This window comes from Carex rostrata, chromosome 21 (assembly GCF_964058835.1).
Source record: "Carex rostrata chromosome 21, lpCarRost1.2, whole genome shotgun sequence".
In the NCBI taxonomy this organism is placed as follows: domain Eukaryota; kingdom Viridiplantae; phylum Streptophyta; class Magnoliopsida; order Poales; family Cyperaceae; genus Carex; species Carex rostrata.
The window spans coordinates 6980981-7053069 of record NC_135938.1 but is presented as its reverse complement, the minus strand read 5'-3'; the positions used below and the strand labels follow the sequence as shown (position 1 = coordinate 7053069).

The window sequence follows — 72089 nt, the reverse complement described above, 5'->3', positions numbered from 1 at the left end:
TGTTCCGCCCGGTAATATGTTCCGGCAATTCGGCCATCTCTTGGAGTATGAAAATGGAGCGGATGTTGCATTTGAAGTGAATGGGCAAACAATTAGTGCTCACAAGTGCATTTTGCAGCGAGATATCGAGTCTTTTTCACCGAATTTTTTGGTCCGATGAAAGAAAAGTCAGATACAATAATTAAATTGAAGAAATTGAAGCTCCAGTGTTCAAAGCTCTACTTCATTTCATATATAATGACTTGTTTCCCGGATTTGAAGAGATATATAAAAAGGACGATGAGAAACATGAAAACAAATTAATGGTTAATGGCTCAACATATCTTGGTTGTGGCTGATAGATACGATTTGGAGAGATTAAAGATAATGTGTGAAAAGATGTTGTGCACTAGTATTGATACGAGCAATGTGATCACCTTGTTGTCTTTAGCCAAGAGACACAGTTGCAATCATCTCAAAGCAACATGTTTGAAATTTTTAACCTCTTCTGGAATCATTCAAGGGTAAGCAGCAACCGAGCAATTTCAATTTTTAATTGGAAGTCGTCCAATAATTTGAACGAACCATCAGTTGCAGTTGTTCATTTTATTGTCCGTTTAGCATTAGTTTTTTGTTACTTGTAGTTGACCGGATTTGCGAATCAATTATATATGTACTGCAACGAAAATGATATATGTACTGTGCTTTCATTATAAGAGTTGAATCTTGCTACGTCTAATAATACATATCACATACTTCTTTTCCTGAGAATTTCTCTAATGGATTACACTTTCAATACTCATAATCTAGTGAAATTTCATTGTCAATAACTATCGATTCTCTATTCCAAATCATACCCATTTCTCTGAATCATATTAGGTGGTTTTAAGAGCACTGTTGTCATAATATTCAGTATAGTTAAATAAAAATAGCGAATTTAGACAAAGAAACGGTAAATAGTACTGCAAGGAAAATGACAAGAAAGAAACCGATCAACTATACAAAATTAAATTAGTGTCAAAACAGAACACATGTTAAAACAACTAATGATAATAAATACTACATCCCCCTCACAAAGGAATTGGAAGAACATTTGAAAAACACAGAAACAAAGTCAAAACAGTAAGTAACTTCTTTTCTGTATAACAGAATTCACATAGATTTTAGTGGGCTGAATTGAACCGAAGAGGTGAAATACCTACGAACTAACGTTGAGTCAAGAGTTTATTTTATTAGTCCTTATAACAGCCCTATATAAGTGGGATGTAGTGGTCCGAGATGGAAAATAATCGGCCCGTCATTTGGCTATTTTGACCATATAAGTGAAAACAACTTCCACCCAATATTAAGATCATTGCCCCATATGTAGAACTTGATTTTATATGAAAGAGTTTAATCGGCTTAAAAGTTTCTCAAGTGCTATTTACCTGTGATGTATCTATAAGGATTTTACTGAAATATTTTCAGTTATTACCTCAATTAATTCAAATTAAACAACCATCACTCAAAACTTTAAATTTTAATTTTTACTACCCATGCGTCCTCAGTCCGCGCACCAAAATTTAGTGCACAGACTGAAGAAGCGCACCAAAAAATATTGGGGCACGGACTGAGGGTGCGTGGGTTGTAAGAACTGAAATTTGGATTTTTGGATAGTGATTGTTTAATTTCAAATTATTGGAGTGCCAACTAAAATAATTTCAGAGGATTTTAACGCTTGATAGGTGGTACATAAAATGGTCAAGCAGTTTAATGGCAACTTTAATTTACATTTTTTTTGAAGCTTGATAGGGATGGCAATACGTGGATAGATGTACCACTGAGTACTCAATTTAGTTATGGTTTTGAAAGTCCGATTTCCTAATATGGAAATGGAGGTATGAACTTTTACGTAAATTGACGAAGTTTGTACTGTTAATTACTTTAATTGAATAATCGTTCCACAAACATCCTTGCCAATCAGACAACTCCTTAATTATGTTTCTGCTCGCATTTATGAGATGTTCATGGTTCCACAAAAGTTAAAACCTACAAGCACCGATCTATCACATGCTACACTTTTTTTAAATTGAATAAAAATAAATAAACATTTAACATAAAACTTCTGTTATTAATCAGATAAAAAAATTACAAATATTTACATAGTAAATTACAATTGAGTAAAGAGGATTAAATACAAAGATGGGAGAATTGTTGTTATACCCATCGAAATATTCTAAATTGCCTATTTCCCATCACAACACTCAAACTTCTTATTTCATACCACCCCATCAAAAACTTCTAAATATCCAATTTCCCCTTCAAAACATAAAAATTGCTTATTTCCCCACTAAAAACAAACAACTTTTCTCATTTCCCTTTCTTTTTAACCTAAATTTACAGCCTTCCCGCTATTTTTTCCATCTTAGGAGAGGAGGGGGGCCTCCAAGAGGATAGTGGTACTATGTGACATATGCCATATGGCTTTGCAGTGGCCCGTATGCTGTCTATGTACTTCATAAGGTCATTAAACTCCTGAGAGAATATAGAATAGAACAAGTGAGCTACAACCCGCATAGTAAATGCCAAAGGAGAAGTAAGATAAATAAATAACCTCTTCTGTAGGGTGAAACACAGGAGCTTCATCAAGTATAGGCCTGCACAATCCGTCAGGTCTCCATCTTGCCACAACCTGCTCAGTATTTGTACCACAAGGAAACCATAAACACTTAAGAACAAAAAGAAGAACAAGAACAAGAAAGAGAAAAGGATTGACCATAGAACCAGAACCTTTCAACAGTCTTCACAATCGGGGCAAGGGCATCCCCTAATAACTCCATTCAGTAGACTATTTACGGATATCTGCGAGAGAAAAGACAACACAAGTTTATTAAATAGCAAAAACACAAGTATAGAGCATGTGTTGCATAGTAAGTATTGAGTGCCTCCAGAATTATGTACTGTCACATTTCATATAAATGAAAATCGAAATGCACAAAAAGTGTTATGAAGAAAAAAATTGGGTAATTTAAGGTGCTTTTGGTATAGCTGCAGTTTGGGTTGTCCTTTTTTTCATGGGTAAAAAATATTAAAACAGTACTTACCTTTTCTCACAGAAATGAAGATTCGAAGAACTTATCCGCCTCTCAGTCTTTTGCCCCTTGAGAGCTCTGCTCCACAAGAGATTGCTAATATCAATTAAGAAAAATTACGCTAGATCAGAAAGGTACAATATAGGAGGATAAATAATTATACTTAAACAAAAAACAAACAAAAGGTACAAATTTGCCTACTGTTTTAAGCATAAATGTGGCATGCATATAAAATGCTAATGTCAAATGGGATACTAATATTTTTCCTTCCTAAGTCACATCAAATTTAGATAATACAATCATTTTAGGTTTATATCAGATAAAGGTAACTTTTCAAGGTAGCTTATTTAGGGAAGTAATACACCAATCTATTAGTTAAATTACCGCCAATTTTGAGCTGTATTCATACCTTTTCCTAGACCATTCATGCTGAATTGAAGTGAACCGATCCTGTAGTTACTCGTGAAAAGCTCTCATTTTCTTATCTGAACAAATAGTAAAAAAAAGAATAGCATTAGTAACTTAAACAGGAACAGATCAATCATTCATCAATTTGGAAGAAGAAAATACCAAAGATGGTAATAATATTTGCTCATTGATTCATATTATGATCTCGATTGATGAGCAAACAGAGAAGATAATGAATACCACATGCGTGCACTAAAGTTGCACCATCAAAGCTAACTCACACTTTTGAACATCAAGTCATCCAATAGAAAATAATGAAGCCACAAAAGTTGTTACAAAAATGAAAAATTATTTACTTAATTGTTTTTTTAAAATAGCAAAGCACTATGAACAGATAACCAGACTCATATCTGCAAGTACTACACCCAAAGGAAAAAATATAAAGAACCCGCAGACTCAGATTGCGGGATGGGTTGGCCTAAAAATAAGTAAATTAGTAGATAACTTTTCATGACTCTAATCTTTAAAATAGTTCAATTAAATCAACTTCAAAATTATGTAGTGCTAGATGAAACATGAATGAAAATACTTGGATTCACCACATTACCCCATATAGCATACAGAGAACAGAATTTTGGAGTAAGCAAATCAACAATATTATTTGCGAAAGGAAACGGTTCTACAGTAAACTGCAAATAACGTTTGCGAAAGGATACAGTTATTAATACTTGGCAAAGTACCAAGTATGCTGGGAAAATCATCAAACACTTGAGAGGAAGGCACAGAACTATGTGCATGCGATCTTTTTAATTTCTTAATATAGATTATAGATTGAAAGGCACATGTAACGAATGTTTGTTGTGCAAGCCTATTTTTGTACAAAATTTGTCTTATAAAGCTACAATAGTACAATAAAATAAAATAAAAACAAAAATTTAAAACATTTCTGTAAAACCTAATCTCAGTTATATCATAATTTACAACGATAGTGGTGTTATTATCATTAGATATACTATTGGATTTCCATCAGGGTTTCTAAATTGAAAACGGATACTTCTGTCATGTGATTTGTGAGAATATCCATCGCTGAGATGATAAACCTTGGGTCATAATTTCTGATTTGCGACGAGAATCTGCTATGAAATTTTGAAAAAAAATCAGAGCAGTGAAACTGGAAAAGTAGGGTTAGGGTTTCCGATCTAAGAGTAAGAATACGATTAGCTCACATCCTGAGACTGGTGCATAACACGCGCTTCGCAAAAGAGCGCTCAATCAATTAGAGGGGAGAAAAAGGAGAGGTTACTTGGATTTTCAAGTCGATTGATCGTTCGAAGACAGATTCGTGCAAAATTGATCGGGCGCAGCGCCTAGAGAAGGTAGAGGATTAAATTCACGACAAATGAGAGTGAAAGAAAGCGGAGGAGAGTTGCTGAGTTGGCCGTGTTTCGGAGCAGCCTAATCGGGAACGCTATCCTCTGCGGAGTTTTTGCGTGCGGAACTTTTAATCTGGTCTGTTCGTTTCGGATCGGACGGTGGATTAAGGGATCATCAAATTTTGAATTTTTTTAAATTGGGACAAGATCTGATCTGGTCCGTCCGATTCGAAACGAACGGACCAGATTAAAATCTCCGCACGGAAAAACTCCGCAGATGATACTTTCCCGCCTAATCGAGGGTTTTCGCTCTTTAAAACAGAAGGGAGGCGCTAGGGTTTGCATGCGGACCGTCTGATCGGAATTCTGGCTAATCCAGTCCAGGTTATAGTTCACGGATCTTTAACATTCGTACAGATTTTGATCGGTCAGTTCGGATCCAAACTCAAAATTTGAAATACGTCACGGGATCCGAATTCGGCGAAAGGAGAGCAGTCAGCCAGTGAATAAAAAGCCTATTTTGTTTGGAGTTTTGAGTTGTTATAACTTACAAAAAATCACTCTGTAAATCTACATTTCCTTTTAGGTTAAACCTTTTATTAATAATATTATTACATTAACCATTTTCTTTTGATTCCTTTTTAAGATAATTCTATCTCAACCTTTATTAATTTGTCTAAGTCCAAGTTGGATGCATCCTGGGCCTAGGCAATAGCTTAAATCCTTTTCTTTTAAAATTATGGACAGAGCCCAAGAGAGCCTTAGTACAATTATATTCAATCTCTTATACCCAGCTTGGGATCAAGCCCAAGCCAACGAACCTTTTTATTATTTTTATAAAATCCAAAAAAAAAGCCTCCCTGTCGCCAAAAGCACAAATATTTGCATATTAACCCCTCTGACAAGAGGTTATTAGCAAATTATAAGCCAAGTTCATATTTTTCTTAAAAATAGACCCTTGGATGAATCAGAACAGCATATCAGTAACACAAAGGAGATAAGGGTTGCTATATACTGGTACAAGATAGTTTGAACTCAGTACCGAAAGATACAGTTTAAATTTGAGTTCTGAACCAGAAATCATGAATTCAATCACACATACTTCTCCAAAACCTGACAAACCCAACCCGAGCTAGCAAGACTAAGCGGTCCCACAAGAGAGAAAAGAGAAGAAAAAAAAGGTCAGAAAAAGACCAAACGGTCCCACAAAAAGAAATAGAGATAATGATTGGGCTAACATGTGGATCCCACCTGTCAGGGTTGGTCTATTAAAAATTTGATCCCTGTTTAATTAATTCTAGTGTATTTGAAGTGCGTAAATTTCTGATTTTAGGAATTCAAAGGTCTTTAAACTTCAAACATTTCCGAAGTTTCAGATTGATATCATTCGCAACTCATTTCAGTCAAATATGTTTTTAGATTATTTGTTTTTCGTAGTTAATTTCAAATTAATTTGATTTAAGCTGTCATGTTCAAAACAAAATGATATTTGTTCTCTAAAAATGTTACATATTTTTCTGAAAAAATTCACTCAGCATGTTTGTATATTATATTTATTCGTGTTTGTATTTTGCAGAATGCCAGCATATTTGTACATGTATGAGATATTATTTAAAATATAAGTGTCAATTTTAGTGATTTATTTACTTGAAATAGTTCTATAATAATAGAAAATATCTAGCTTGCATACAGGAAGTTGTAACTTCAAATGACTTCAGAATTGGTAAAAAGTATCTAGCAAACAACACTGGGTAAATCAGAACATGCTGAGGACAACACTGGGTAAGAATTGATTGGTGTTTTGAATTTTATCTGATAAATATCTGTAGATGTATTGGATATTATTTACAATGTAACTCTGAATTGATTGGTCTTTTGAATTTTATCTAATAAATATCTGTAGATGTATTGGATATTATTTACAATGTAACCCTGAATAATGGTTATTTGATGAAATCAAATGAGTTCAGAATTAATAAGAAAATATCTAAGATGAATACAAAAAGCTATAAATACATTAATGAAATTTTTATTAATGATTGTTATTCAAAAAGAATTTTCAAAATAGATACAATTTTTTAAAAATTAAATGTACTATAAGGATCACAATATTTTATGTATTACATAGAAGTGACCCGAGTTATTTTTTCAATAACACATAAATATATTAATTTTTCTTACAGCCGCGAAAAATCCGGCATGAAAAATGTTGACCCGAGTTATTTATCGCAGTCTTTCTAATAAATCAAATTATATTGTATTTCATCTATTTTCAAAGAAATATATTAAACATTTCTAATATTTCAATACAAAAAAAATTATATTTTGTAAAAAAAAAATACAAAACCGGTGAGAATCTCAAAAGTAGGTAGAATTTGCAATTTTCGAAATCATACACAAAAGTAGGTAAATTTTGAAATTTATTATTTTTTATTAATTGATATGGGTCAAATTTGTCATGATTTTTCCTATCACTTAGCCTATATTATGGTCATTTATCAAGTTACAATTACTTATTTTTTAGAAAATCAGATTTATTTTTGTTATTTTACTTGATTTTAGAGAATTACAGATTTTCAATGATTTTGGAGCAAAAACAGGCTTAAAACACGCAATTCTGACACCTCAGCCTCAGACGCACGGATGCCGTCATCCGTATGCTATCCAGAAGCGCTACCGCACGGATCTCAAACAAACTGCATGCTATTCCGGGACATTATCGCAGACAGTTATGTCACTCGTACGGATCTCAGCCAAACCGCATGCTATTCCGGCATTCGCACACAGAAATTGCTAGAACAGCAGTTACAGATCTAACTTCTCAATCAAGGCCTATTTAAGCAAATGGACCCCTGGAAAAGAAGGGACACTCACTTTGGACATATCACATAACACAATACACATCTGAGAGCACTTAGAACTAGGGTTTCACTCTAGTGGAGGCTATGTAAAATGAAAATCACTAAGGAATAGCAACGTCTCTGTTACACTAAGGGGCACCTCTAATTGAACAAAAACTGAAAATAAATTGCAATTGAAAGTAAAAGAGATGAGTTTAGAGAAATTGACACGCGGGATGATAACGGAGTTCGGCAAAACAATGGCCTACGTCTCCGGGGCGTCGCAACCTCTTTCTAGGTGCGCCTTTCTATTACCCAATATGAAAGGATTACAATTGTGAACCGTGAGCCCTTACAAAATGGGAAGTCACGGCCAACGAGAGATGAGCGCCGGCGAGCCCTTACAACCAAGGGAAGTCACACGAGCTACTCAAGAACAAGAGAAACACTCAATAGATCACTCTAACCTAATCTAATTAGAGATTAGTGAAGTGGATTTGAGGTTGTTTGAGATTGATTGAGAGATATTGAAGTTTTAAGCTCAATCAACAATGGTGGAACCAAGCTCTCAGAAAATCGCCTCTTTTGAAGTTTAGGGACGGCTAGGTTTAATTTCAAAGTGATCCCTTCGGTCTATTTATAGTGGCAGCTCAAAAATGAGCTGATTGAGCTAAAACGTTACAACGTTTTTCAGAAACGTTGGTAACGTTTTATGAGCCTTCAAAAGTCCGAGAGCTGCACCAAAACGTTACACAAACGTTTCAAAAACGCTACAACGTTTATAAAACGTTACATAACGTTTTGCACTGTAAAAAACTTGATCAAAATCAGGAATTTCTGAAGTTTGGAAATTAATTAAAACGTTACCAACATTTTAAAACGTTACCAACGTTTTAAAACGTTCAGAAAACGTTACCAACGTTTTAAAACGTTACAGCACCGTTTTTTGACTTTTTTTTACTTTTTTTGACTTTGATCGAGTTGTTTCACAGCGTTTTCTTAAGGTATAATCGTTATAACGTTTTACAAACGTTACCAACGTTTTTATCCTGTTGAAACAACATCAAAAACACTTTACCAAGTTTAGATTTTACAATTTACATTCTTGATAAGTCTTCATGATTTCTTCAGTTCAAGTATTCCATATTGCAATTCCATTTGACTTGAACCTGCATAATTCTAAAATAGAAGAAATCGTAAAATTCAATAATTGTATGTTTTTGCAAATTAGTCAAATAGACTAAAAGGATTATTGCTAGAACAACAATCTCCCCCTTTTGACGATTTGCAAAAACATACAATGCGAGTAAGTGCATAAATGAGAATTTTTTTTTTCTCAATTTGGTTTACCCAATTGTTATTTTGCACGTTTAGCAATTTCTCCCCCTTTTGGAAATCGACGAAAGGGAGAAAAATTAGCACAAATTAAGAGTGCTCCCCCTCAAAATATGCACTCCCCCTCAATTTAGTAATATGATACCGATAATTCACAAATGAGATAAAATTGAGGAATTACTCTAATACTTCATGTCAAACATTTTACAAATCCATTTAAATGTCGCAATTTTAAAGCAATGATTATCAATCGACAAATCAATTCAATGCATATCAATATATCACACAACTTGTCAAGATTCTAAGATACACAATTCTACTCATTCAACAATTTTGCAATTTAACCCTTGACAAGTTATCAATTCACACAATTCAAATAATTCATACATCTCATACATACCAACAAAAAATACCAAATTAACTAAGATATAGCAATTCAAGTAATTAACATTTTTGCATTCAAACCCTTAACAAGTTCACAATTCATGAGACTCAACAATTCAAGGATTTCGTGAAAATATTGACAATTTGGTTTTTGGTGTCGATATGTATGAGTCATAGCTAACACAAATATTTTTATTTTGCTTAGTTTTATGGCACTAGTGTTGTCACACATAATTGGTATGTAGCGGAAGCGAATTTCATAATTATGCAGAGTTTAGATTGCGCATAATATTTGTGTGTAACAACAACTATCAATGATCCAAGCATTTTGTTTATGAGATGCAATCAATCACTCCTACAATAGTATATATTAGTTATTGTTGAGTTAGTAACTAACACATACGTTGTTTAATCTCCCCCTTGATTTTTGGCAAATTGAATAAATTAGGAGAGATTATGTATGAATCTAAGCTAGTTTAACTTTAGGAACCCAAACAACATTTGAGTTGTTGTCTCCATTCCTAAACCTACACTCTAAGGAGGTATGGCCAATTTTGCAACAATAATTACAAAATGTAATTGATGGCTTTTGAGCAATAGAACCTTGCTTGAAAGCGGATTGGTATTGATGCTTAATTTCATGCATGCTACACCTACGACTATCATGAGACCTATTTGCAACTTTAGATGTGACACTCTTAGTTTTGTTGAAATCAAATCGATTATGATGTTGGGGAACATCTCTAGCTACACCATTTCTTTGAGTTTGGTTTTGTAAAGCATTTTTATTTTTAAGTTCATAAAACCATCCATCGGGTCCTTTGAAATAAGTTTTGTTTGACCCCTTTGGATTAAACATGTTCTTATCACTATTTTGAAAAGTATTTTTGTTCTTGAAATTTATTTTATTGTACTTATACCTAAATGCATAATTTGGTGACTTTTTATCTTGTTTAGCATTTGAGGCATGAGAAGACTTCAATTTGGATGACTCCTTGTTCAAGGGAGTTAAACCCTTTTTGGTAAAGAATTGATAAGTTGAGTATTGCTCACAATTAAACTTAAGTTTGGCATTTGGAATACTTGAAGTTTGAGAATGTTCCCCTTTTTCTTTTGGGCCTTTTATGTGATTGAATTTAAATGAGGATTTATCCTTCTCAAATCCAAGACCAACTCTATCTATTTTATGATAAGATTGATCATGTATCAAATTACTCACATAATAAGGATCTAAACTAGTGACATTTGAAGATTCACTAGGAGACCTTAATGCCCTATTTTCGGTCTCTAAGGTTTGAACTTTAACCTTTAATATGCCTATTTCACCTATGTGCGATGTTTTTAAATTCCTAACTTCACATTCTAACATGTCATTTTTAGCAATCAATTTTTGAATAATACATTCCTTTTCAACCAAAATTCTATTGGACTCATCAAGGAGAGATTGTAATTTTGATTCATCATCATAGCATGATATACTCTCATTTTTGAAAATGCTTGACTCATTGATTTCTAACCGATTGGTGTACAAGTTATTTTCGGTCTCATCAATGGTACCATTGTATTCTTCACCACCTTCTTCCTCATCGGTCAATTCATCTTCGGACTCAATACCATCAAGACCCCAATTTAAATGTACCTCATTAGCGGAGCTAGTTGAGGCTTCGATTCCATCATCGCCCTTCTTGATGTTCCTTGATTTCACAAGGTCTATGAGAAATTCGATAGTGGTCTCGTCGGTGATGTTCTTGCTTGCAATAATTGAGTCCACATCAATTGCCAAGGGACCTTCATCTACATTTGCCGTCAACGCAAGATTGAGATCTTGTTCATCCATCTTTGTCTTACTCATTTTAATCTGGGCATTTACTTCAAATCGATTGGTTAGATCCTCTCATATTTCATGGGCACTACACGAATCATTAATTAATGATGAGATAGATTCACTAACCGAATTAATTATATAATTTATTGCAATTAGATTAATTTTCTTTTCAAGTTTGGATGTGGCGGTCACATTATTATTGTCATCAATTTTCGGTACATATCCATTTTCTACAATGTCCCAAACCTCATTGGTTTTAAAAAATTGAATCATAAGATTTTTCCAATGACTAAAATTGTTGGTTGTATTACCGAAAATTGGGGGTTCTCTCACACATCTATAAGGTGTCATTTCCCAAGTTGATCTAACTCAAACTAAGTGAGTCTTAATTTGAGCAACTTGCTCTGATACCACTTTGTTACACTAAGGGGCACCTCTAATTGAACAAAAACTGAAAATAAATTGCAATTGAAAGTAAAAGAGATGAGTTTAGAGAAATTGACACGCGGGATGATAACGGAGTTCGACAAAACAATGGCCTACGTCTCCGGGGCGTCGCAACCTCTTTCTAGGTGCGCCTTTCTATTACCCAATATGAAAGGATTACAATTGTGAACCGTGAGCCCTTACAAAACGGAAAGTCACGGCCAACGAGAGATGAGCGCCGGCAAGCCCTTACAACCAAGGGAAGTCACACGAGCTACTCAAGAACAAGAGAAACACTCAATAGATCACTCTAACCTAATCTAATTAGAGATTAGTGAAGTGGATTTGAGGTTGTTTGAGATTGATTGAGAGATATTGAAGTTTTAAGCTCAATCAACAATGGTGGAACCAAGCTCTCAGAAAATCGCCTCTTTTGAAGTTTAGGGACGGCTAGGTTTAATTTCAAAGTGATCCCTTCGGTCTATTTATAGTGGCAGCTCAAAAATGAGCTGATTGAGCTAAAACGTTATAACGTTTTCCAGAAACGTTGGTAACGTTTTATGAGCCTTCAAAAGTCCGAGAGCTGCACCAAAACGTTACACAAACGTTTCAAAAACGTTACAACGTTTATAAAACGTTACAACGTTTATAAAACGTTACATAACGTTTTGCACTGTAAAAAACTTGATCAAAATCAGGAATTTCTGAAGTTTGGAAATTAATTAAAACGTTACCAACGTTTTAAAACGTTCAGAAAACGTTACAGCACCATTTTTTGACTTTTTTTGACTTTTTTTGACTTTGATCGAGTTGTTTCACAGCGTTTTCTTAAGGTATAATCGTTATAACGTTTTACAAACATTACCAACGTTTTTATCCTGTTGAAACAACATCAAAAACACTTTACCAAGTTTAGATTTTACAATTTACATTCTTGATAAGTCTTCATGATTTCTTCAGTTCAAGTATTTCATATTGCAATTCCATTTGACTTGAACCTGCATAATTCTAAAATAGAAGAAATCGTAAAATTCAATAATTGTATGTTTTTGCAAATTAGTCAAATAGACTAAAAGGATTATTGCTAGAACAACAGTCTCAACTAGAAGAGAAGGAAGAAACAAGGCGTGAAGACGACGTGCATGAGATAAGGGGTAGCATAGGTGTTCTCCCTCCATCTCTTTCTATTACTCTCCCTCTTTATGTACTTTGTTTCTTTTGTTGTTGAACCCACCATGAGTGGCTAAGCAACCCTATTCGAGGGTGAAGACATGTAATCTTGAATTCTTATGAGTTTAATCTAGTTGTTCATTTATATTATCTTTGCACTATAATCTGAATTCTTACTGAGATTTTATGTCTTATGATCTTGTTTATTGTGTGCTTAAAGTGACCTCGTATGCATTGAGTGTACAATCCATCCATACCTAATTGGGGTTAACCAATATCCTAAGAACATAAGTTATCCTAGGTACAAGTAGAATAGACTGACCCGTTAACCGCTTGTATCTGAACCACAGTCAACCTATTGGGAAGTGGTTTAGCAGACGAATGTCGCATTCCATCACCGATAGTGGGGTAATCTTGATTATTGTTATTACCAAATGTTAGGAGAAGGACAGACCAAGTAAACTTAACCCTTTTGTAATATTAATAATTAGGACTTATCATTGATCTTAATGCTACTGAGTCTTACAAAGTACTCGACGGGTACTTGCTTAGTTAGGGTACTGTCAGTCTAACCCAGAGATCAGTACTAGAATAAGATTAGCAACTCTCAGATTGCATAGATGCCAATATAGGGCGTGTGCGGCTATGGCCAGACCGTGTGCGATTTCGACTGGAGTTGAAAACAGACTTTGTACGGTTTACCCAAAACGTGTGCGGATGGTGACAGAGCCGCATGCTATTGAGTAACTTTGCAACTGACAGGTATTATCAATAGCATGCGGATTGTGACAAAACCGTGCGCTATTGTTATGACAACCAGAACCTAGATTAAACAAGTTTGAATGATATGATGTATGATTTCCTAGAAGCTCATTTTCTAAACACTTAAACTACTACCACTTCTTTGTTGTAATCCAATATTACAATTGAGAAACGAACAATCAACCAACCAAACAAAACCAATTAACCTAAAGGAACCGATAACCTAGACTTTAGTTTACATCTTAGATCTCTTAATACACCATCCCTGCGGATCGACACCCCTTTCTTTGAGTTATAAATAGCCGTTTTGTAGAATGTGCAATTTCTATACCAAGAAAATATTTTAATTTGCCCAAATCTTTTATTTCAAAATTTTGTTTTAAGTCTCTTTTAACACCTTCAATTTCAATTTGGTTGTCTCCGGTTATAATTATGTCATCGACATAAACCAAAACCATGGTGGTATCGTTAGAGTTGTGACTAGTAAACAATGATGAATCAGCTAAACTCATTTTGAAATTACAAGATAATAAGAAATGATTAAGTTTACCGTACCATGCCCTTGAAGATTATTTTAATCCATAGATTTATTTTTTTAACCTACAAACAAGGTTAGAAATTCCTTCTTTGTGTGACCGGGGGTAAGGACATATAGACTTCTTCCTTAAATGTCCCTTGGAGAAATGCATATTTTACATCCATTTGGTGTAAAATCCAATTCTTATTAACCGCAATGGAAAAAAGAATTCTCACCGTATTTATTTTAGCTACGGGTGCAAAAGTTTTATGATAATCAATACCGTATGTTTGGGTATAGCCTTTAGCTACTAGTCTAGCTTTGTAACGTTCAATAGTACCATCATTATTGTATTTAATTTTGTGCACCCATATACACCCTATCAGTTTCTTATACTTTGGTAATTCACACAATTCCCAAGTTTGATTTTTTACTAAGGCATGTAGTTCTTCTTCCATTGCTTTACACCATTTTGGATCCAATTTTGCTATCTCATAGTTGGTCGGTTCTTCTATTCTTGACAAAGAATTTAGGAATGCATAATGACCATGAGAAATATTGTTATAGGAAATATAATCTTGTATGGGGTATTGTACCGAATATGTGACAAAATCTCTCAATCTTGTTGAAGGTTGCGTTTGTCGGCTAGATCTTCTCAATGATATTTCTTCCACTTGGACTTCTTCATAATTCTCATTTTCTTCAGTTTCTTCCGATAATTCTCATCTCCTTCGAATTCTTGATTACCTGTCTCAACATTTTCAAGAAGAACTTCTCTCCTTTCTAGATTAGTAACACAAGGTATAACATATTCATTTAACAATAATTTATTAAAGTGATTTCCTTCATTTTTATTATAAAATGATTCATTCTCAAAAAAGGTTTACATCCCTTGAAATGTAAAGTTTTCTTGTTTTAGGATTATAGAACTTAAACCCTTTTTTTTCAAGAGAGTAACTAACAAAAAATGTTTTTATTGAGATGAAATCTAATTTATCTATTTTATTTTTATGAACAAAACAAGTGCAACCAAAAACTTTCAAATGATCAATATTCGGTTTTTTTTCATAAAGTATTTCAATATGACATTTAAAATCTAGAATGGCACTAGGAAACCTATTTATCAAATAGATTGTGTTGAGAATGGCTTTCGACCAAAAAATCTTTGGAACATTATTTTGAAATAAAAGTGTTCTTGTCATCTCAAGTAGATGATGATTTTTTCTTTCGGAAATACTATTTTGTTGAAGGGTATAAATACAAGAAGTTTGATGAATAATACCTATTGTTTTGTAAAATTTAAGAAATTTTGATTTACAAACTCCATTCCATTGTCCGTTCTAAGAGTTTTGATTTTTTTTTTTGTTAAATTGAGTTTCTACAAAATTTACAAATGTTTGAAAATGAGAGAAAACTTCACTTTTATTTTTCATCAAATATATCCAAGTTGTTCTTGAAAAATCATCAATAAATATAACATAATATCTAAAATCATTGTAAGAATTTACGGGAGCGAGTTCCCACACATCAGAGTGAACTAGCTCAAAAATTTCATTACTCTTAGAATTTGATTTACAAAAAGGAAGTTTTGTATGCTTAGCAAGCTTACAAACTTCACACTTGCTACAATCAATATTAGTAAAATTAAGCATAAGTTTAAGTATCTTGTCGGAAGGATGTCCCACCCGCTTGTGCCAAAGTTCACTTAAATCTTCATTTTTCCTAGTATTGAAAATAATCTTGTTGCTATCCAAAAAATATAATCCATTTTCTAAAAAACTTTCACCAATCTTCTCCTTGGTGAAAAGATCCTGAAAAACAACATTTTTTTCTTTAAAAATAATCTCACAATTCAATTCCTTAGCGAGCTTACTAATAGATAATAAGTTTACGGAGCAAATTTCAACATAAAAGACATCTTGAAGAAATTTTTTATAAAAAATGCTGACCATGCTCCACCCTTTAATTTTGATTTTTTTTTCATTGTTGGCAACAGTAAAAAATTGTTCACCATTGATTGGGCAATAATTTTTTAACAAATTTTGGCTCCCGGTCATATGATCGGTAGAACTGAAATCAAGGACGCATTTGGTACAATCTTGAGGAGCATTTTTTGTTGAAAGACCTATAGTTAAGCATTTATTTTTAAGATTAACCTAATTAACCTTATGAAATTGCTCACTGTTTATAGGTTTTCCTGTACCGAAATTACATACTAGTTTTTTTGCGCTGGTTTTGAGTTCATAATTTAATAGAGTTTGAATTGGACCTTGGCCCGTTTTCATGGACTCGAGTCGGTCGAGTCTGTCGGTTTCATTCTGACTTGATCCAACCATATCAAAATCGCTGAAGTTTTTATCCCTATTGTCTCCATTTGCCTCCTTTGGTGAAATCAGACCCCCTTCTCTCCCTTTTTTTTGGATCTAAGGTTTTGAGAAAACCTTTCTTCTTCGCCACCTCTTGATTCCGATCATTCCTCTCAGGTCAGAGGTGGGGATGAAGTACCTATCACTTCTCTTGAGTATGTCCGTCCCTCTTGCAGTGCGAGCACCTGCCAATCTCCCCCTTGTCCCTTCCTTTGGCATTGAGGTGTTGGGCTAAGAAGGCATGAGCCTCCGGGTTTGGGTTCAAGTTGGCGGTTTTCATTACAACTCGCCTTGTTGCCTCTTGCCGGATGCGGGCTGTGGCATCATCGAATGTTAGTTTCTCTTTGGAGAGAAGGATCTGAGCTCTAACGGCTTCATAACTTGAATCAAGAGCTACCAGAAAGGTGTATATTTTGTCCATCTTCTCTCTTTCTTGGAGCACACTAACGTCAGTGATTGGTGGTCTGTATAATTTGAGCTCTTCGTATTTGGCTATTACAAGCCCGATTAATTCTGGTATCTCTTGATTCTTGAGTGATTTTGACTATTTCGGTTTTGAGTTGGTAAATTTGAGAATGGCTCCTTTGATCACTAAATTGCTTCTCAATGGCTTGCCACAGCTCGGCTGCTGTTTCGCAAGTCCAAAACGAAGTAGATAGCTGTGGATCAATGGAGTTGGTGATCAATGTCATTGCTTGGCTATCTATCATATCCCACTCTTCTTAATCATCAGCACCCTGTGTAGGTCTTTTTTTGCTACCATTGATATACCCGAGTAATCTTTTTGCTTTGAGATTAACTTTGGCTGCTTTGGCCCATGGTATATAGTTTTTTTCCATTCAGAGGTATGTTGGTTAATTTTTGGGATGAATTGAAATCGACTTTATGCCTGATTATTGTGGTTTGTTGGTTAATGGGTTGCTTATGAGTTTCAGCAGTTGGATCTGGAACAACTCTTGCCATTTTTGACAGTGTTTCTCTGAATTTTGCTAGTTTGAGAGATTTTGCGGAAGCTTTCTTTGGATCAGATTTGCTCTGATACCATGTTGATTTTATTACTGGTGATTAGTGAACTTTGATATGATGAATAGTTGCATAAAAACTGATACATTGATGTCTCTGCGTACAAGGCTTATATAGCCGGAAGTTGCAATAGTAAAATCCCAACTCTATCCGTACATGCATATAACGGTACAATTCCTTAAATAAGAATAAATAAATTGAAGCTCCTTAACTGTGAGCTCTTTATTTTTCTAAAAAGTGTCTATGACGAAAAATATCCTCACGAGTCTGAGACCTTTATTTCTCAACAAAATATACTCCATCATGAACATGATAGAGCAATTGGAATTTGGTGCCTTTATTTACGATAGGATTTCGTTTTGAGATTCGTGCCATGTTAAAGAACGATCTGGATTTAGAAATTGTACATCCAGTACCGAATTGGATCTGAATTCCTTGGAGCCTGGAACCAGAGTAGTCAAGATATTATGCAACATGGCATGACATAGGATTGACAAAAGAACTCGTAACCTATGGTTTGTTTGATATTGGTTCAAGTCCTATGATAATTAGCTTGCTCGATTCAAGTTCTACTCATCATTAGTAACTTCAAGCTTGATCCTTCACAGACTCAGCTCGTTTTCTCAACTTGTTGCAAGAAAAAAAATTATTTATCAACTCGTTTACTATCTTTTTTTTGTAACCATCATAAAATGATGATGTTCGTTGTAAGAAACAGATGAAACTTTTTTTTTTCTGCTAGTGGTACATGGGCATCTCACAACACCAAATCAATTAAAATTATTGACCTATGTGTCGAGTTGTATATAACAAGCTTAATTCTGCTCGGCTAAAACTAGGCTCGGTTTGACTCTGCTCATTCTACCATGTGTCGAGTTTAAATTTTATCTAGCTCGATTCTGCTCGGCTGGTTTATTGTCCGTATCACAAGGAAAGATGTACATCTAGGCAAATTGTCGACTTCATACGCTGACAGGTAGGACCCAGCACAGCAGAGCACAAACGCGTACACGTCTCGGATCCGTAAACAACCAGACAAAAGGTCGAATCATAAAGCTATTCAGAAATAGAAGGATAGAGTGACACGTGTCGATACATATGTGGTGGAGGCACATGAGGAGTCGCCGGATTTTCATCCTATTATTTAGGGTTAAGATGTTGTGCCTCGATTTCACTACAGTGTCGACTTGTCCAATGAAATTATCTGGTCTCCTCGATTTGCAAAACTTGCAAATTAAGAAACTAAGGTCTGGGCCCCCCTGCCCCAAAAAAATATACTGATGGCACTGGGCGATTGGGCTCCGCGATGCCCCCCCTCCTCCCTCCCCTACCGATCATTCATAGTTCCGCCACTGTTTACATGTACTATTTATAAACAAACAAATAAACTATGTTCGAATTAAATGTGTCTTATACTTGAATCACGATCGATGTTTATTTTTACAATTTTTTTACTGTAATATATATATCGACAATAAGTCAATAAGTAACAACATATATAGCGTCTATAGTATTATTATGACACCAAAGTTTATCTATAACCTGAACATTGTAATGACACATCTATAATTTTAAAATTGTTTTGTTTAAATATTAATACGCTCCCTAGCTCCCATCTAGAAAAGGCTGTTATACATAACTTGCCACTAGCTAGGCACTAATATATCCATCTTCTATTGGAATACACAAGAAATTTAAAATGAAAAGTTGAAATATACAGGATACCACTATACCTTAACTTTGATTTGGTATTCCCCTTGTAATTAATACTACAAAATATAAATAAATCGCGTATATATATCGTTAGGTAATCTCTGAGCAACAATTATATTACTCTTAACATTCTACGTTGTGGCCTTTTCCACTAAAATATCACATAATCATAGTTAACCAAAGTTTGGTACCTTACTCTTTATATATGTCCTCTAAAGACTTTACACGAGCTTTATTTTCTCTTATATATATATTTATATTGTTTTAATTAAACAAATATTTCCTTAATAGAGGAGAAAGCTATAGAATTTTATTAAAACCAACAAAAAAATATACATAAAATTTACAATTTTTTTGAACCATGCATAAGAGAGCTTAATTAACCACCATTGAGTGTCATTTAATTTCGTCCCTCATGTGATGTAATAAACAACCAAAATGCAATTGATCTTTCTTATTACTATTTGGAATGTTAATATGAATATAAAATAATTGGAATTCAACTTATTCACTCTATAAAAATTAAAGCAAATATACTCGAGTTTTCTAATTCTTCTAGGTATATGTTTGATTGGGTTGAGAATAGACTATTCGGAATGGAATTGGATTTTGTCCAAAGCAAAATCTCATCCAATGCTGGACCTAACCATCGGATTTGCGTTAAGATTCATGCAAATGTTTTTAAAACTTAATAAATTTAAATGAACCCGTAAATCTAAACCGTTGATGCAAATTTTAAATCAAATTGGACAGTTTATGACTAACTTTGGATGGGACTTTGTCCAAAGTTTTGTGGACAAAAACTCCATCCATTTGGAATAGTCCATTCGGTGTTTTGTTGGTTTAGATAGCTAGAATAAGGAATCCAAACTTTTTGTCTTATTAGAATATATGATTCCTAAAAATTTCGAAATTTAGCTATTTTAATAAGACAAACGATAACTATTCACAATTTGGTTATTCTAATTATTCTTATTTTTACAATTAGGAGAAAACATAACAAATCAACATTGGATTCATTTCAAAGGTATATATGAAACACCAACTTGATAGTTGGTGGATGCATTTGTATTTATTATTTTTCTCATTCAAAAAGTATATCTTGAAATTCTTTTAATTGGACCGTACAATACGTAAAACGTTCAGCTCAGATCAATTTGATGACGTCATTTAGGGATTTTTTTTAACGTCGATTAATTGGTCCTTGCCAAATAAGACAGTTTAATTTTTAAAAAATTAAAATTATTTTTGGAATGAAAATATTAAATATCTCTTGAGTGAGTCTATGGTACTATGCATATTACGATTTGGCACTGTGCTACGGCTCTATATTCGAGTTTTCAAATTCTAACGGTCGATCCGAACCGTTCTACTTGTTCTCCATATTAATATGTATTTGGAGACCAAATTTTACATTTTTTAAATTTTTTTTACTATTTTTTTAGATATTTAGAAAATCACTTGATCTGAAAATTCTGGACCATCCAAAAACAGTGATTTTCAATAAATTTAAATAAATAGTAAAAAAATTTCAAAAAATGTAAAATTTGGTCTCCAAACACATATTAATATGAAGAACAAGATGAACGGTTCGGATCGACCGTTAGGATTTGAAAACTCGAATATAGAGCCGTAGCACGGTGCCAAATCGTAATATGCATAGTACCATAGACTCACTCATATCTCTTATATGCGCATTGTACACTCTTCATTATCTAGCTTGCAAATTATTTTTCTGTTATATAAAATTCACCTTTTAAATTTCAAATTTAAGGAGGATTAAGTTAATTATTTATATTTTATTCTTGTTTTATAACAACGGACTCTACAAGCAAAGTAGGTATGATAAAGTTAATTTGTTAGAAGAGATAGTTTAACTTAGTCCATTGTAATTTCATCTTATTCTTTATATTTTACATCTCGTTCAGTTTAACAGCTTAAATATAAAATAAAAACTTTATTTTTTTTTTCTCTTATTTCACAGTTCACAACTAAACATGAACTAAGTAGATAATTTGCCTACTTGAAACATGAAAAGAGGAAAAATAAAAAATAACAGCGAAATTGTGCACTTGATTGGTATACTTGACTTTGGGGCAGTGCCTTTACAAGAGGGAAGCTTTAACATAAAAAAGGGTCTGTGGTGCCAATTGGGGGCATAATTGTATCTTACTGTTGAAAGGGTCCCTTGATTTGGACACGGTTGCATGTGTCCATTCAACTTTCCGACCCCTATCTATCTATCTATCTTTCTACCCTTTTTAACAACAAGTTACTCTTATTTTGCAAAAATGAAACGAAACACAGCCAAGAAAATATAATTTTTGAACCCGGGATTCTCTATGGATGAGTAAATATAATAATATAAACAGAGTGTGCATCTCCTGTGGAACTGCAGCAGATCCGGTTAGCTTTCGGTCAGGAGCAGAGTTAAACTTTCGAATTATGAAAATTAATTAGGTAAAAAAATTGTGCGAAAAATGAAAGCCAATTTTACAGTATTATAATATTTCACTCTAAATTATATAGAAAATTATACATAAATACAAAATATTTAAAAAAAATGAGAGTTAATTTTCCTTGTTCTTCAATCCGTCTTTGCTTCCAGTGGAGTCAAATTTAAATGGGCATGCCTTAGATTTACGAGACCTTAAGATTTGTGTCAGGTTCAAACCAGAAATGGAGTGTGTATCCTCTGAGATATCTCATATTTGGCGTGACCAACGTGTCCGGTGCCTATTGGGAGATAGCACAAGGGAGCAAGTATTATTTGAGCTTTGAGATTTGTGCAGTACGTATTTGAACTGTTGAGATGTTCCAAAAAGTCATGCACCATATGAGATATCTCAGGATGCGAATTCTCATGAATTCATTTTCAAAATTTCCGTACTTTGATCTGATTTTGCTATATAATTTATAGTAATACTATGAATACTACAAAATTGTCTTCCATTTTTTTTTTGTGAAAATTTATATAATTGAACCCATTACGTAATTTTTGATGTTTGACTCTCATAGCTTGCAAATTTGGCTCCGTCCCTAATTCAAACATGCGGTTTGTATGTCATTCCCTCATTGGATTTGAATTCTAAATAAACATACCCTCTATTTTCATTGTGTGTCAATGAACACCTCCTAGTAGTTTAGAATTTAACATTTTTTTGCATTACATTGTATGCAGTGAGAGGACCAACTCTTGAAACATATAAAATTAGGTATTAGGAGTGGAGTTTTAAAATTCAACAATGATATTAAAAGAAAAACGACAAATAACCAATTTTTTCTAAAAAGAAAAACACAAAATAACTAGCATTTGGTATAGTAGCAAAGACACATTGTCTCTATATTAGATATTATGAGTTTGAAACTCAGATGGAGAAATCATTTGTTGTATTACAAATGTATTAAATAGTTGGGTAGCTTAACCTTCAACCTTTACTAAAAAAAAGAAACAAACAAAATATGTTGAGATAATAATTACAATCTTCTAGCTTGAGAGAAATTCCAAAGAGATTACTCAACCGAGAGCGAAAAAATAATGATAAATAAATAAAAACAAAACATGAACAGTATTATAATATATGTTGTTTTCATGTAATTGAATTTGTTCTTATTGATCAGTGACAGAGTTATATGGGCCCAAGGGTGACGTTTGACACCTCTAAACCATTTTTTTTTCAATCAATATGCTCCTTTTACTGTATATTTTTTTCAAAAAGTTACAAAAATATACTTGTTATTTAAATAATTATATAACGATGTTCCGCTCTATCCTACTTTTAGATGTTTCTATTCTATAATAGTCATACATTTGAGAAAACATGTCAAAACCGTTTGCAAACAATTATATTTAGCTTACAAATGAAGCTTTTGTATATGATATCTCATATCTCATCAAAAGAAGAGGTAACAAGGTACTTGATTGCAAAGGATCAAATAAGATATGGCAAAGGTGATAAGGACACCAAACCTTACCAATTCCAACATGAAAGGGCACTTTTAGAGACATTGCCTAACCCCTCCACATATCAAAATCAAACTCAATTTATTTAGCATGGTCCATCACCTCCCTCCTAATTCTCCTAAAAAGCAAGTGTATGAGTTGTTCTTGCCACCTCCAATCTCCTACTTTCCTCTTTGTTTTTTTTATTTTATTTTATTTTATTCCTTCCTAATTTTTGCTGTAGGGACTGAAAATGAGCACCTAATTTTACTGTATAGAATCAACGAATCACCAAAATAGTATTGAGATTGACCAATGCTGCAATTCCTTACATTTATATTAATTAAAGTGCACAGAAAAAAAAATATATGAATGCTTAAATGTGGGAAGCTCAACTTTGGAAGAATATTAGGGCCTGTTCGGCGATGATGGAATAGGAATAGGAATAGGAATAGGAATAAGTTAGCCTGTTTTTTGAACTACTTTTTACTGTTTACGTGGGAAAAAAAAATTCATTTCGAATTGTCATCAATATTAAAGGATCGTGCGAAATTTCTAATTGGTCCAAAATTAGTATGAATTTTGATCTGACATACAAATTCCAAACTCGAATTTTACATTGATGTAGAGATGCTACTCCAAATATTTGAAATAGGCCAACGTTTCAATTCTTGACATTTATACTAACTAAATTTATACAGAAAATAAAAAGGAATAAAAAAAAAGGGATGAGTGGTTTAATGTAGAAAGTATCTCACCTTTGGAAGAATATTCTGAATTGAAAGGGGGAAGGATGTACAATTTCACTTGCTAGAGAACAAAATTTATAAATTTAAACATTAAAAAAGCAAATTTCAACCGAGAAAAAACTTTTTGATGGATGGTCCAAAATTATTGCTCATTTAGGTCCATTGAAGTAACATTAATTGTCAACCTTTAATTTACTAGATTCCTTTTTTTTTTTTCAATACAGTCAAGTCATGTTCAGAGGGTATGTTGCAAAATCATTTATTGATTTTTACTGAATAAAATAAGACAATAATTAAGTTGCCATTGTTTTACCCTTTTTTTTGACCAAAAATAAAAAATTGCATGCAATCTCTATCAAATTCCCCAAAAACAGTCATTTGACAACGACTTCGACATTGTCGCTTTGGTTGGCGATAAGGTTACAATTTAATTTATTTTTGGCGGTGGTAAATTACGCTTGGGAATTTTAAACTTGAGCTGTTTTGTTAACGTCAGCCACCAAATAAAATCCACCTGATTTTTCTGTATCAAATTAAATAAAAAAAATACATATTCGTTTACTATATAAGTGCACGGTTTGATATCGACAAACCAAGTCACGGTTAATTTTCTTTTATTTTTTTATTTTTATTTTTTCTGGAGCAAACACATGCAATTCAACATTATAATATTCCTTTTCTTTTTTTATATCCTTTTCAGGGCAAACACTTGCAATGCGGGTTATTAAACGCATAAATTTGTGTAAATATATACTAAAAGAGGAGGATTCAAATGCCTTCATTTTTTGTGTCTCAATTATGCTTTCATTTTTAAAAACTTAAATAACTCAAAATTTAAAACTTAAACGTCAAAATAAAGCCGTTAGATGTGATCCATATATATTATTTTCTCTATGCGCCCATAAAAAATTATCACATTTTGATTTTGCTTTTATGTGAATCAATAAGTTAAAAAATCAACGTCTAGAAATTATCCACATTAATATACATTTTTACAAGCTCAAGATGACAACCAAAACAAAGTTGAAATGCCATAATTTTTTACACTTGCATGGATAAAATGATGTAGTTCATATCTAACTGTTTTATTTTGAATTATTAAAGTTTTTAAAAAATAGAGACATGATGGAAGCACAAAAAATGAAAGCATTTGAACCCTCATACTAAAATTATATTAAGAATTTAATTCCAAAAGTTGATTAAAACCCAAATTCATAAATCACAGTTAGACATACATTCAATGTATTGTTTGAAAGAAAATAATAATAATAATAATTTTTTTTGACTCAATATAATAAATATTTTAAAGATAATGTAAATTCTGGTTCAATATATCTCTAGTATATTTACATTAATTGTATTTTTTTTAATGGAAGTTGGAACAGTTTTTATTTATTCAAATGTTGATCACAACTGGACATGTACAATTTTATTTGAACTGATTTTTTTTTTTTATAATTTTACTTTTCACTTGTTGATATTCCTAAATAGTCTGTTATTGTTTCGTTATAGGCCCGTTATAGTTATTTTTTAAGCATTAAATGCTATGCAATTGAAGACAAATTGAGAAAAAAAAAATGCAACTATGATACGTATCATAATTCATAAATGGGTCCCAATGTATTTTTTTTCTTCCAGTTTTTTAAGCAGGTTCTTACTCCATCATATCCTTCTTTATTTTTCAATATTTTCCACTTCTATTTAAATATTGAATTAGGCTCATCTCATAATTTAGATCGAAGATTAATTAAAATATATAACTTATTTCTATTTCTTTATAATTCTCATGGGACCTAGTTAACTATAAACTAGTATGAACTATATCCAAATTAACATCATACCATAAACATTCTTTTTTTAATTTTTAATTATTCCTTTTGCTTTTTTAATGACACAACAACAACCACTACAATTACCGAATGACATATATATATATATATATAACCAATCAATAATAAATTTTAGCTTAATCTTTTTGGTTGCAAAATAAGACGTGAAATAAATCTCCTACTCCACACTTAATCTGTCAAATGAGGAGTATAATAGAATGAATAAAGTAGAGTAAGAGGTAAGTTTAATCCGTAGTAAATTATTCTACCTTCTCAGACGGATTAACTTCTCATTTATTCTACTTGTGAGGCCCACAATCATGGACAGAGATTTATTTCTCAACATCTCATTCCTCTAGACATATTAATTTAAACCTTATTTTGAATTACCAAACGAGATGTAAAATATGAAGAATAAGTGTTAATATCATACTCCTTCAAAGATTCATTTCTTAACAATATATATTTAATATTCATTAACTTCACTCCAACCAAACATTATCTTAATTACAATTTAATGGGTGAAAAACTTTAAAATACTTATTGTGTATTCAATTTGCATTACCTTTATTTATATAGTAACAATTGGTATGGATTATAGCATATTTTTCATGAGTAAGACTACGGTGCTACAGCTCAATATTCGAGTTTTTAAAATACTAACGGTCAATCCGAACCGTTCATCTTGTTCTCCATATAAATGTATTTGGAGACCAAATTTTACATTTTTTGAAAAAAATTTACTATTTTTTTAAATAGGTAGAAAATCACTTGATCTAAAAAATTCAGCACCATTCAGATATTTGTTTTGCTACCTATCTAAAAAAATAGTAAAAAATTTCTAAAAAATATAAAATTTGGTCTCCAAACACATATTAATATGGAGAACAAGATGAATAGTTCAGATTGACCGTTAGGATTTTGAAAACTCGAATATTGAACCGTAGCACCGTAGCCCTCTATGCAACCCACAGCACCGTAGCCTTACTCTTTTAACATTACAGTTTTCCAATACCAACTTTGCATTATATTACACATTAAGAATATTTAGCAATTAACTACTTCTAATATAATCTATGTTATAGATCATATCAACAACATATATTTAAATATAAACCGGTGTATATGATAGTTTCGCCATAGTTGTTTTTAAAAAAACCTTTGTCTTGACAGACTGAGAACCGCTATATATATAAAACATGACTTCTTTTGGTGTACCCTGTATGTATTGACTTTAATTATTTTATATTATTATAATCTATGGTGTATCCATTTTCTTCCCTCTAAGCATCACTGCATTAAATTTATATTTATATGCTATTAAAAAGGCAAACAGTGTGGGGACCACTTGGGTTCTATGAAATTAATCAAAGCAACACATAAAATTCACCTATGATTTTTTTAATTAAACCAGTATCCTATTAAATTCAGAGTTTTTCTTTAGTGATTTCTGGAATTTTTTTTCCAATTTAAAACTTGAGCACTTATATTTTGTAATTTGTAAAACTTTAATCTGACAGTGAGATCATATATATGTTAGCCTTCTTAGTTTCTCAGACACCTTCTAAATCTTGTGCTTGAAATTCACATCAGCTATTTTGTGATAGAGACAGAGAACCTCACTATCATATTTTCAAATTCAAATTTTTGTGACCTTTTTGAGTTTGACATGGTAGTTAGCACTAAATTTGTCGTAACAAAATGTATAAGTAAATTGAAAATCAGCATTTAACAACAAAGATAATGTCTTCTGTACGGAAGTTCACATGTTTGACAAATATTCTTTATATTGTAACATTAAAAGTAGGATGGTGACTGTAAAAGAAAACAACATATAATCAAATTAAATTCTCTGAAAAAAAGACTGTCAAATATAGAGAGGGAAAAGAAAAAGAAAAACAAGTAAAATAAATGCTTGTCAAACAGTTCTTTGCTTTTAGGCACTAAAATAAAATAAATAATTATATTCTAAAGAAAAGATGGTGATAATTATATTCTTAAATTATCACGAGGGATGAATAACTAAGCACTGAATTTTTTAGACCTGTTAATTAACTACCACATAAAATCAAAGTCTTGATTAGCTGATTAACTGATTTTACATGATTTTAAAATTTTGTCATTTGGCCATGTAAGATAAAAGATATAAAAAAAATCTACTGTTGTTTTATCTGTAATCTATTGCTGTCAGACAGGAATCACAATTGTTTAGATAATTAAATAGTAAATTTCTGTCACGTGAAAAGATATTGTTCTTAACATTGTTGAAACACCCCCACAAATTGATTGTTTTAATAGTTTAAACTATGTTGGCATGTTGCTTCTCGGTCACAGTAAATGCCATTAAAAAAATAAAATCTAACGTTAATCGCAGTCTATCTGCCAAATCCCTGTATCAACTGCGGTAACTTAAATTTTAAATTACTTTAGAAAAAGTTCAGACCGTTTGTTATTTTTCAAAAAAAATATGAACTATAAAAAAAAAATTAACAACAATTTTAAAATAGAAAAATAAAGAAATAATTGCTTGTCCAAATCGATTTTGCTTATCTACTAGTTCAGCTATGGTAGCCCAGTTAGCGCATTTTATCTTTCCAAATCATGAAAGCACAGCCTAGGAACCTTTTTTAAACATAGGAGTACTTGCGCTATTAAAAAAGTTTTTTCATAAGGTAAATGTAACTAAAATTATACCAAATCTAATTAGTAAATTTTTCTTGAATCAAATGTACAAAAAAGAAAGAGATTAAAAAAATAATAATTTTACCCAGTATAACTCTGTATAATTTATTGATCCATAAATTCACCAGCAAACATCATCATCGAATAAGTCACGAGATATACCAATCACGTATCTCCTGCTTTGGAGAGGATCAACAATTAGGAAATAGAAGATTCTAAATGTACCGCCTTTATTCAGTAAGTGGGTCCCAAAGGACCTTTTGTCTTCGGTCCATGGAAACCCGGTCTTGTTAAATTCTCTCATATATTGTAGAAACAGAGGATTATTGCGAATTTAAATAACCTAAGGTAACAGAATATTTCTGTTTAGATCTGAACCCTCAGATCAGAATTCACACGACTATTAAAGGAACCTGCGCAATCCACCTAGGACCGGATTGATCCGGATTCTGATCTGACGGTCATGATCTAAACAGAAATATCATGCTACCTCAGAGGATGGATTTGGATTATTGCAATGTCAGCGCTGTTAATGGGAGTAGACAAACTTAATAAGCATAAGCAAATGGTAATAGTAAACAGTAAGGCTCCACTAAAAAAGCAAAACCCAGAAAATAAAATTTAAAATAAGAAAGCTAAAGCAAAAAGCGGAGAAGAAGAGGAGGAAGAAAATTGGCAGTAGAAACGAGCTCTCTTCCCCTCTCATCTTCTCCTCTCTAACCTTCTCTCTCCAGCGATCTGTAGAGGCTGAGGTCTGAATTCCTCGGTCTGAATCCGAGCTCGAATCAGGTGAGAAAAGAGTAGTTCGGTGAGGTTTTCTGGAAGAATATCGATTGGAGGGCTGAGATTGAAGGAGGGGGTAGGGAAATGGAGGGTTGCTGATGCTCCCACGGGGCAAGGAATGTCAGAGACATCGTCGGATCTTGGCCGACCTGGGCCAGTTGAGAGAGATGTTGAGCAGGTAATCATGTGATCCGATAACTTCATCTACTTTATTTCTAGTATAATTTAGCTTTTCTTTTGTGCAATTTGCGTGTGGTTTTCCAATATCAGTTTCTTTTTGTTTGGTTTAAACTGAGAAATTTGGGTAATAGGTTGGCTCTGATCTGAGCATTTGAGTTTGCAAACTTCTGCTGTAATTTTGTGAAATGTTCGTTGGTATTTGTACTTCGAAATATTTTAATTTACATATAAGTAGTTAAGTTGCTTAATTCCATCAATTGCAGTTCTTTTTTCTGTTATGGCCTCTCTTTCAAAAATTGGTAGAATGCCCATTATATAGGGGTGAGGTGTGTGCTTATTTTAATTTTGTAGCATTTATCAGACTAAATGGTTGCAACTTTAGAATTTTAAGTTTGATTTCGTTGGTTTCAAAATAAGAAAAATTAAAACACGAAGTAGAGTTACTAATGGAATTATCTTATTCCTAGTTAATGTTTGGTTAAAACTCGGATTCTCATGATAGTTTGGCATCACACACAGACAGACAACAGACAGGCAGACAGACAAAACAGCAACTAGCAAGTTTTTAAAGAGCATGAGAACAAGTGTTTTTTTCTATCACAAGAGCTCGAATAAGTCAAATTGATAATTTTGTTTATGTTGGTTGTGAATTAAAAAAAAAATACATGGGGCTGATCCTAGTTGGATGAGTTGTCTTGTTTCTCATTATTGTTTGGTTGAATCTCGGAATAAGATTGCATGTTTATAGAGAATGTAGGAACTAGAATGTTTATAGAGAGTATGGTTAGTGGGATCAGAAAGAGAACGTAGGAACTATAATGTTTAGAGAGCACGAGGGAAAGTGTTAGTTTCCTTCTAGTTAATAATATATATTTTTTCATGCAAGAGTGGGAATGAGGCCAAACCAAACTGTGTTCTTATACTACTCCCAACTGTGTACAGGGTAATATCTTAAATTTGTAGATGCTAAGGGGTATCTTTGGATGAGAAGTTTGAATTACTGAACCAAGAGAAAGATCATATCATGGTAGTGAAGGCTTGTAAAGATCTGCAATCTTAGGACTTAGGGTTACACCGTTGGCAAAATTGGATAACTGGTTATGAACAGAGGGGCACTTTTGGCATTTATACATAATAATTACTATTAATCTTACCTTTGAAGTAATTGAAACCATCTATATTGATGTCTGCTTATTGAAAATAAGTACTCTCCGAAGGATTGGTTTCAGTGATAGTGTAATACATTTGGATGTTTATTGGTGTATGATTTCTTCTTTCAGAGGTTTCTCCCCGAGTTAACAGCTGCGTTCGGAGCTACTTTTTAAGTCAGCAAGTATTCCTTTTTTGCTTTTAATGTTTCATCTCTTAGATTTTCTTTTTCTAACTTTTCAGGCAATAACTGCACTGAAAAAAGGTGCTTACTTGCTAAAGTACGGTCGCAGAGGGAAGCCCAAATTTTGTCCATTTAGATTATCTAATGTAAGTGCTTTTCTTGCTTCTCCTTTCGATGCAAAGTTTGAAAAGTCTTCCAAATTTTTGCTTTCATATTTCTACAGGATGAGTCGGTGTTAATATGGTTCTCTGGCAAAGAAGAAAAACATCTCAAATTAAGCCATGTTTCAAGAATTATGCCTGGTCAAAGAACGGTTAGCAACCCCTCCTCTCTTTATATAATTATGCTGAAACGTTTTTGGTAGGGATTTGTTTACCGTTATAGTTGTAGTAGTAAGAAATTTGTGTCAGTAATAGCTATTTGCACATTATATATTAGAGTGTAAATACTGGATGTTAACTCAAGAGCAAATTTCCATTTTTGCTCTCTTCTTTTTACAGCCAATTTTCCAGAGATATCCCCGACCTGAGAAGGAATGCCAGTCATTTTCTCTGATCTACAGCGATCGGTCGTTGGATGTTGTAAGTTCTTTCAAGGCCATCATACCTTTATTTCATTTTTCTTGCACATAAAAGTGCAAATAGCTGCACCGAAATGGCATTTTTTGTTTTAAAATTCTGGTGATTGAGGTTAAGTTGACTTAATCCAAGGAGTCTCAAGGTTTGGCCAACCAAGGTTTAATTCATGCTAGCTTTGATTGCATTTGAACACTTAGTTGTGAAATAGGGGAATTTACTTCTAGAAAAATATTAACAGAGGTAATCTGATGTCAGATATGCAAGGATAAAGATGAAGCAGAGGTGTGGTTTGCAGGGTTGAAAACCCTAATTTCACGCAGTAGGACCCGCAAATGGAGGTCCGAGTCGCGGAGCGATATTGTTTCCTCTTCTGGCACTACTAGCCCTAGGACTTACACTCGCCGCAGCTCCCCTCTCAGCTCCCCTTTCAGTAGCAATGATAGTGTGCAAAAGGTAATATTGTGGTAGAATTACCCAAAATTCCCTTTATTGCCGAAAAGTCCACTCTCTTCGATTCTCATTAATTTCGCTAGCCACTCTATTTGTTGAAAACTGAATGGAGCCTTAAATAAGTTGGTCCTATGACATAATAGTATTTTTTCTTTACAGTAAGTGAAGCTTCCATGAAAAATATATGCTGGTGGAAAATCTATATAGTGAAGGTCATTTTGGTTCTGTTTGCTTAAATTTCGAGTACTTGAGTATTTGTTGTTGTAGTGGGACCAGGAACTTATTTGCAATAATCAAAATTTATTGCTCTTCTTCAATTTCATGTTGTCTACCTTTACTGGACTCTTATTCTTAAATTTACTGAAAGCTAACCATATTTGCCATTGTAACACATTTATCACTCAGGATGGCAATGAAAACTTTCGGTTGAGAAGCCCATATGGTAGCCCTCCAAAAATGGGATTGGATAAAACCTTCTCTGATGTAGTCTTATATGCGGTACCTCCCAAGGGCTTCTTCCCGACTGACTCTACTGTGGGTTCTCATTCCATGTCATCAGGCACTTCTGACACCACCAACGGCCACATTCCACGTGGTATCCCAATGGATGCATTTAGAGTTTCTTTATCGAGTGCTGTCAGTTCGTCAAGTCAGGGTTCTGGCCATGACGATGGAGATGCCTTAGGTGACATCTTCATATGGGGTGAGGGGACAGGAGAAGGAATACTTGGTGGGGGCATCACCAGAATGGGAATTGGAAATGCAAATCCAACGGTTTCTAAAATTGATGCCCTTTTACCAAAGCCATTGGAGTTTACCTCACGACTTGATGTACAAACAGTTGCATGCGGGGGCCGCCATGCAGTGCTTGTCACAAAGCAGGGGGAGATGTACTCTTGGGGTGAGGAATCAGGTGGGCGACTTGGGCATGGGGTTGATGCTGATGTTGCACAACCTAAGTTGATCGATTCATTGGTTGGTACCAACATTGAGCTAGTGGCCTGTGGAGAGTACCATACATGTGCGGTCACGCTCTCAGGCGACTTGTACACATGGGGTGATGGATCTTTCAACTATGGATTGTTGGGTCATGGTAATGAGGTCAGTCACTGGGTACCGAAACGGATTAATGGGCCCTTGGAAGGCGTCCATGTGTCATACATCTCGTGTGGGCCCTGGCACACAGCTGTGGTCACCTCGTCAGGACAGCTTTTTACCTTTGGTGATGGCTCATTTGGTGTTCTGGGGCATAATGACCGAGAAAGTGTGTCTATACCTAGAGAAGTTGAGTCGTTAAAGGGTTTACGAACTGTACGGGCTGCATGTGGGGTCTGGCACACAGCTGCTGTGGTGGAGGTTATGGTTGGCAGCTCCAGTTCAAGTAACTGTTCTTCTGGAAAGATCTTCACATGGGGTGATGGGGATAAAGGGAGATTAGGACATGGGGATAAGGAGCCCCGTCTCGTACCAACATGTGTGGCGGCTTTGGTGGAACATAACTTCTGCCAGGTGGCATGTGGCCACAGTCTGACAGTGGCACTGACGACCTCAGGCCAGGTGTACACAATGGGGAGCACGGTCTATGGCCAGCTTGGCAATCCTCATTCGGATGGAAATGTCCCTGCCCGGATTGAAGGGAAGTTACAAAAATCCTTTGTGGAGGAGATATCCTGTGGGGCCTACCATGTGGCTGTTCTGACATCTCGCACCGAAGTTTACACCTGGGGCAAAGGGGCAAATGGCCGGTTAGGTCATGGTGATACTGATGACCGTAACATGCCCACTCTGGTCGAAGCCTTGAAAGACAAACAGGTACGGAGTGTGGTGTGTGGTACGAATTTCACTGCAGCTATTTGTATACACAAATGGGTATCAGGTGTTGACCAGTCCATGTGCTCAGGCTGTCGGTTACCTTTCAATTTCAAGAGAAAACGACACAACTGTTACAACTGTGCACTTGTTTATTGTCACAGTTGTAGTAGTAAGAAATCTCTCAAGGCTGCACTTGCACCGAACAACAACAAGCCGTACCGGGTTTGTGATGCTTGTTACACCAAGCTAAATAAACCTGCTGACATGGCAGATCCATCCTTTTCTGTAAGAAAAAGTCGAACCGTGATTGGTGACACAATTGAAGAGGAGCAATCCACTGACTCGAGGTCCAACGTACAACTATCAAGGCTATCTTCTATGGAATCTTTCAAACAGAATGATAGCTTGTCATCTCGAAAGAACAAAAAGTTTGAGTTCAGTAGCAGCCGGGTATCACCGGTGCCAAACGGGAGCTCCCACTGGAGTGGGCTTAACATTACCAGAACATTCAACCCTGTCTTTGGTACTTCTAGGAAGTTCTTCTCCGCATCAGTCCCTGGGTCCCGTATAGTATCACGTGCGACAAGTCCAGTCTCAAGACGGGCTAGCCCACCTCGATCCACAACCCCAACACCCACCCTGGGGGGACTCACATCTCCTAGAGTGCCCCTGGAAGAGCCCAAGCCGTCCCGGGATAGTGTCAGCCAAGAAGTCCTAACCTTGAGAGCTCAGGTTGGTCTTTACTTCACCATATTACCATATATGATTAAATTCCCAAATTCTAGAATGATGAATACGAGTCACCTTGCATCGTTATGTGGAATCTATCCTAATCGAGTTTGATTATAAACAGGTGGAGAGTCTTTCACGGAAGTCGCAACTACTGGAGGTGGAGTTAGAGAGATCGACAAAACAGCTTAAGGAGGCGATTGCCATAGCTGGAGAGGAAACTGCAAAATGTAAAGCAGCAAAGGAGGTGATCAAGTCACTTACGGGCCAGGTAATTTTCTGCTTGCAGCATCATTGATTTGTTAGGGTTTGATATGACTATGATAAAGCCTTAGAGCAAGGATTTCAGTACCAGATGCTGTAACACTATGGATGCTGGGTATGTACCTGTCAATATGGTCTATACTGGCTTAACCGCCATTTCGAAGCCTAAGTGATTGTAGGCACTAATTGGTTTTGATCTTCACTTTTTGTTTTTGTATTTGGGTTTTGGTTTTGTTTCTTATGCCTGGTGTTTGCTTGCTTATTGGAGATGTAGTTGGTCCCACACAACAACCATGGTCCAACTTATTTATCTTCCCCATTATAATTCATTTTCTTGACTAAATATCAGCTAAAGGGGATGGCAGAGAGGTTACCAGTGGGGTCCACAAAGAACAGCAGCAAGCTACCACCTGTCCCACCTACGCCTATGTCATCAATAGAGGCTCTAACTGCAGCTATTGAAGGCACTACAGCTGCTTCACTGGCATCCACTGAGGTGAGTACAAACTCCAATGGTTCCACTGGTTCGCACATACAGAATGGACCAAGTTCAGTGAGCCACCGGAGCAGCAAATCCAGTCATGCAGAGGGGACTCCGAGAAATGGGAGCAAGATGTCGGATCCGGGTTCAAATCAAGAATCTGAATGGGTCGAGCAAGACGAACCGGGTGTGTATATCACACTCAACAGTTTACCTGGTGGGGCCCGAGATCTCAAGCGGGTCCGATTCAGGTAATATTTTGTGGATCTCAAGTTCTCAACACTTTGTGTTGCCAGAAAGAAATTAGTTTAGTAAAAGTTTCACTTTCGTGTTTTGGTTGGCACTTGGTCTTTTTTTTTGGGCGATGCTATTTTGAGAGCATAATTTACGATATTGAGCGCTGAGAGAATTTTTTTCTCTTTATACCAGTTATACCCTTATTTAGTTCCCTCTTCTTTAAACTGAATTATGCTTATAAATTGCAGTTTAGTAAAAAAATTAATTTGTTTTACATAGAATGGTTAGCCTTGTTTACTTTTATAGAAATGTCATTTTAGAAATGCAATTTTTGTAACTTCCACCATGTAATCAAGCAATATATTCTTATTTGTAAATAATTTATTATAATGTACAAACCTCTTTTCTAAATTAATAATTCATGGGTTATTTAACTCGAGTGTTATAATGTTTGTCAGATATCAAATTATTTTTAATGTGAACTTGTTGGATATGATCGTATTACGAAATGTTTTAAATATAAAATCACCACACAACATATAAAAATAACAAAATAAGTGAATGCTATTATAAATATTACTAAAAGTATTATTTGGTTAGGTTTTTGCCAAAACTTAAAACTTAGGGCATTAGATATGAAAAATTGCGAAATCTACAAATATCGAGGAAACTTGCATGTGACTCAAGTAAATAGAAAATTCGAAAGTGTAAATGAAAATTCTGAAAAGAATGAAACATATTGAAATAGAAATTCAGTTCAAATAAAGATATTAGATATCAAGGTTAGGCACCTTTGTTCCTTCCTTTCTCATTAAAAGAAAATAAACAATTTGATAAATGACAACATTTGCCAAACTTGTTAGAAAGATATAACCTTTTTTTTTTTTACAAGATTTGACACGTATAATTTTTTATTCCCGTTTTTCTTTCTAGTTTTGGCATGAACAACTTATCTTTTTTTGAAAACTTGGTAGCGGCTACCAAGATGGAATTAATAAACGTGCTTACAACCACAATCATTTATAATGTATTAATTAGAATAAAAATTCTATATCAAACTAAATTGTTTGTAATGGTATGAAATAAACTCAAAATGGAAAAGTATCTCATTTAGTAGCAACAATTAAGATATTTCCATTGAAGCATTACTTTTTCACAGATCTTGGCAAATATGTAAAGAATCTTGATTAGGGCAAAACTGGTATAAAGAAAAAAAAATTCTCTCAGCGCTCAATATAGTAAATCATGCTCTCAAAATAGTGCCCTCTTTTTTTTGCCAGTTGTCCAGCTGGCTTCTTCACTCAGTACCTGCTGACATGTATTTAGGCAAAGCTGGTATATTATGGTATTGTACTGGATGGGAAATTTTTAGAACTCTAGTCTAGTTCACTGACAAGTTTAAACCTTAATTACACCATAAGTAAAGAATCTGGTGGTAATCGGCACTTGTTGATACTTTGACTGGGTTATAACTTGAGACTTAGTGTGAATCCTATATTTGTTTAAGAGTGAAGGCTATAGAAATATGCATATTACGGATCAACCCGTGCTATGGATTCATCTATACTTTTAAAGTTTAAACAGTTGATCTGAACTGTTAAACATGATCTCCATATGAATATGTACTTGCGGACCAAATTTTATATTTTTTTTTGGATTGAGTAGAAAATAACTATTTTTGGATGGTCCAGAATTTTCAAATGAAGTGATTTCCTACCTATCTAAAAATATAGCAAAAATATATAAAAAAAAAATGTAAAATTAGACCTGCAAGTACATTTTCATATGAAGATGATGTTGAGTAGTTCAGATCGACTGTTTGGACTTCAAAAACAGAGATATGAGTCCATAGTGCAGGTCGCTGTGCAATATGCATATCACAATAGCCTCCAGAAAATGCAATAATCTGAAAAACAAAAGATGGTACCAGTTGGTTCAAACAGTAGAAGACCTGACTAGTACTTAACTGAGATTGAAAATGACCAAATACATTAAACATGCAGCCGAAAGAGGTTTAGTGAGAAGCAAGCAGAGCAGTGGTGGCAAGAGAACCGAGCCAGGGTTTATGAGCAATACAATGTGCGTGTGGTTGACAAGTCAACATCTAGTGTAAGCAATGATCAGTCATCCCATTAACAAATGATAGATCTATTTTTAATAAAAATATAAATTTGAATTTTACAGCCTAGCCCTGATTAAGCTCTTATATTTTTGTGGCAATAGTTTTATTTGGCCCTGTTGAAAAAGGGCTGGTGCCATTTTCGTAATTTTTTTGTACCAGATCTTTCTTTTTTTGGGGGGGTTCTTGTGGAAAGTAGAGTGAGTTTGAGATTAAAAGGATCACTGTAAATTCTTAGAGGCAGCTGGCTAATATCGGTATCATGTAAATTTCATAAACGAATGCATCGTTTTAGGCTTTTCTTTTTCTGTTAAGTATCTGTCAAATTGTAAAGAAATGCAATTTGGTTCTGTTATGAGATGTATGAAGTATCATTAGATGGTAGTAGATTTGCAGTTGCATTTTGGATTTCGAGAGAAAAATTTAGGTTTCTTGTCAATTTTATGTTACAAAAGTAACAAAACACTTTCTGTTCCTTGCAATTATTAGCTGTTCATTACAAGTTCGGATTGTAACTAGAGAGGATTCGGGGTATAAAGTTGTAACAATTTTCTTTATTTTCACTAATATTGTAAAATTCAAAATTCAAAATTCAAATGACGAACCTGAATCACAAATCATATTTGAAGCTAAGGTGCAATGAGTAGTCTTGACAATGTTTATGCGATTGTATACTAATTATTTAATTCACAATAAACTTGCGCTTCAGATTCTGACAATCACCAGGGGGCGCACGATGTAAATCACATGATCGAACGAGAACAGAATGGCATTGTTCCTCAGACACTATTCATTTTGATGCTGTTAGTTTATTTATTTTATTTTATTTCTGGAAATTGTCTCTAACTCTATGCTAACTGATTTATATTAGAAGCATTTGCAACCATAAAATGAAAAAAAAAAAAATTAACACAGAACCTAAATCAGTAGTTACGTTTTTTTTTTCTTTTTGTTTGTTTGAGCAAGAGTAGTTTTTTAATCTTGTGAATATGAACGGGAAGAATTCGGATCTCCCCGGTACCTGAGGTGCAATTAGTAAATCTGGACCGTTATTTTAACCTGGTACGAATCTCAAAACAGACTCTCTATAGTTTTTATTTTCTATAGGTACCAGATTGAATTTGATCCGGCTGGAATTAATCTGGACCATCCGTTTATATAAATTTTACTTCAAGTACCCGGGGATATGAACTCGTGTAAAATTGTTAATATAGATAACAATAAATGTCGATTTTCAAAATTAATAATATCTTAATGAAAGTCAAGATTTCGAATTAGTTTATGGACAATAAATCGCAATAAAGTAAACAGTAAGATAGCTAACCCAGAAGTGCGACAAAAAGGTAATACGAAAGGGGTTAATAGAGAGGTCTTCGGAAGGAAAAAGGTAAAAGTGGTCAAAAAAATGTCAATATCGATAGAGACAATTTTGTCCATCTAGATTAGGTTGGGGGGCACAATTGCAACCAAGAATTTTGCTGTACTAAAAACAAATAAAGAATTTGACAAAGGTGAACCCTGGAAGAAAAAAAAAATGGATATACTCTACCGACGGTATATATTGTAATAATTAGAACAATTAAAGGACAACAATCTGGAACACGGGAATCATTCTGAGCTTTTGTATAATAAAATTGTACAAATTGGGAACAAAATTTTAAACTGCGAACAAGCAGACCATATTACAAAAAATTATTGAATAATTTTATAAATACAACCCGGTCACATTAGTTGTCGCATCCATCTACTTGGTATTTCCTGCAAATGCAAATAAACATAAAATACAAAGCTATTTCCAAAAGAATTGCACGGAGAAGAAAAGTTTTACTAATGTCAAAACAATAAGAAATATTAATCATCATCAAAAGAAAAAATAATATGAAATATTAAAAGAGATAAAAGAGATAAAAGAGAAGAAGCTCCCTTCACTCCAAACATGAGAAGGAACAAGAGAACATAATTAGCTCCAAGCACATACACACCATATGTGTGCACTTTACAATAGAATTCATCATATATCCATTTTTTTCATATATATATTTATGCACACAGAGGTATCCATGAACTAGCAGCCTATTATCTTATTTCATCCCAATTCCCCCTCGTGTAATGAAGCTAAGGGAGCTCCTTTTTACCTTTTCACCCTTCTGTTAACCTCAATTACATTACATGGAACTTGAAGAGAGGGAGAATTATTCTAGTTATGGGTTTTCCAGCTGTGAGGTGAGAATTATATAGAAGCCCCGGATGAAGGTGAACCGTCGGATGGAGGGGAAAGGATTTTTCTTGTCATATGGATATGCTGCCACGTGGCATGTGATAATCTGAAATTAATGTTAGTGTATCCATGAAAGATACTCTCCTTTTAAAAGGTGCACTATTTTTAGATATCGAAGATATATTTGGAATTCAAGATTCAGTTCCATTTATGAAAAATATATATATAGCCATATAGTTAGAACTCTAGAAAGTTTTTTTTTTTTTTTTCTAATTGATAAATTGCTAATGAACCAAAAGAAAATAGTTGGCGTTCGCTATTTTTTTAAAAATATTTTTAGATAAATTTGAAGAATAGAAATGGAATACACTATTTTTATCAAAATAAGATTTCGTTTTTTTTTTAAAAATAAGATGACCTGAGCAATCATCGGGCAACTAAGTATGCTAAAAGCTACAATAGTGTTCAACAAGTTGGATAGAATTAAATTTTAAGCTCCGCTAAAAAAAAGATATTTGACAACCAAAAGTTAAGAAAGTACATGCTTAGTTTTCTTAAGAAGCCTTTAAGTCATGTAGAATAGCTCCTTAAATATATGAGGAAGCTTAAAAATATGGACAAAAAATAATTTAAAATAAATAAATTTAAACTAGTATCATACCCGTGCGTTGCAACGGGACATATTATAAGAAACAAATATATCAATAAAACTAATAACTATTTAAAAATTAAAATACATGTTAATAGAAAATTTATATGATTATGTATTTTTAATTAACTTTAATCGTGATCTCTGATAACAATTTGATGATGTGATGATTCTTTATTTTTAAGTACCAATGGTATCAAATAAGAGGAGGGTTCAAATGCCTCTATCATGCCTCCATTTTTTAAAACTTTAATAACTCAAGATTTAAAACTTAAAAGTCAAAATAAAACTGTTAGATGTGATCTATGTTATTTTCTCTATGTGCTCATAAAAAATTATCACATTTCAATTTTGTTTTTATGTGAATCAATAAGTTCAAAAATCAACGTTTAGAAATCATCCAAATTAGTGCATTTTTTACAAGCTCTTGATGACAATCAAAATAAAATTGAAATGTCATAATTTTTTACATGTGCATAGATAAAATGATGTAGATCATATCCAACGGTTTTATTTTGATTTTTAAGTTTTAAATTTTGAATTATTAAAGTTTTAAAAAATGGAGGCATGGTGGAGGCACAAAAAATGGAGGCATTTGAACCCTCCTCATCAAATAGTAGCTCAATTTGAATCTAATATTAAATATCATACAACAATTCAATATCAATATATAATATGATATCAAAAAACATAAATAAAAAGTATTATCGTATGTATGTATAGAATATATACACACACACACACACATATTATAAGAGAAATATATATTCACACACATGTTTCAATTTATATTCTTCTTTGTTTCCAATTTATATTCTTCTTCTTCTTTGTTTCCAATTTATAGAACATATATATACACACACATTGATATATTATATATTGGAAGAGGAGGGATCCACTTACAACAACTTGAAAGTTACAACATCTTACAACATCGTTTTTTTTCATTTTCAAAGTCCAAATCGTCGATCCAAACCGTTAGATATTCAATCTATATTAAAACGTGGTTGCAGACCAAATTTTACATTTTTTGGAATTTTTTTGCTATTTATTAAGATGGATACAAAATCGCTGTATTTATTAAAATTCTGCACCATTAAAAAACAGCGATTTTGTACCCATCTTAATAAATAGAAAAAAAATTCCAAAAAATGTAAAATTTGGTCTGCAACCATGTTTTAATATAGATTGAATATCTAACGGTTTGGATCGACGATTTGGACTTTGAAAATAAAAAAAAACGATGTTGTAAGATGTTGTAACTTTCAAGTTGTTGTAAGTGGATCCCTCCTCATATTGGAAATATATTCTAAATTGCTCACACCAATATGTATAGAAAGAAAGAAAGAGGAGAAATAAAAGTAAGGAAACAAAGAAATGAGAAAATGAAAGGTGGAGTCTTCTCAATTGAAGAGGAGAAATATGGAAACAAAGAAATAAGGAAACAGATAAATATATCGCTAAATTTCAAAATTTGTTCAATTTTAATTGTAACGTATCGTGTGGCAGCACATGTGGTGGGTATGTTTTTAACTAAATTTATACTTCTATACATAAAACAGATACATTTAATCAAAAGAAGACAAATTATGTAATTGAAGGGCTGAGATTAAATCCGAAGTTTCACCTTTCAATCGTTGCCGTTAGCGGATCGAACACCCAACGTGTTTAATAATAAAATGGAGATTTTACAAAGAAACAAGTGTTTGGCAAGCAGTATCTTAAAAAGCTCTAAATTTTACATGTGACTTCGAGTCAATGTTATCAGACCGGACAAAGCCGATTAAACCGTAAAAAAATAGGTCCGGATCTCTTCTTGGGTTTAGGTCCGGATCAACCAGACGACTTCTTATTTAATTAACCCATTGACCGCCAAATTTAAAAGATTTGGTCTTTTACCATTTAGAAGATTTTTGCCTTTTATAGCCCCAATTATTTCCATTTTTCTTCCGATTAAAATCTAAACGAAGACGGTAAGAGTATCTAGGTCATAAAAGTTTCTGAAATTTGGAAATAATAGTAAGGTTCATTGTATTCGTAGACTTGTGGTAAGTTAACTACACACATCAGCTTGGCACGTGGCAAGCGATTTGAACTTCAAATGTATCACAATAATGTTTTTTTACTAATTGTTCATTTCTTTGAATATTTTCCTACCCAGATTTTGATACTTACATTTATCAAAATTAATATCAGGAAAAGTTCTTCGATCCATGGTGATATGTTTTTTTGATGAAAAGATCCATGGTGATATTGAACAAGCAAAAAGTACAACAGCATGGTTCCTTGTCAAATAGATTACTATGACATTTACAACATGAGCAAGAAAGGCCCTTCCAAAGCAGCACTTACTTTTGCGGTTTTCACAAGCCTTTACAAAACGCAGAAGTAAACATTCCCAAAACAATACCACTGTTCACAAAAAAGAAAAGGCCCTTCTGAATAAATAAATATATAATAAGCAATTAAATATTGCTTCTGGCTTTGAATCAAATTAAACTAACTGACTCGGGCAAGATAAAGCATAATTCATAAAATTAAGCATGCTCATACCCAGCAGCTTCTATCACGCTGTAACGAAAACAAAAACGGTCAAAGGCATTAGAACTTGGAAGTTTAGAACAAAACACATGATAGCCGTAGTAATATTAATTCATGTAGAAGTTACAATCAACACTAATAAGACTGCACCCCATATTAAACACATTGAATCAAGTGGAAATAAAACTAATTATCACCTATATATTTTTGGAAAAGATAAAAGAAGTGCCCCACAATCAACGCCCCCTACATGCGCCAACATTCCCAGACAAAGGGACCCTCTAAATTATTTTACTGTATGGGGGTACTGTATCACTACTCTTAAATTTTTTTTAGAAATATGTAAACATACTTTCAAAACGCAAAATAGAGAACAAGAACTTTCAAATGTACCTAAAGAGCTGATCTTGTTTTAATAAAAGTGAGTCGAGCTAGATAATTGTTCTCGGCAAAATCATGGAGAGTCCTGTGAGCCCGCTTTGGTTCATGCTCAGCTTTCCCTTTTTCTTGTTTTGCAACTTTCATCATAGCATTTGGATCCTGGCAACAGTACAATTCAACATTGTCAGGTTTAACTGAGATTGTGGAAAAAAATCATACTAGCTTTTGTGTGAAGGCAGAATTTATTCGCGTAATTTCATAAATGACAATCAAACTAACAGAATGTCACTAAAAAAACAAATAGTTGCAACTGACTTGTAGGAATTGGAGCATTTGTTCTTCAATGGTACCGCGCATGGCCAAGGTCTCGACATGTATAGGACGAGTGGCCCCCATTCGGTGAGCTCGACTAATGACTTGTTCCTCCACACTGAATTATATCACATATTGCACACTTATTGTTAAAGAGACATATCAATATACAAACTTCTTTTTAACCTTGACAATTTACTTCGAAAGTTTATTTGCTTTAGTAAATTGTAAGACAAAAAAAGAGACTTCCTGCGGTGTCAGTTTTCTTTTTTCTTTTTTTTTGGTGGGGGGGGGCATAATTTACCTCCTGTCCCAAATAGGCTCCATTAGGAAAACATAAGTAACAAAGCTCAAGTCAAGGCCTAAGGCGGCACTTCCATCCATCACTAAAGCCATGCAATTCGGGTCTTGTTTAAACACCATCAGCGATTTCATCTGACAAGAGTAGCTTGGTACCATAAGCTTCTCAAGAAATCAGCATAGTTTGTACAGTTAAGTAGAGATGTACAAATAAAAAGGCATGATTACCTTATTACTCGAAGGCATTGGATTGTACATACCGACAAAAGAAATGCCCGCAAATGTCAACTGAAGAGCGAAAAACATTTATAATCAGTTATTAACTTGTTATTTTTACTTTGTAAGGACAACTCATAACTTTTAAGACTACTGAAAAGTAAAGAACAAAGCAAGAACTGATCGAGCAATAGCTAAAAAGAATGACCAGTATAAGTGTTATAGCAAATAAGATAAGATATTTAACTTGCAAACATAAGAAAAGCACAAAGAGGAAACCATACTTGTTGCTCAATAACATGGATATGCTCGAGAAATTGAGAGAATATTATAACTTTTTCAGGCAATGTCAGACCAGCCTTGTCATCCACCGTAACATTTATCTCTTCACCTTGAGGCTTAACAATAGAACCTTCAACTCCTCTACTCAAATCAATACAGTAACCAATTTTTCTATTAACTTCTTGTAAATCCTTCAATTTCTCTACCATATATGCAACTTTGCTACTAGATGTCGATTGCCAGTCTGGAGCCCAGTTATCCTACATGCCGATTTCTCCTTAGCAAAAGCGGTAACAATATGAACAATGCAATGAATTTAATGAAGGAAACTAAAATAACAGGTACCTGTTCGTATGAAGGCTGGAGCTCAATAAGATCCTTAGGAACAGGCCATTTAGGGTTAGGGTTTTCAGGCCGAGCTAACGTTTCAGGAGACTGCATCTCGTACTGTCTACCACAACCAGGTAAGGTACATCCATGGCTGTCTAATGCAACACAGTCAAGGCATAGGAGATGCCGGCATGGAGTTATCATAGGTAAACGACACCAATCTTTACACCTAAGAACAATATGGTAATTTTCCGTTGTTAAATAGAATTTTCACAAAATCTTATTGTAAATGTATATAGCACATTCGGTCACAACCTTATAAAATAGATATCCTCTGAAGCTATACTTGTTTAAATTAACTATATGACAACATAAACTTTCAGGTTATAGTTGTCATTAATTAACTTTTTTCGAGAGAAAAATTAGAAAATCTGAAAAGATAACCTAGGTGGTGTTATGAGTATCTACAGAACTGCACACACAGGCGGCTTTTTGTAAATTAAGAGAGAGAGATTGGTTTTTCTATAGAATTAACAATGGCACATCCTTTTGTATTCTCAGATTTCTCTCCTAAAGGTATAGTTAATATGAAGGCATAAATTCATTGAGAGGATGCCTAAAGAGGATCTCAACATGATGACATTTTACAATTTCAATATACTCTTTTGCATTTTATCCATCCATTTGATGTTCAAACACCATTCAGCTCTCAAATAATCTCAATCAAGCCTTGTAAATGGCTTAATTAATTAACAGCAAAAGAAAAACAAAAAGAAGACAATTTGGCATAGACTAAAACTAAACAAAAGATGAGATGTACAGAGGTCTTAGTTACCTGAAACAACTACAACCATTCAAAAGTGCTATTCGAATAAATGAATACTCTTCGCACTCAGGATCAAGGCCATCACCAACCAATATATCCATGGTCTCCTGTATATCCTCGCCTGCTTCAGTCACCTTTATGTGACCCGCCACGCAACATGACAGCCTCAAATTTCTAATTGTATTGCCCCGGAATTTCCACTGTCTTGGGTTGAGGAGTGACTCCACATGTGACGGGTCGTTCCAGTCAGCCGTCAGGATGTTGCGCCGCACCGTCTCAACCAATTCATTATAGCTCTTTGCATGTGCTTCATTGAAGTTCAGATAGATCACCTGTTATTGTGATTGTTTTGATTTAGTCAAGCATTATTACATTTATTAAGACTTTTAGTACTGGAGTTTTTTCTAAGTAAGACCAATATATCAACATATTTACAAAATCTCAAACTTTTCTAATATTGGAAAGAAAGACATATTCTTTATCTTGTTAAAGATTGACAATTTTTCCCTTTAAAAGATTTTGGTCTCAGCTCAAACTGAATAAAACCACACCAAGCAGATTCCTATGCTGGATCCAAAAATTTTGTCGAGTCATATAAGGAAAAAAAAAACAGCTGGAAGCAATTGAGCCACTAATTGACTTACGAATGTGCCAATCGATTACTGAGGCTGCCAAGTTTTTTTGCATGGTGAACCACAAGGGACATCACATACCTTTCTAAAACATTTCGGGATGTTCTTCAAATCAGACTTCCTCGCACTGATCATGGTTCTCTTGAGCAACTCAAGAAGACGAAAACGCCCCTCTTCCTCGTGTGCTTCAAATGGCTTCTGTATACCCCCATCCCACACATCCAGATTCTCTCCATAAATTGGCTCATGAAGAAATCTAAGCATAGGCTGGATATGTGCCACCTGGCTATTCGGGGTATTAGGTGTAGGTGTACCAGTCAAAATCCACCGACTGGAGGCAGCCATTGACACTGCCATTTGTAGCTTGTTTGTTAGGGCCAGGCTTGAACCAAGCGTATGACCTTCATCCAGTATCACCCGGTACCAGTGTATCTGACTCAGCAAACTACTCTTTTGTGGGCCCCACTCGGCACTCAACCTATTAAATGTGGTTATGACAATATCATAATCCCATGCCAGAACATGAGCACTCGGTTTCTTTTTATGACCATCCCACAAATACACTTGCAGTTGCCCTGGTGATACGTGCCTTTGGATCTGGGTTCTCCAGTGGTCTACCAAGTTTGCAGGAACCACAACAAGAGTGGCAGCAGAGAGGTAAAACCGCAATATGTTCAGAGGTTTTTTGAGTGAAACGCTAAGTGCAACTGTATCAAAAGCTAGGTTTTCGAGCCTTGATGGGTAGTGCCACTGGCTAAGACCTCCCTTGACCTTTTTGACGAGACCGAAAGCCTGAAATATCTTGTCATACTGGTTTTCCTCGTCAGAAATGTCTGACCAAGCATCTAGGACTGGCCGTGTCAAACCCGACATCTCCATTTCCAGAAGCTTATTTGGAGAAAGACTAGCCAGCCATTTCAAGGCTTTTTTTGTCTCTGAATTAATATAGGTTATATGCTCTTTCAAAATACCAGTGAAGAAAGAGATGTTTTCTTCTTTGCATGGGTCAGTGCCTTTAGTGTAGAAACCCGGTAGATAAGTCACTCTTGTTTTATAGTCCCATCGCTCCTGTGGGGTAGCACAGCTCTGACGGGTTGGGTCCCCATTCATGCTGCAAAACCATGCTGATGAGGCATCGGGTGTATTTTTTTCTGACAGTTTACGCCACTTTCTACATGCATCACACTGGACCCACATCTCATTAGTGCTATCGGTAGAGGTGTCAGTAGTCCCTCTCTTAGACCTCTTACTATTGGTACAAGCACCCTTACCCCTAATTGGTTTTGATCTCTTTTTCCCTTTCCCTTTCACTTCATAATCTGAGTCATCCTCAGATCTCTTGCTCACAGTTGCACTTCCTAAATTTTTAGAACACCTAACCGAAACACGCCTAATTGATACTGACTGATTATCAACTCCAGGTAAGATCTTAGTATCAGCTATTTTCAAGCTTTTACTGTCAGTCTCTCTTTGGCGCATGTTTTTCCCCATAAAACGCTTCCACGGAGAAACAAGGTTACCATTTACAGAGTCATCAGAACTAACCTCGTAATACCCACATTTTCTATCAGGTCTATGCATGCACCATGTCACATCTGCCCCTTGAGGTGGGTCTGTCAGGGTTCCATGCGTTTTAAGTATAAGAGATAAGGCCGTAACTGTCTTTCCTAGACCCGGTTCATCACAGAACAAACCACCTCGGAAATCACGAACTTCAGGAGCAGTTCCTATGGCTACCTTCCCAGAAACACTGTGGATACAAAACGGTAACCCGTCTTGGGTGCAAAATTCTTTGCAAAGGGGGTCTGGCAATTCACGAGGCGGGTGGCGCTCACGGGTCAACATCCACTCAACAGCCGCCTCCTGATGGGGGAAGAGCTTGAGCTTCATGCATGGCATAACTGAGGCAGCTAGGTTCCTCAGATGGTGACATGTGGCAGCAATTCGTACAAGGTCTCTTGGGCAGAGCAATGTCAGGATATTGTTCAACAGGTCATCAGAAATATCCCAGATGCCGTGAGGTTCATTTTGGGCTTGAAATGGTTCAGCAGGCCTAATTCGGGTTGGATTTAGTTTCTTGTCCGTCCCAATTACAGGTAGAGACTTGAAAATCTCATGAAGATCAAAGGGTTTCCTGCTGGGAGAAATTGAGGTTTTTCGGTGCGCTTCGCATGAGAGCACATTACAACTGGAGTCGAGCCAAATTTGGGCTTCTTCTTTGTGCGGTTGGTTAACTGCCTGATCAAAGGAAAGCAAGGAGGCACGAAATTCCCAATCACAGCTGTCAGGAAGATATATCTAATTTTGTTAGAAGAGGCAAAAATAACTAACATTTTCAGTTCAAATTCTGGTACTGTGTGGCATGGTACTCTACCAGATATGTTCTAGATCATTTAGTTAATTTTGTGGTGCCGTAACCTCTGGGTTTAATTGATGGCACAGTCAAGGTTGCAAACAGACTTAAACAAAATTCTGTGCTAACAAAGCTGACTAAATTATATGCATCTTATATGCATTTATTTAGAAGGTTCTACACCAATTTTGCAAAACCAAATCACAAGAAAAGGGGTAAATAACCAAATGATGATGTAAACAAGAATAAACAGTACAGTTGAACAAAGCAACACACCTGACATGTTTGAACAGAGATACAACCACGCCACGCCACCTAGGGAATTGCCATCCAGTCCAAATTGAAATAGGCAAGTATATATCCACTAAAACAACAGCTCTTCTTTCCTCAACCCCACTGATTTCCCTTGCAGAAACCCTCAGCACTCTTGCTTCGATTTCCGCAAACTTCTTCGAGACAAGCAAATAGAGCTGGTGAATCACACTTGTACTCCCTCTCGCCAGCGCCAGATATCGTGTTCTCGGGCTGAAACTATTATCTGCTGGAGAATTGGAATTCAAATTTGAATTCCCGTGGTCAGGTTCTTCCGGGTGTTCAATTGGGAAGAGAGAGAGCCCCGAGTCGGAAATGAAGCAGATTTTCGCGCCATCGGAGGAGAGATTACAAGGAGTTAGTGGCAGGAGAGTTTGGGAATGGTGTAGAGACACGACTGCTCGGAGAAACCCGCACAATTTGCGGTTAGCGTGCGATTCTGAATCCTCCATTGGAGATATTATAGTTAGGGTTTCATTCTCGGATCGTGCGCCGAGAGAGATGAGAGAGAGAGAGGTGGAAGACAAGGAAAAAGAAACGAAGTGCAGACCCGGAGAAGAGCGCTAAAACAAGGGATGGAAAGAGCAGAAATCTAGAGGCGAGACTGCGAGAGAAGCAGTCAGTTACGCACTTTTTCCGAGGACGAATTAGAAACAGTAAAATAACGAAAATTGAGTAAATATGTTAACAGATTAGTTTTCGATTCATGCAGCGCAATAACTACATGCAGTCATTATATGATTCTACAGTCTGTGCTCTGCATAGAGTTAAAACTACTTTGTTAAACTCTTTACCCAGAAAGTTTTCCTATACGTCCACGTGGAAATCCCTAATTCGTTGTCTTTGTTCGTTAAAATGATTTGAGGCCTTAAACAGCTAATCTAAATTGAGGCTGGGCCGGGTTGAACTTTGAAGCCGAATCCGAGAATCTGTGGGCAGATGACGCCTTTAGTTTTCTTTCTTCCCAATTTCTTATATCTAAGCTAGCCAGCTAGGTACAGTGATTATTTAAAATTTAACAACAATCTTCTTATATCTCATAACAATATTTTATAAAAAAAAAAAAATTCGGCTCGATGTTATTAATTCGGTGTATTATTAGACAATCTTGACAATATATTTTTTTAAAATTCAAATAAAATTAAAAAAATAATTATATTTATAGGTCTATTATTGGATATATAGATAGTCTATCGAGTAAATTTTATGAAATTTGAATAATATTTTATGATGCATCAATGGAGGAAGGGGGCCGCATCCCGGCTTAGCTCGGGGAATCAGCATGAATTATGAAATTGCGCAGTGTGGAAATAACCCTTTTAATTGGTGGCGGCCCAATAAAAGTGACAAGTGACAATATATTTTCACTGGATGAATGATTGCTCCATTCTAAAAATGCAAAATTGGAATAAAATCTCACGAGGCGAGAGTGCTTCCTTCTTTTATTTGTCAATCCCTTTATCAAGGCCCTATTTCTATGCAGAAATATCTCTCTTAAAGTCTTTAATTTAGCAAATGTTTTGAATGAGAACAATACTGCATCACATCAAGTAGAAACGATATTCAGAAATGCCAAATAAATTCAGATTTCACGGACCGACTATGCGGTTTCTCTTTGAATAAAATATAGCAATATTCAGGGCTTTTCTTTTTCACAAACTAAAGGGAAATGCTGTTTTAGTGAAGAATATATCCGACATTTTATTTCACCAAAAAATTGCGATATCAAGTTTTTTAAAATTAAGTTGCTACATTTCTATTGTGCACAAGAATTCAGATCATCTATAAAGTACATGTTGATTTGTGTGTGCCAGTAACATACTAATAACTAAGATATTAATCATTTTTTAGGTTCTATTTAGTTTAATTGGCTGAAAATTGAATCATGAAAACACATTAAAAATTCATGTATTTTTATTGTACAGTAAAATGTATATTCATTGGGTTTTATATAGGAGGTGGAGAAAAAGAAGACAGAAGGAGACATTAAGAATAAAAAAATAAAAAAATAATCCACGTATGTTTGGAGACATTAAGAATAGACACTGTTTCAAAATAGAAGTTATTCAGAATAATAATTTGTACACAAATAACATTTTTGTTATTCAAAATAGTTACAAGTTAGAATAGCTTCTATTCTTTATTTATTGTAAATATAAGAATAATTACTATTCAGAAGTGTGAAGAGAAATTTTTTTTTTTTTGGATTTATGCTAACACAATCTTGAAATGACAAAGTTGATGTCATCTCCACGTCGTGATAATTCATTTGTAACTCTACTTGTCTATCTTTTCTCTTAATTAACACCTTGTTAACAATATTCTTTCTCGATTGCAGCTATTCACTATTCCAAATGTACAATCTAAATAATATTTTTGTCAATCCGAATAGCACCATTTTCACACTAATTTGAATATCACTATTTTTCTTCTATTCTCATCTACTAATATTTTTGTATATAGAAATATGCTCTATGTACTTTCATACTTCATAAATTATGCCCATCCACATTCAGATGTAGTCCCATCTAATTAATGACATATATATCCAAAGGTTGCGGTTTATGTAGTCATTTTGACTGGCTTGGCTCTAAACCAAGGACATAACTCAAGTATGCACTCCAAATTCAGCTTTCTTTTGGACTTGATGGTCAGGTCGAGAGCCTGCTGATGCTGAAACATCAAGACCTGATTATATCAGAAAGCCATGAGACGGTACAACAAACAACTAGTGAGCTCCAGTTCTGGTATGACATCAGGAAATTCAGGACAAATTAGTTAATTAGCCCCCCCCCCCCCCCCCCCCCCCCCCTCCCACCACCACCACCACCACATGCGCACAAAAAAAAATAAAGAAAAAAATTAGGAAACTAAAACAAATAAATAAACAAATAGAAAACTTAAACTGCCCAGTAAATTATAGTTAATGTGATAGGTATGGTCAGGGGCGGATCTACTGTAGCACAGGGGGGGTCAGCTGCCCCCCGCTGAATTTTCAAAAATAGTGCTAAAAATCTGTTTTTCGGACCTCTGCCCCTCCCTGAAATTCAAATTGCCCCCCTGTAGCGAAACAAATTAGCGGAGCCCATATAAACTCTGAGCGAAACAAATTAGCGGAGTCCAAATAGGCGCTGATCCCAAATAGCGAAAATTAGTTGAAACAAAATGTTTTTATTTTTTTTATTTTTTTTAATTCAAAGGCAGAGGCTGCCAAGTTGAACCAAAATGTTGATTTCAAATTCCCTATAAATGTTGAATTATTGATTTTTTCAAGTAATTTAGGATTTTTATTATATTGATTGGTATTTTTTTTGTTATGTTGAATTGTACCCGATAAGCTATTGGGTTTGAACCCGATAAGCTATTTGCATCCGATTATTGCCCCGCCCTGACAAAAATCCTGCGTCCGCCCCTGGGTATGGTGCATGCTTATTGATCGGTTGGATACTTGGATTTCCCTTTTTGTCAGTTGAATGGGCCAATGAAAGCTCAATTCCTCTCGATTTTTATGGTGTTATTTGTCTTTGAGAGGAATTGAGCTTTCACACGTAGATGCATCACTCGTAAGGTATGCGGATCTCAACGGTTTAGATTCATAATTTGAAACTGATTTAACGGATTTTAGACTTGAATTCACCAAAGAACTTGATGAACACCCTAGTTCTACTCCTTATATATATATATAAAAGTTGACTACTCTACTACTTACATAAGTAACAACAGAACCGTCAACATTCAACAAAATACAAATGCGTCTTAATAAATCAAACTGGCGATCAACACGACATTAGTTTCACAAAATTAGGCTTAAGTGCATAGCCTATAGTCAATAATATTGTACTTATTTATACAAGTGGCGCAATAATTACATCAAAGTGGTCGTGCCGGAGTGGTTATCGGGCATGACTACAAATCATGTGGGCTTTGCCTATATGTATTCGGTATTCCTATAAAAAAAAAAAAAAAAGATTTTTTTTTGAAAATTTTCTTAATTTCAATATTTTTGTTGATTATAACTACTTTAATTTTTTTTTATTTAGTAAAATTATAGCAAATTAAACACAAAAAGGTCCGACTTCAAACTTTTCTGAACACATTCAATTATGAACCAATATGTTGTCCCCAATTTATGCACAAATTTTGTACATTAAAATTTTCAATTAATATTAAAGACTTTAAACCAAATAGCACTATAGGATGACAGGAAAAAAATATTTTTATATTGCAAAAAGGTAAATCTCACTAAGGATCTGTTCGGCAGAAAAACAGAGGTTACTATTCACGTGAGAAAAAAAAAATTTATTCAGACTGAAATTTTTTTTTTTCACGTAAATAGTAATTTTCATTACAAACTTTTTCTATTTCTGTTCCTATTCCCGTTGCAAAGGTTCGCCGAACAGAGTGCGTATCCTCTGAGATATCTCAACTTTTGCGTGACCTACGTGTCCGGTGCCTATTTGGGGGTGATGTAGGGGGTCCGTATTTTGTGTGCTTTGAGATTCGTGCAGAACGTCCTTAAACGGTTGGGATTTTCCATAAAATCACGCAAAGTTTGAGATATCTCAGAGGATATGAATTCCGCCGAACAGAGCCTAAATCTAAATATCTCTCGCAAGTAAAATTAGTACGTTCCACCACAGTACGGAACGTTCGGAATCATCAGGTGCAAAATTCAGATGAACCCGGTCTACATAAACCAATAATAAAGAAACCTGTATGAAGTCGTCGTACCGCGGTGCAGCTTTCACACGCTTTCCTCTTCCCCAATCCTCAGAATTCAGATCCTTTTCTAAGAAACTAAATATATTCTCGAAATTCCGAGGAGGTTCACAGGTTTATTATTCCCCCGTTTCTTAACAACCAAGTCTTTTTCTTGCTATTTCTACAAGTTTCCCGCCATTGCTACGATCTAAATAACCCTAACTTTTCAGCAGAAATCATAGAATTCATTGTTTGATCAATGGAGGCGAAGATCAACAGGTTCTTCGATTCAGTCGGGACGTTCTTCTCTGGTAACTCCGAAAACATTCCCTGGTGCGATCACGACATCATAGCGGTAATTTTCCATTACCTTATCTTCCCTAAATGTGGCAAAGATTCAAATTATAGGGGTGGGTCACATTAATGATGGTCTGTGAACTATTTAACTGTCGCTAAGTGTTGAAATATGAAATAACTGAGGTATTTGTTTATTGTACATTAATACAGGGTTGTGAGAAAGAGGTGCGTGAGGCGGCATCCGAAGAGCAAAAGGGAGATAGTGTAATGAGGTTATCTTGGGCTCTTGTACACTCCAAAGACCAAGCTGATGTCAATCGTGGCATAGCCATGGTAGAAGGTGTGCTACTTTCTATTGTGTTATTGCTATTTGTTATGTTATGTGTTAATTAATCTATTTAGGATAATGTGATGTCTATGATTACCATCACAATGCTATTTTACCTATGATTAATTGAACACCTTGAGAAAATTGTACTTAAATTATCACATATTGCTACCATGAATATGGCCTGTGTGATCTTCAACCAATGCAGTCAAAAGGGAAAGGTGCAAAAGCCGTAAATTGCCTTGGGTTCAAGGCGTAATAAAAGCACGTGCTTGAGTAGCATAATGTCAATCTTGTGTATTGCTGCCATTTGCTTATCTTTATTCACAATATTTTTTATTTTCATCTGCTAGATTAATATTATGTATTGTATGGAAAAGTGAATATTTCATTTAAATGCTGGTTCAATTTTGTCATTGTCATTCATATCTGCTCACTATAAATGCTGTTATTGTGCAAAATTACCAGTAGTTTTCATTTTTCTTATGATCATAACTAATAAATGATAAATCTGATTTTGAAAGTTTTTTACCTCGCTTTGGTTATGAAACTTTGTCTGCTATTTCACAATCTATTTGATCCGGACCATGTTAAGCTAAAATTATTTCATTTTCATTGTTATATGCAAAGAAATGAAACATAAAATATTTTAAACTACAAGGTTGATGTGTTGCCAGTATCATTATTTTGTAACACTAACGGAGGCCCCACATGGACAGCCAATACTTGTATATCCAGAAGTTCATGCATTAAAAATCCACAGGTTGAATGTAAACTATCGAATTATATTATAGGACAAAAAAAACAAGAACATGGTTTATGGAACATCCTGCCATTGTTGGGTTTTGTTGCCATTCTTCTTTATACAGTTACAAGTGCATCACTAGCTTGTATTGTGGTGAGCTTGTGGCTTTTATTTTCATTGGCAACTTAGAAAATAACACTTTTTTGTTTTATTTGTTAGCTTCTCTGGCAAATTCGAACAGTTCATTGCAAACAAGAGAGAAGCTGTACTTATTAGCTGTGGGGTATTATAGAATTGGAGACTATCCTAGAAGTCGTCAGCTTGTTGACCACTGCCTGGAGGTTTGTTTGAGTTGCTTTCTCTCTACCTGATTCTGGTACTGTTTTTATTATGGCTGGTGCTGATGTTATATTATATTTTCTTTTCTAATTTTGTAGATTGAACCTGAGTGGAGACAGGCGAGGACATTGAAGAAGGCAGTTGAGGATAAAATATCTAAGGGTAAAGCATTTATCTTAAACATATTACATGTTTTTTAATTTTCTTTTAGTAAGGGTAAAATTGGTATTTTATAAATTTAAAATGAGTTTTAATAGAAAGGACAATAAATTGGGTAAATTTATGAGTTTTTGAAATTAGAAGGGTAAATATGATATTTGAATTTTAGAGAAGGAAATACTAAAATTCAAAATTTTGAAGGGTATACATGAAATTCCCCCTAGACTTTTAAAAATGAGTTGGTGTTGGACCTGTTTAGCGCCTAAGTGTTCAGGATTGATACTTTGCTGTACTGGGGGGGTACATCTCATTAGTCAGAACTACTAAATTGTGTCAATTTAGGAGTTAAACAATTTCAATAATCCGTCCTCTGCTTCCGAAAAAACCCTAATGCAATTTCCTCTCTGTTTTTGTCAATGTTTTTTGGCAGATGGTCTTATTGGTGTAGGGATAGCCACTACTGCCGTAGGTCTTTTAGTTGGTGGCATTGCTGCTGCTTTGATCAGGAAAAAATAATCTGAGAATATTAACAAAAATACTTTTTTAAACTTACGTCCAGTGTACTTGAATGCCTTTTCTCCTCTTAGTTTTCATTTTCTTTTGACTGTGAATTGTTAAAAAAAACAAATATCTTCTTGCTGTGGATGTAAATTTTGTTTTATTTTAATCTATATTTGTTCTTGTATCAGTTTCAACTTTCAACAGATTCAATGCATCCCTCCATGATGTCATGTTAATGTTACAATAATAGTATGCTATGAAAAATGTAGATATTATTTGTCTGTTTCCTTTATTGACCTTTTGGGAACATTATGTTCTTTTAGAAATGTGAAGTAGTAACAATGTTTGCCTTCTATACTGAGTCTGGCTAGTAGAGTGAGTCTATGGTACTATGCATATCACGGGTTGTTACTGTGCTACGGCTCTATATTCGAGTTTTCAAATCCTAACGGTCGATCCGAACCGTTCATCTTGTTCTCCATATTAATATGTGTTTAGAGACCAAATTTTACATTTTTTGAAAATTTTTTACTATTTTTTTAGATATCTAGAAAATCACTTGATCTGAAAATTCTGGACCATCCAAAAACAGTGATTTTCAATAAATCTAAAAAAATAGTAAAAAAATTTCAAAAAATGTAAAATTTGGTCTCCAAACACATATTAATATGGAGAACAAGATGAACGGTTTGGATCGACCGTTAGAATTTGAAAACTCGAATATAGAGCCGTAGCACGGTAACAAATCGTAATATGCATAGTACCATAGACTCACTCCTGGCTAGTATAACACGAGTGTCATTTCAACTTATATAACACAAACTTCAAAATCTATCAAATCGACTTCAAACAGTGAATCTAAACCGTTTAAACCGATCTACTTCATTAGTTGTGTGTTTACATATAAAACTTATAAATTTTCGAATTTATTTAGTATCAAGTCAAGCGGTCAAATGTATGAGTTTTTAAGTTAATTTTAATACATTCATTTTTACAAGTTTTTAAGTTAATTTTAATACATTTATTTTTCTACATTTTTACAGCTTGATTTGATACTAAAATAACTTAAAAATATAAAAAATTTGCATGTAAACACATTACTCATAAAGTAAATTGGTTTGAATTATAAAGTTTAATTACTCATAAAGTCTATTCAATCAATTTTAAAGTTAGCATCATACTAGCCGAACTATCTATTACTTGTATTATAGGGTAACTAGGACTGTGCGAGCCTTTTCTCCGGAAAAATAAATATATGCTGGAAAAAAAATATTAATTTTCAGATATAAAAATTATTTTATATTTTGAAAATTTTGGACAAATAATTATTTTTTTAAAACATTAACGACATACAATGATAATTAGCATGTTTAATCATGCAATATTTTAGCAGAGAAACACAGAAAACTTGTATTGCTTTACCTTGTATGGAATATCACTTGGGAGATTATTGCAGCATGGTTTTAGAAAATCCGTTGTCTTCAAATTATTGGAAGGTCATTTCAACTTTCTTAAACACCTTGGATTATCTTCATATATTATTCTTAAATTGCGGTGATTCAAATACAAATTAGGAAATTGAGTTAGTTCAAAAATAACTCTATTCTACTAACTCATAAAAATGATGAGTTAGCAAGAATAAAGCTAGTAGAGTTAGTGATATTAATAAAATATTTGATTATTACTAATATAATATAATATTAGATTAAATTAGTATTAAATAAAATATTAATTTAAATATTAAATGTAATATAATATTAATTTAAAATATGAATTAATATTAAATAAATATAATATTATATTAGATTAATATTAAATAAAATGTTAGATTAAATATCATATTGTAGTAGGGGTGTAAACGGAGCGGATCTGGAGCGGATAATGCTAATACCATATCTGTATCCGCTACGGATACAGATACAAATACTAAACGGATATCAAAATTTAAGGATACCGATACAGATACAGATACAGATACAGATACAGATACAGATATGAAACGAATAACCTATGAATAAGGATTCAAATACGGATACGAAACGAATAATTGTCGGATAATTGAGTTATACACTTTAAGATCTTGTTGTTGTATTGAAACAATGACCGAAACCAATTTAACAAAGACAAAAAAACATACTACATTCACGGACTAAAATCTTGAATGGAAAAGAATGGAGAGTGAAGAAATGGAGGTAAAAAGAAAAGAAAATAACGATTGTAGCATCATCACCAACGAAAAAGAGATTAAATTGAAAACTAGACCGTGCTATTATTTATCCCACAACCAAGACTGAAATGAATATGTGATAGTTATATACAACTTCTATCAGAAGCAGTAAAGTCAGAGCTGGTTGGGAGCAATTTTGGAACCGGATAATTGTGGATACGGATACAGATATTCACCTTCATGAAATAATCTGCATTCGTATCCACCATTGTTTCACCATATACAAAAAAATAACTATATCTGTATCCGCAGTTATCCGTATTCGTTTATTCCAGATTCGAATAATCTCCGGATTCGGAGTGAATACGGAGCGGATACGTTTACACCCCTATATTGTAGTCATTTAAATATTAAATATAATATAATATTAGATTAGTATTAAATAAAATATTAGATTAAATATTGTTGTACTAAATGCACCACTAATCGCTTAAAATTAAAAACTAATTACGATTAAAAGTAAATATACGAGTTTAGAGAAATTTGACACGCGGTGTGATAACGGAGTTCGGTAAAACAAAGGCCTACGTCTCCGGAGCGTCGCAACCTCTTCTAGGTGCGCCTTTCTATACCCAACGAGAAAGGTTTACAACTTGTGAACCGGTGAGCCTTTACAAACCAACGAGAAGTCACACGGCCAACTCAAAGAGAGAATGAAGTCTCAAAGTTTAGATCCTCAAGAAGAACACTCAAGATCTCACTCAAACCTAATCTAACTCAAGATTAGTGAAGTGAGTTTGAGGTTGTTTGAGAGATATTAAAGGTTTAAGCTTAATCAACAATGGAGGACTCATGCTCACAGAAAAACAGTGTTTTAAAAGTTAGGGTCGGCTAAAAGTGCTTGGGAAAGAAGCTCAAAGCCCTATTTATAGAGACAGCTCCAAAATGAGCTTTTTAACTTAAAACGTTTAAGACGTTTTAGTTCAAAATTCGAATTAGGTTTTTTTTTTCTGCGAGATTGATCAAAACGTTACCAACGATTTCACTATGTGGAAACTTGATCAAAAACAGGAATTCTGAAGTTTGAAAATTTAATTAAAATGTTACAACGTTTTAAAACGTTGAGGTAACGTTTTCGATTCCTTTGTATTTGATCAAGCTGTTCCTCAGTGTTTTCTTATAAGTTAAATCGTTTGTATCCTGTTGAAATAACATCAAGCACACTTTACCAAGTTTAAAATATTACAAATTAAATTCTTGATAAATGTCTTTATGATTTCTTCAGTTCAAGCAATCTACATTGTAATTCCAATTGATCTGAACCTGCATAACTCTAAAATAGAAGAAATCATAAAATTCAATAATTGTATGTTTTGTAAATTAGTCAAATAGACAAAAAAGATTATTGCTAGAACAACAAATATAATATAATATTAATTTAAGTATTAAATATAATATAATATTAGTTTAAATGTTAAATGTAATATTAGTTTAAATATTAAATGTATTATAATATTAATTTAAATATTATATTAGTATTAAATAACTATAATATCTAATTAGATTAAATAAAATGTTAGATTAAATATAATATAATATTAATTTAAATATTTAATGTAATATAATGTTAGTGTAAATGTTAAGTGTTGAATGTAATATAATATTAGTATTAAATAGATATAATATCTAATTATATTAGATATTATTAAATAAAATATTATATTAAATATAATATAATATTACTTTAAATATTAGATTATAATTAAATAAAATATTAGATTAAATATAGAATAATATTAGTTCAAATATTAAATATAATATAATATTACTTTAAATATTAGATAGTATTAATTAAAATATTAGATTAAATATAATATAATATTAGTTTAAATGTTAAATATAATATAAGAATAGTTTAAATGTTAAATATAATATAATATTAGTTTAAATATTAGATCAGTATTAAATAAAATATTAAATTAACATTAAATATATGTAATATCAGATTAAATTAGATTAGTATTAAAAATATTAATTTAAATGAAATATAATATTAATTTAAATATGTAATGTAATATAATATTGGTTTAAATATTAGATTAGTTTAATTATTATTTTATTCATTTCCTCCATTATTATTCTAAATATACAATTTAAACAATATTTTTATAGATTCGAATAGTTCAAAGTTAGTGCTATTTTCAAACTATATTATTCTCAATTACTAACTAAAAAATCGCTATACGTACCGATAATAGAAGAGAGGTTCCATCCCTATTCTTGCACTAATTATTATTTATTTTCTTGAGAAAAACTAATTATTATTTAAAGTGTACGTAGTTTTCAAATTATAATTTGAAGACAGGTTCCATCAACAGAACTATAATTTTAAGGTGTGTATGGTATATATTGATTTTATTTGGCACCAATAGGAATATGACACTATTGATTGGGGTATAAAAAAACCAAAACAAGTAGGTAGTACGTCATGATATATCTGGTTGCTTGTAAGAAAATGAGAGAACAAAATCAATTGTTTAGCCATCTGTATAAACAGAGGAAATCAGCTCACATCTTTTTCTTTTTTTTCTGCATGTTCACGCCTCCCCACCCACCCACACACGCACACACAAAATCTACATAAATATATCGAGGAAAACAGCTCAAATCCTTATTCATGTCGATATCTCTATAATTAGATGAAATTGACCTACAAATCCATAAATTAATTAAGGCACTGGATCATGCATGGTACGTATCAGCCATACTGTTTCAAAATAACTGAATTAAGCTCGAGACCTTGAGTGCTTTAGTAAGGTACCAGCACCACTTGGTTCATCTTTGTACCAGTAAATATCGTTGTGAAACACAATAAGATAGAGCAATCGATTTCTAACATGTTCGTGCATCTTTAAAGCACTCAATCATTACATTTGCTGACAAATTATGAACACTTTAAACAAACACTCCATCATTACATTTGCTAATACCAGTATCATAATTACAATGTATATATTGGTTTTTCTATACATAATCCACAGAAAGCACACAACCACAGTGTCATGATTAACCATGCAGGTCATCAATATTATTTGATTTAACACCTCAGATTTGAAGTTTAATTCGCATCATGGTTCTTTTTCGGGACCTATTAAGGCAAGTAAAATGTCCTTGTATAATCCTGAGGTATCTTCAGTTATATCATGAGTAAGGGTTGTATTGTATCTCCTTTTATATTCTTCTTTTATCAGTTCCATGTCTATTTCAGCTCGGCTCACTACACCTCTTGTCAGCGTATCTTCATCTGTACCAAGCCCTTCCATAGATCCTCTAAGAACCTATAAATATAAAAAGGCAAATAATTAGCAAATAAGGCACAACAGATTGTTTACATATAAATTCAAATATCAATCATAGTTTTACCTCCGCAAAGTGCTTTTCAGGAGAAATTAGGCACCAAATAACAACCTTCATCAAAGCAGAGAAGGGACTGGTACATGTAGCTAATTCCTGTCAGATTTTATAAATTTGAAGATATAAGTAATAATTTTCAAGATTAAACCATAGAAAAATAATAATAATTACTCATTTTAATTTTTTGAGGCATCTTTTGTATCCACATGAAATCAGGGAATGATATTTTGAGCTCAGATCCCTTGTTCACCCTCTAAGAAAAACAATTATGGGATTGAAAATTTTATAGACATATACTTAGATTGGGATTGAAAATATTTAATTTCCAAACAAATTTGAACCTACGAAAATATTAAAAATAAGAGATAATTTACCTCTTCAATGGATTTGCCATATTCTTGTTGATAGTATTGTATTATTGCTTTGACGTGAGATTTGCTTCTCAGGCTGATCATACGCGTGATTTGTTCTTGGAGTAAATGGTTGGTTTGTAAACCATTGTAGAGGATAGCTGCTTCTGATTGAGCTGAGCTCTCCTCAGCATTATCTCCTCTGTACCGATACGAGGTTACCAGTTGCACCAAAAACTAGAATAATAATTCAGGAAAAGTATATAAAATATGTAAATCTACCATACAGAGAGTAGCTATTGAAATGAGTGAATTTGGTCTTTTCGTATTAAACGGATCAAATGTCAGGTTGCCGTGCCACACTATGCAAATTTTTGCATCTTGACTTCAAACAAACAAAAAAAATACAATCATCAGATTATATGTTTGTAAAAATAACTGTAGATTCTGTTTTAAGTATTGTTAACAATACAAAAAATTCAGACATATGTGAGTCAATTGGTCTAAAAAATTTACACATATTTAGTCAAGTTGATGCTCAAATTATTGCACTCATTGATGTAAATGGTTCATGTGGATTGAAATTAAATTTATAAAGATATTATAAAAAATTAAAAATCATATTAAAGCATATCTGCAGCGCAACATTGCTGAAAAAATTTCAATCGAGTACAACAGTACATGTTACTAGCTTGAAACACATGCAAGGTTTAGTGAGCTGTTAAGTGTTAACTGGTACATACCTCTCTCATAGGCTCTTTGAATGCACTGGTAAAGGCAATTTCCTCCTCAAGAGAGCGTGAATAACGAGTGGAGTAGGCCTTTCTGACAGCCACTAAATGATCAGGAGATGAACCACAGGCAATCTCTATAATCATCAAGGCACCGCATTCGCCTTTCTTTTCTTTTATGGCCTTGTGGGCCCATTTCGCGTCCCTATCAGCCGGGTCCATTGCCCGTAGCATGAGTGCTGGCTGAAACATGAACAAAGTATGCTCAAATTTAGGTTTTATTTTTTACTAGGTTAACAAAAATTTACATGGAAATGTCAAAACATAAAGCGAGAAAAAGAGAGAAATACAAAAATGATTGCACCTTGGAGTGAAGTTGAAAAATTGCGGAAAATTCGCTATTCAACCGGTCCATGAGTTTCTCTTTGTACAGATCTTCATAAGCCCGTGTTATCTGGGCTATCTGTGCAGAGGTTCTGTGGCACAATAACTCTTTAATTGCATTTTCATCCTTCCCGTATCCTATCAATAGTCACACTTTTTATTTCAAATCGAAGCAAAATAATTTCTTGAACAAATAGGAAATGAAATTCTAATTCAGTTATTCTAAGTTTCTAACTGCTATATGGTTTTCTTTTTCTGGGTTATTTAGGTTTGGATTTATCTACATTTTACATGGTACCGGTACCGTGCCGACTACCTGTGATATGAAACATATCATTTTGGTACTAGAAACCTTTATTAGAATACTGTCAGTTCAGTCCTGTGACACCGCATGCCGGTCATGGTCATTTTTTTCATACCAGTAATTTTTGCACAAAAGTTATCTGTTCATATATATAGGAGCGATACAAATGCATATGTATATAAAAGAGGAACAGAAAGGAAAAATGAACTTGCCATCAAATGCTTTCCAGAGACTCTTGGCATCTTCTATAGGAGAAGGAAGAGGGTTTGGTACGGTAATAGAAGACATGGAAGCCTCTCTCTCTCTCTCTCTCTATGTAGAGATTGTATTAAAATGATGAAAGGTAAAGACGAAATATAATGGAGGGATCCTGTAATTTGATAGCTTAATTGAGAGCTGTTTGATAAAAGAACCAGTCAGGAGCTAGCCCTTGGTGGGGCCTACGTACCGTCTCTTTCTTAGTTTAATTGTTTTGTTCATGAACTAAATTAATGCCATTAATAGGGGTATTAATGGAGTTAATTAAGAAATAAGAATGAAGAGAACGGAGGTTATTAAGGGTTAAATGAAAGGCGTATATTAGAAATCGGAATATTGAGGGAGGTTTTATTTGTTCAACCTATAAGCTGTTTGCAGAAGGTTGAAATTGTAAAGGGGCACGGTTAAAATATTTTTATTTTTTGTGCTTTTATTTTTTAATAATAAAGTTTTTATAAACTCAATTATAAAAAAACCGTTACAAATTATTTACACAAGCCACTAGAGATGTAAATACATGTTGTATCGTGACTAGTTACGTTATAGTTTGGGTCACATACAATACCGTAATTACGTCAAATTTTTACGTGTCATATTGTAACTGAATTGAGATAAATAGTCACGGCACACTAATCACATATACTTTTGTTTTTTTTCATAATTTAAGTTAATTTATTCAAAATTCACCATTAAAAAATTAAACAATACTTATCACAAAACTCGCATCATATTGTTATGTAATTAAACCAATTTGTATATCATGCCATATCAATTTTTTAAATAATGATTACACATACGACACACAAGTCACAACATATAACTGACACATATACCGTACTATGTCATACCATGACGATTTCGTTATAACAGGATTTGCTTTTTTATTATAACATAATGTAACAGAGAACCTGGGACCCATAAAAGAGGGAAGCTGATATTCACACTACTAAATTTGTTATTGACACAACATAACTTAAAATTTAAAATTGAATGACAAATGTGCCCCTACTTAAAAACTTAGTCTATCAATTATTGCCATGGGCATATCAAATTAGCAAGTTTTAGTTTCCTTTTATTTCAATCCAACAAAATAAAAATAAAAAAACTCTTATATTGTTTTCATTTTGATTATTTTAATTAAATATTAAAATTGTTCGTTTGGAAATTTTCCGAAAAGCTAATTCTAATTTTAATTCTCCAAGTTAATATGTCCAAAACAAAAGAACTAGTAACACGAGAAAGAAAAAGTTGCATCGTAGTAAAATATAAAATTAAATAAAAGAACTATAATGGTTATGGAATAATAAAACCAATTGGATCAAAATCAAGTTCAAGTAATGAATTGAATTTGAATATAATCAATGAAAATAATAAAAAATGATTTAAATTTATACTGTCCAGCGAGTAAAAGTCTTTTTTTTTTCTTATTATGTCTAACATTTAATGTTTGAATTTTTTTTAAATAAGAACAAAATATAATCAAATTAATTACGCAACTAAAAAGAATCACTTACAAATTTTGTCGACTAAAGAAAGAAGAAATATTGTTGCTACAAGATTTTTTTTCTTCTTCTAAATTGTGTAGTCAACTTGATTTTGATTGAACTGGTATTATTGTTCCATAACTATGATATTTTGCCTCAGCTAGTTCTTTTATTTAATTTGATATTTCATTACCATGCAATTTTTTATTCTCACGTTAATAGTTACTTTGTTTTGCACATATTAATCAGGAGAATTAAAATGTTTAATAAACAAAAAAAATGAAAAGATCTAATCACAAAATGAAAACAGTATGAGAGTTTTCTTTATTTTGTTTGATTGAAATATATAACAGGAAACGTAAGAAACAAAAATTAAAAAATAAAAGGAAACTAAAGTTGTGCTAATTTGATATGACAAACGCAATAATTGCTGGACTAATAATTAAGTAGGAGCACATTTGTCAATCAATTTTAAATTTTACCTTGTGTTGTGTTAATTACAAATTTAGTAGTATGAATATATTTTTTTTTCTTTGAAATATTTGATAGAGGCTACCAAATTGTAAAAAAATAAATGTATTTATATCACAATTAATTCTACATAAACAATTGATGCATAAACTTATTGCTTGTTTTTTTTCGGATAAGTAAGATAATAGTTTCCGTATGAAATATTGCAGATTCAAAATTTAAATAGAAATTTCTGGTGGATATCAATATATAGTTAAAAGTTTGACCTTTCTTTCTAAAAAAATATATATGTGTTGAAAAGTTTTTAGCAAGAGAGTATTATTGCAAATTCGTTAAACAAAATTTAGAAAATTGTTTGTTTCATATTAAAATTTTGTTAAATCTAGCATATATTTTAATGGTTATCTTGGAGTTATTGTTTAATAAAAAAAATGAAATTACATCTATATGGCATGCATCAAATTTGATTCAATTTCAAATTAAATTGTCAGACCTCTATCAGATAATTTGGAAATTCACGAATTTAGTACTAATAAATAATAATTTATAGACGATCAAATAAATTTCTGATTACCAAAATATTATAATGTACCATAATACATATAAACTTCAAATTATTTTATATATATTTTTTTAAAGTGAAGGGCGACCGAAACACTCTTTTTCATAAATTCCAGTTAATATTAATGTTGAATCTCCAATCTTTCATAGGAATTTTTTTTTATTTAGTCAACTATATTAGATGTGTTTCACAATTGAAATAATGTTAGACGATGAATATTTAAAAAAAAAACCTAAAAATAGATTTATTATTAAGAACAGATAGATAGCTATCTTAAATTAAAAGGACTGCAGGTCAGTTCAAAAATCAAATCTTAATGACAAAGTAAATTAATAAAGGATAAGTATAATTGAAAATAAATTAAAGATGCTGTCACTTGTGTGCTGGCGATATATCAAAAATAAAATATAGAATTTCATGCAACACATGGTTTGTTTAAAATCCCATCAATAATTCAAAAGGAAGAGATATGTACGGGTTTAATTAATTAATTCGTGTCTACCATAATCTCCTTTTAAAAGTATGAATAAACACTGTATTTGAAAATGTTTATCACCCATCAATAATTCAAAGGAGGGGAGATATTATTTTAATTAATTAATGTCTACCATAATCTCATTTGAAAAGCATGTATGGGCACAACAAAACAAATGTATGTTGACAAAAACTTTGGAAAGACATTAATTTATGAGATCATGTGAAAAACAAGCACCACACATGTTTCATTTATTTGCAATTTTTTTTTTTTATGATGCTTTTACCTGCATCAAATCAAATTAGTTAATCAAACTAGAAGTCATGATAGTTTCATAAAAAAAGAAGTACAATATGATATCTTCATTTTATCAAGATATACATCCAAGAAAAAAAAAATATAATTTTGTTGAATGTATAATTTCTCAGAGTTCTAAATAGCGCACTATAGCATTTTCAGACCATAAAAGCTATGGTACTATCGGTACTATAGCAGTGCAATGTAAATATAGTGTTGTTTTTTCAGTCGTTCTGCTATGACGCGATAAACGTTATTTAAACTTTTAGTTTCTAAAGAATATTATCTATCTATTTCCAACTTTAATCATATCTAGGACATTTGAGTAATAGATACTTGGAAGAAAACAACTAGCTAGCTAGAGCAAGAATTTCAAACTTTTTATTTTATCTATATAACTATTATATGTTTCTTAATTATTTTATTCAACTTATTTTTTTTTTAAAACACTTAGCTGGCATGACACCCAGCATTGGAAGGCATTATTGGCTTTGCACCAATTATTGTACTTCATTTTTTTAAGTAGAGCAATCTTTCAAACTAAAGCTTCAATTAAAATTTTCTAGAATCTGATCATGAATCTGTAAATTTATATCACTAACACCATTCTGTAAGTTTGTGGCAACAATCCTTACAAATACTAGATCAATTACATGACAAAATTGATTTGTTAATCTCATCAAAACATATGCTTGCACGAATCTAAACATTAATATGAACTATCATATAATTGAGACCTGTGTTTGCATGAATCTCGGCATGGACAAACTTTTTTAAATTTGTAGGTGGGTATGATAATTGAGTGGATGTGAATTTCAATTTGGTAAAAATTAATTACCACCTTACAAGCATGAGATAAATATCCATGATGACTACCAGAATTTTAATGATTTTTAAATATTTCTTACTCAATATATTTTGTTGGAGTACATATTTTCCCAGGATATAATTTTTATTTTATTTTGTCCTATAGATGATTCTTCTTTTTTATTTTTCATTAAAAATGACGAATTATGTACATTTGAAGAGTAAATCCTTCAAGCCAAAAAAAAGGGGTAAATTTTATATAAAACAAGAGATGCATAATTTCTCAACAAATAGTTAGCACCTGATCAATATTATGTGTGTCCCGTTTTATTTAATTACTATTTGTATGATTTGGGTTGATTGCGTTGAAATAGCATATATTTTGTTTGTCCATATTGCCCCACCCTATGTTGCATGGATACGGGTACGGGTATCGTGTCGGATACGACACGGGTACGGCGACACGGCAATTCTCAAAAATAGAGGATACGACACGGCTATTATATATTTATTCTTTTAATTATTTTATATATTGTATTTAGATAATTAATAACTTAACTTAATAATGTATTAAATATTATAATTGCTTCATTAAGACACAAGTGAAATTTGGTAGAGTGGTAAAAAGTTTTGGGGTAAAGTGGGATTTGTATCGGAGCACGCGAGTTCGATTCACGCTGGGGTAAAAAAAATTTCGCGCGGCTCACAGGCGCGGCTCACGGGGCGGGTTCACGGTGGACCAGGGCCGTATCCAGGCGAGTCAACAAGTATCGGAGACCGTATCTGCTGAGTAAGGACACGCCAGCTCACCTGACACGCTAGCTGGCGTGTCTGACACGTATCGTACGCGTGTCGGAGGCGTGTCGGTGTCGGATACGTGTCGGACACGGGTACGATGACTTCCTAGGAGTGTCAGGGTAACATAGGCCCCACCATTAGCATCTCTCAAGAGACACTTCCAGTTTTTTTTTTTCTCTCCCTTGGCTTGTAGCTCTCATATTTATTAAAAATTTAAAAGCATCATATTTCCCTGTTAAAACTACAAATGCTTTCTTTTATTCACATTTCTTTGTAAGTATAATTAATTTCACTACTTTGTTTAATGAAATATATATTAAATTGATCAATTTGCTCTTCCTTTAACAAAACATTGAAAATAAATTGATGGCCTCCTAGCTAGCACTGGATCAAACTGCTGATTATTTTTGCTTATCATGTTTCAATTTGAATGTAACAGGTGGTTCATAGGAAAATGTGATAACGACCATTGAATAATTATATTATCCATTTGTTTCATGATTAACTTCTCTATATTATGATTGATAAATAAAGTAGTTGTATCTAGATTAGAAGGAAGGGTCGTTAGTCAATTTAGACATTATATTAATAGATTATATGAAGTGAAGGGGATAAAAAAACTTAGGTACAATTTTAATGGAGAATTAAGATATTTCAACATTTCGATTGGAATTTTTTTTTTTTTTCAAAAATCTTGATGAACATGCATGTAAGCAATTATTCCTTCTTTTTTTTTTCTCTCAATTCCTTATGGTCTAGCTCACTTTCTTTATTAATAAAGTGAAAAGGTTAACGGATGGGAACATGATTTAAATCAACTTTTCTCAAGAATGAAAAAAAAAAACATAAATGTTAACCAACTTTTTTTTGATTCGTAAACAATAACTGTCAATTCACATGCATGCACTATATATATATATATATATATATATATTATATAGTGAATTTGTAAAATTAATTTATAAACAATGAATACATATTTTCTAATTTTAATATTAACAATTTCAAATATCGTACGTCTTTCATATTTTTAATTTTAATTTTATGAACAAAAGTAGGGTCTCCAGTGCAAATTCCCATATAAAATTGGAGCCAACCGACGCGTCAGCATGACAACTCACACAGCAATGACATGTACTTGTTTTGAAGACGAAATGCTTTAGTATAGAGTTTGACTAGTATAACATCAGTGTCATTTCAACCTATATAACACCAACTCTAAAATCTATCAAATCGACTTTAAACGGTGAATTCAAACCGTTCAAATTCATCTACTTCATTAGTTGTGCGTTTACATGTAAAATTTATAACTTTTCGAATTTATTTAGAATTAAGTCAAGCGGTCAAATGTGTGAGTTTTTAAATTAATTTTAATACATTAATTTTTCAATATTTTTGCCGCTTGATTTGATACTAAAATAACTCGAAAATATAAAAAATTTGTATGTAAACGCATCACTCATAATGTAAATCGGTTTGAACGGTTTGAATTAGTCGTTCGAAATCGATTTGATAGGTTTTAGAGTTGGTGTTATATAGGCTGAAATAACACTGATGTTATATTAGTCAAACTCCTTAATATATATGCATGCATCAATCATGTCATGTGCCTTGTTTCCTTTGGAACACAATATTATAGACATTGGAGTATCTCTGCATGGCTAAGCTATAATTTTTCTCCATATTTTTTTCTTAGGAACAGTTGGAGATTAGATGAGGTGGGTCATATAATCATACAACCTATAGCTAATCGGATAGCTATTCCAACTTAAACGAATTAATAATGTTGAAATTGTGTCCATATTGATGTTGATATATAAACAATGGATACATATACAGATATAAATAATAGATATATGCTTAAAATTTAAAATTAAATTCATCTTAAATTAATAGATACGAATAAGAAGCCGATAATGACATATACACATTCGAATACGAATATAAAACGAATAATTAATGGATATCAATAACGAATATATACACATATTTTTAGAATAATAAATAAAAATAATAATAAAACATGTATATGTTAGTTGATGTTCAGAATAATTGACGGATATATGAAAATACAATGGTATTTCAACAAAAAAAATAGAAAATTATAAGTTCATTATTTCGGACTTAGTTAATCCAAAATCTGCAGTATTTGACAATTTGAAATCTAATTCTTATCCATATATATAATGCAGATACAAAACAGAGATAAAGACGGATATAATATTGTAGAAATAAATTATACAATGTATAGATAACATACAGATACAGACATGGACGAAAACAGATATGTTCGTTCCGTTTACACTCCTATTCTCATTCCATATCATTAAGAAAAAAAAAATATATATATATATATATAAAGAAGCTTTCATTGGTGATAGGAACATAAAACCAAATTTTGTTTAAAAGATTTTAAGAGAGCAGTTTTGACTTCATACACCACATGAACTATAGAATCAAAACAACGTGCATATGATTTGTGCGCTACAAGAAGCTAAAATTACTCTGTTAAATATTTATCCAGGTTTGAACTAAGCTATTTCAGGAAGTAAAGAACTGAACAATTAATGGTGATGTTAAGCATTGTGCATATCTAATCTTAATTTGTTGCTATCTTACCTGAATATGCAATGCAAATACAATAATATCTCGATAATTTCGTTAAGATTAATGAAAATTTAACAGACTATTCTTCTATTGCTAAAAAAAAATAGAATAAAACCTTCATAATATATATTATATATCACTGTCTTATTAATCCTTCGACATTTGAGTCTGTCTAAATAAATTTTGTTTCTTGTTTGGTTAAATTTGTGCATCAAAATTGTACTTGTCATAATGACATTTATGAAAGCAACTGACTAATTTAATCATGTGTTTCACATACCTCGTGGTGCACGGTTTTATAAATAATTAATAGAAAGGGTCCCATTACTACTCCATCAATCAATACTTTTCTGATAATAACATATTTTATTGTCTTTAATTTAATCTAAGTAATTTAATTAAAGTTAATTCCTTCACCTAACAGAAATTCAGATATCAATATACACCAAACGCACATCAATATTAATATTAATTGTGACCATTAAAGCTGGACAACTGATAAACTGAAATACCCAAAATGCCCCCTTGACCCCCTCAAAATTAATACCCAAAATTCCAATCTGCTTTTTTCCATATTCCAAGGAAAGCAATATAAAAGGAGAGCAAGAACAGAGGAAGGAATCAATCCAAAAAATCTTTACATTTTCTCTCCTGTGTGAAACTAGAAAACAAACAATGGCAACTGAAGAGCAACTTGCACTCACCAAGGCTCTCTCAGGTATGTCTTTTTTGCATTTTACACCCTATTTTTCTTAAATTGTGAGCTGTCAGTTTGTGCTATATTATGATGTTATAACACCATTGTCACACAACCAGATCCCTTTTCTTCTCTCCTGAGTTAATGGTTTCAAATTTACCAAATGTGGATTGTGTATTACTGACAAAATGCAGGGACCAAAATGGAATATAAATCTTTGAACCCAACAGTCACTATCACATACTCAACTGCAGATTTTAATATGAATTAATCCGGATCCTTTCTTCCAATTTTTTGGTTTGATTTGAATTACACATATCATACAACTTCTATTGTTTCTGTTTTAAGGGGATGGAGGCCTAGGAGTTGAGGAATCAACATTGGTTTCAATTATTGGGAAATGGAGAAAGAAACCGGAGCATGTATCTTCTTTCAGAAAGAACTTCAACAGGCTCTTCAGCCATGCCGGCCACATCGAGAAATGCGAGGATGATCACGTG

The 72089-nt window shown here is 33.2% G+C and overlaps 5 protein-coding genes and 1 long non-coding RNA gene across 10 annotated transcripts in view; 3 read left to right on the top strand and 3 right to left on the bottom strand.

Annotated features, from left to right (window-relative positions):
* Positions 1–2068: 2068 nt before the first annotated feature.
* On the bottom strand, positions 2069–4920 carry LOC144573286 (uncharacterized). Its single transcript, XR_013517923.1, has 6 exons — positions 4762–4920; positions 3460–3535; positions 3063–3146; positions 2749–2820; positions 2573–2650; positions 2069–2493 (listed from the first exon to the last, which is right to left on the bottom strand). It is a non-coding gene; the product is annotated as an uncharacterized LOC144573286 (long non-coding RNA).
* A 24045-nt stretch (positions 4921–28965) lies between these two features.
* On the top strand, positions 28966–37800 carry LOC144573384 (PH, RCC1 and FYVE domains-containing protein 1-like). Of its 2 annotated transcripts, none has more exons than XM_078323162.1 (9): positions 28966–29356; positions 30751–30837; positions 30915–31004; positions 31192–31272; positions 31525–31722; positions 32125–34263; positions 34385–34531; positions 34874–35256; positions 37246–37800. In XM_078323162.1, the coding sequence occupies exons 1-9, from the start codon at positions 29297–29299 to the stop codon at positions 37376–37378; spliced, it is 3318 nt and encodes a 1105-aa protein (XP_078179288.1). In that variant the 5' UTR covers positions 28966–29296; the 3' UTR covers positions 37379–37800. The 2 variants fall into 2 exon arrangements, with proteins under 2 accessions (XP_078179288.1, XP_078179289.1); XM_078323163.1 differs by having other exon boundaries at positions 29232–29356; positions 30639–30837.
* A 4697-nt stretch (positions 37801–42497) lies between these two features.
* Positions 42498–49302, bottom strand: LOC144573050 (SNF2 domain-containing protein / helicase domain-containing protein / F-box family protein). 4 transcript variants are annotated; one of them, XM_078322730.1, is made up of 10 exons: positions 48678–49302; positions 46130–48329; positions 45426–45748; positions 44606–44819; positions 44263–44520; positions 43991–44050; positions 43767–43897; positions 43466–43580; positions 43163–43309; positions 42498–42799 (listed from the first exon to the last, which is right to left on the bottom strand). In XM_078322730.1, exons 1-9 carry the CDS (start codon positions 49163–49165, stop codon positions 43163–43165), a joined length of 3936 nt encoding a protein of 1311 aa, XP_078178856.1. In that variant the 5' UTR covers positions 49166–49302; the 3' UTR covers positions 42498–42799. The 4 variants fall into 4 exon arrangements, 3 of the variants coding, with proteins under 3 accessions (XP_078178856.1, XP_078178858.1, XP_078178857.1); XM_078322732.1 differs by having other exon boundaries at positions 42498–42666; positions 43145–43309; positions 48678–49292; XM_078322731.1 differs by having other exon boundaries at positions 42498–42666; positions 48678–49292.
* Positions 49303–53454: 4152 nt separating this feature from the next.
* Positions 53455–56054, top strand: LOC144573379 (mitochondrial fission 1 protein A-like). The gene is made up of 5 exons (XM_078323158.1): positions 53455–53769; positions 53922–54051; positions 55004–55125; positions 55222–55285; positions 55713–56054. The coding sequence occupies exons 1-5, from the start codon at positions 53674–53676 to the stop codon at positions 55796–55798; spliced, it is 498 nt and encodes a 165-aa protein (XP_078179284.1). The 5' UTR covers positions 53455–53673; the 3' UTR covers positions 55799–56054.
* A 4806-nt stretch (positions 56055–60860) lies between these two features.
* On the bottom strand, positions 60861–63522 carry LOC144573523 (annexin D3-like). Its single transcript, XM_078323304.1, has 6 exons — positions 63346–63522; positions 62810–62967; positions 62458–62688; positions 61739–61951; positions 61374–61460; positions 60861–61288 (listed from the first exon to the last, which is right to left on the bottom strand). The coding sequence occupies exons 1-6, from the start codon at positions 63419–63421 to the stop codon at positions 61079–61081; spliced, it is 975 nt and encodes a 324-aa protein (XP_078179430.1). The 5' UTR covers positions 63422–63522; the 3' UTR covers positions 60861–61078.
* A 7928-nt stretch (positions 63523–71450) lies between these two features.
* ANNAT4 (annexin 4) overlaps positions 71451–72089 on the top strand; it is a 3050-nt gene continuing 2411 nt past the window's right edge. Inside the window, exons 1-2 of the mRNA XM_078322647.1 lie at positions 71451–71610; positions 71938–72089. The exon at positions 71938–72089 is cut by the window's right edge and continues 33 nt beyond it. Coding sequence (XP_078178773.1) covers positions 71568–71610; positions 71938–72089 — 195 coding nt within the window. The 5' untranslated portion in view covers positions 71451–71567. The remainder of the gene's footprint in view (positions 71611–71937) is intronic.

Coding starts and splice junctions, on each gene's coding strand:
- LOC144573384 (XM_078323162.1), top strand. CDS start 29,297: ATGTCAGAGACATCGTCGGATCTTGGCCGACCTGGGCCAGTTGAGAGA. Junction 30,838..30,914: donor GTCCATTTAGATTATCTAAT/GTAAGTGCTTTT, acceptor ATATTTCTACAG/GATGAGTCGGTGTTAATATG. Junction 34,532..34,873: donor TCAAGTCACTTACGGGCCAG/GTAATTTTCTGC, acceptor ACTAAATATCAG/CTAAAGGGGATGGCAGAGAG.
- LOC144573050 (XM_078322730.1), bottom strand. CDS start 49,165: ATGGAGGATTCAGAATCGCACGCTAACCGCAAATTGTGCGGGTTTCTC. Junction 44,820..45,425: donor AATGGTTGTAGTTGTTTCAG/GTAACTAAGACC, acceptor TATTGTTCTTAG/GTGTAAAGATTGGTGTCGTT. Junction 44,521..44,605: donor TCCAGCCTTCATACGAACAG/GTACCTGTTATT, acceptor ATCGGCATGTAG/GATAACTGGGCTCCAGACTG.
- LOC144573379 (XM_078323158.1), top strand. CDS start 53,674: ATGGAGGCGAAGATCAACAGGTTCTTCGATTCAGTCGGGACGTTCTTC. Junction 54,052..55,003: donor TGGCATAGCCATGGTAGAAG/GTGTGCTACTTT, acceptor TTTATTTGTTAG/CTTCTCTGGCAAATTCGAAC. Junction 55,126..55,221: donor TTGTTGACCACTGCCTGGAG/GTTTGTTTGAGT, acceptor CTAATTTTGTAG/ATTGAACCTGAGTGGAGACA.
- LOC144573523 (XM_078323304.1), bottom strand. CDS start 63,421: ATGTCTTCTATTACCGTACCAAACCCTCTTCCTTCTCCTATAGAAGAT. Junction 62,968..63,345: donor TCTCTGGAAAGCATTTGATG/GCAAGTTCATTT, acceptor GACTATTGATAG/GATACGGGAAGGATGAAAAT. Junction 62,689..62,809: donor TTTTTCAACTTCACTCCAAG/GTGCAATCATTT, acceptor TTCATGTTTCAG/CCAGCACTCATGCTACGGGC.